Source organism: Leuciscus leuciscus (assembly GCF_965113295.1).
Source record: "Leuciscus leuciscus genome assembly, chromosome: 7".
In the NCBI taxonomy this organism is placed as follows: Eukaryota; Metazoa; Chordata; class Actinopteri; order Cypriniformes; family Leuciscidae; genus Leuciscus; species Leuciscus leuciscus.
This window is the reverse complement of record NC_138731.1, coordinates 44,487,075-44,548,022: the sequence shown is the minus strand read 5'-3', so window position 1 is coordinate 44,548,022 and position 60,948 is coordinate 44,487,075. Positions and strand designations below refer to the sequence as shown.

Below are 60,948 nucleotides of genomic sequence, written 5' to 3'. Positions count from 1 at the left end.
GGTGCCGGTTCTGCTCCTGACACCGCAGGGCTTCAGTATGAGTTCGGGTCACTGCGCTCCGGTGCCGGTTCTGCTCCTGACACCGCAGGGCTTCAGTATGAGTTCGGGTCACTGCGCTCCGGTGCCGGTTCTGCTCCTGACACCGCAGGGCTTCAGCTGGTATGAGCTCGGGTCACTGCGCTCCGGTGCCGGTTCTGCTCCTGACACCGCAGGGCTTCAGTATGAGTTCGGGTCACTGCGCTCCGGTGCCGGTTCTGCTCCTGACACCGCAGGGCTTCAGCTGGTATGAGCTCGGGTCACTGCACTCCGGTGCCGGTTCTGCTCCTGACACCGCAGGGCTTCAGCTGGTATGAGCTCGGGTCACTGCGCTCCGGTGCCGGTTCTGCTCCTGACACCGCAGGGCTTCAGCTGGTATGAGCTCGGGTCACTGCGCTCCGGTGCCGGTTCTGCTCCTGACACCGCAGGGCTTCAGCTGGTATGAGCTCGGGTCACTGCGCTCCAGTGCCGGTTCTGCTCCTGACACCGCAGGGCTTCAGCTGGTATGAGCTCGGGTCACTGCACTCCGGTGCCGGTTCTGCTCCTGACACCGCAGGGCTTCAGCTGGTATGAGCTCGGGTCACTGCGCTCCGGTGCTGGTTCTGCTCCTGACACCGCAGGGCTTCAGTATGAGTTCGGGTCACTGCGCTCCGGTGCCGGTTCTGCTCCTGACACCGCAGGGCTTCAGCTGGTATGAGCTCGGGTCACTGCACTCCGGTGCCGGTTCTGCTCCTGACACCGCAGGGCTTCAGCTGGTATGAGCTCGGGTCACTGCGCTCCGGTGCCGGTTCTGCTCCTGACACCGCAGGGCTTCAGTATGAGTTCGGGTCACTGCGCTCCGGTGCCGGTTCTGCTCCTGACACCGCAGGGCTTCAGCTGGTATGAGCTCGGGTCACTGCGCTCCGGTGCCGGTTCTGCTCCTGACACCGCAGGGCTTCAGTATGAGTTCGGGTCACTGCGCTCCGGTGCCGGTTCTGCTCCTGACACCGCAGGGCTTCAGCTGGTATGAGCTCGGGTCACTGCACTCCGGTGCCGGTTCTGCTCCTGACACCGCAGGGCTTCAGCTGGTATGAGCTCGGGTCACTGCGCTCCGGTGCCGGTTCTGCTCCTGACACCGCAGGGCTTCAGCTGGTATGAGCTCGGGTCACTGCGCTCCGGTGCCGGTTCTGATTCTGACACCGCAGGGCTTCAGCTGGTATGAGCTCGGGTCACTGCGCTCCGGTGCCGGTTCTGCTCCTGACACCACAGGGTTCAGCTGGTATGAGCTCGGGTCACTGCGCTTCAGGTGCTGGTAGAATTTCACAGCTCTTTTTTGGATACTGATCAATAAGGGGTATTGTCCTAATTCAGCTCTGCACGAGTTGTTTGGTGTCGCTCTGTTTACTTTTAGGATGCTTTTACAAATTTGGATATGCAGAGTTTCGATTTCCTCTTTTTCCCATTTTGAGAAATCTTGTGTTTTAAGAGGTCCCCATATCTCACTGCCATACAGAGCAATTGGTTCAATTATTGCTTTTAGGATTTTTAGCCAGGTTTGAATTGGAATTTCATGTCGAATAGTATTTTCAATCATGTAGAAGACTCTCATTGCTTTTGCTTTCAGTTCATTCACAGCCAGATTAAAGTTCCCTGTTGAACTCAGTTTTAGTCCCAGATATGTGTATTCGTGGGTGTGTTGGAGGACTTGGTTTCCTGCTCTGAAGACGTATTTATTTTCCCTACACCTGGATCTATTACGAACAGTAATAGATCCAGGGACTACATCATTAAAAATCATTATTTTTGTTTTAGTGAAGTTAATTTTGAGAGCCCACGTTTGACTGAATGTTTCTACGACGTCGAGGAGCTGTTGTAGTCCCTCTTTTGTTTTTGACAGAATGACTAAATCATCTGCAAAGAGGAGACATCTAATCTCTGAGTCCGTCAGGGTTGGGCCGGGGGCAGTGGAATTATTTAAGGCTTTGGCTAATTCGTTTATATAGATGTTAATTAGAGTGGGGCTCAATGGGCAACCTTGTCTGACTCCTTGATGTTGGGAGAAAAATTCTGTTCGTTTATTTCCTATTTTTACAGCACATGTATTGTTTTTGTACATGGTGCTTATCAGATCAAATGTTTTCCCTCCAATCCCATTTTCCAGTAGTTTTAGTAAGAGTCCTTCGTGCCAGATCGAATCAGAAGCCTTCTCAAAATCAATAAAACAAGCGAAGACTTTGGATTTATTCTGGTATACATGTTTATCGATGATCGTGTGGAGGGTGGAGATGTGGTCAGATGTTCTGTGTTTGGGCAGAAATCCAACTTGACTTTTGTCAAGAATTTTGTGGGTTTTGAGAAAGTTCTGCAGTCTTATATTAATAATCGAAAAGAATATTTTCCCCAGGTTGCTATTGACACATATGCCTCTGTAATTGTTTGTCTCATATTTGTCTCCTTGTTTAAAGATTGGTGTAATCAGGCCTTGGTTCCAGGTGTCGGGGAAATATCCTACACTCAAAACTATGTTGAATAATTAGATTATTGCGGTCTCTCTCTCTCTCTCTCTCTCTCTCTCTCTCTCTCTCTCAGGTAACATCTTTCATATATGCTGGGTACAATTAATGGTATAAGTTCCCATCTCATACATCTACTTTGTAACTATTTTAAGTGTAACCATAACCATATTTTGTCATTAAACCTTTTCAATTACAAATAATGTGCTAACTAGTTTTGATTTGGTATTGCCTTTGAAGTGCAACATATTGCAGTACAATATCATCACTCTCTATAGCAGCGCTCTCCCACATATTAAACTATTGTAACTGCACTTATTTCCGTCGTTGGTATATGTAGCAGTGGGTGGAATAGAAGAGGAATGTACAGTTTTCTACCATCTTGCTGACAACGTTTCTTTAGTCATTCAGCAGTCTTGCAGCCTGAACCCCTGCAGGAAATCCACCCTAACAGGAAGTTGAGATGCACTCGAACTCAAAGTGACAAAGTTCAGAGCATGAAATAATGAGCTTATAAAGTGCAAGATGGTCACATGAATTAACACTTAAGGATGTGGTTATTTTAGATGTTGGTGGAGTTTCACTTTATTTTACAGAGCAGCTTCACATCAGATCATCTGTCATTTTATTCCTGAAGCAGTTTTGAAGAGTTTGTCTTTTCATATTTGTGGACTGAAAGCACTGAAGATGATTCAGGCGGGATTTGCAGATTCCATTACCCTCGCATTGCTTGCTAAGGACGGGGCCTACGCCAAAGACTTTATAAAATTATGCTTGCTGAGCTATTAATAAATTTACACTTGTTATATCATTTTATCTCCCGAGTCTTTCTGGTAGAACTAATACTGAAGCTCTTTTACTGACTAAACACTTAAAACACTCAAATAAGACACCGATCTCACTTTACTACTGCTGTTCATCTGTCATTTGGATTTGCTTGCCTTTTTCAATAAAGTTTTTGATTGATTTTTTTTATTTATTTTTTATTAGTAAATCAAAAGGGGCTTTTTAAATTAATTTATACGTATCAATTTAAGGGCTTTCTGGTTTTTAACAAGTTTTAAAGATTTGGACAAGAGTTTAACCTCATTCATCCACTGGATAAAGTTGGGTTTAGATTTAAACCATCTGCACTTATGAATGAAAAACTTTAAGACATAACAAGAAATTCAAAACAAACTCAAACTCTTTGTTTTCCAGAAAAATACCAAACCTAATTACATTTCTGCTCTAAATTTTCAATATTTGCTTTACAATTTTTTCACAAGTTCACCTCCTTAGCTTTAGGAGGGATAGGAAAAGACTCATGGAAAATAATATTTTTTTCCTGATTGCACGTATTCCCGTCTAATAGTGTTTGTGTAATAAGCCTGTAAAATAACATTTCTAATGACTCTATTTGTACATTTTAAATCACAAAAATCTCAACCTTCTAAGGAGAGCTGCCTCAGTTCTGGGGAGACTTTGAGTACAAAATGTCTTCTTTAACCATTAATCTTACAGGAACTGGAATGGCTCTGATTATTATATTGTAAATATTAATAGTACACTGCAGTTCTTACAAAAAGCAAATTGCCACTCCTCCAGAACGGCTAGAACCATAACTGAAAAACATCTCATCACCCCATTGATTAGTCCAGAAAGAGGAATCCAAGTCTGAAGAAAGAGTCTCTTGTAGAAACACACAATGAGCTTTCTGCCCTTTACAAAATAAAAAACTGCTTTCCTTTTAACAATGTCCTTTAAGCCCCTAACATTCAGAGAACCAAAACTATTTTGTCCTTAATCATTAATGCTAAAACAGAAAAAAGACAGAAAAATAGACCTAGTAGTAAATAAAAACACAAACCGAACCATCACTTGTAAACTCAGTCTCTAATAACAGAGACATGTAAGCAATAGACAGACAGGAAAGCAAATATAACATAGTTATATTGTACTTTGTTTGTACTAACGCTTTTTATTAAGTCTGGTGACCAAGTCTGTGGCAGTAAAATGAAATACAGTTCGTGTTGCACAAAAATATTTAGCCATTACCCGCAAATACTGTGGGTTTGTTCATTTGTATAAGTTACATTTACGATTGATTTTAAAGTATTATTACTGATATATAAATCACTCAATGGCCTAGGACCTTAATACACTGAATATAAACCCAACAGATCACTCAGATCATTAGGATCACATCAGCTAGAAATACCAAGGGTTCACTCTAAGCATAGTGAGTCTGCTTTTAGCTACTATGCTGGAACCAGCTTCCAGAAGAGATCAGATGTGCTCCTACAGTCGCCACATTCAGATCCAGACTCAAAACACATGTTTAGCTGTGCATTTACTGAATGAGCACTGTGCCACTGTACGTCCCACCGATTACACTAGATTTTATTTTGCATCCTCCTTTTGATTCTAAATTGAACTCAAACTTCTGATCGACTCCATTCTTAGAGCTTCCGAACAAATCTTTGGGGTTTGGACTGATGGGTTAGTGAACCCGAGGTTACCCCGTGAGTCCTAGAGCTCCTCCTGTACGATTTTAGGGGAAAATCGGAGACGTCCAATAGATTTCTTAGGCGCGCCGAAAGAACACCACACACACACACACACACACACACACACACACACACACACACACACACACACACACAGTGTAATCACCATGCAAATCTCAGAGTTGTGAAAAATATCATACACCGGTGTTTTGCCAGATGAGAAGTTTATCTATGCATCATCTTTTTACTTTAATTCATTTTATAACTGTATCATATATCTCTTTTAATTCCTTTTATAACTGTTAATAACTGTTCATTTTCCTTGCTTTTATCTTGTGATTATTTTAATTCCTTTCTGTGTAAAGCACTTTTAAGGTTGAGCCACTGTAGTCACTTGGACTATTTTAACGATGTCTTTACTAACTTTCTGGGATGGCAGATTTCGATTACAGATGAAGGAGTGAGACAGCTCTCAGATTTAATCAAAAATATCTTAATTTGTGTCTGAAGATGAACGAAAGATGATGAACGAAAGATGATGAACGAAAGATGATGAACGAAAGATGATGAACGAAAGTCTTACGGGGTTGGAACAACATGAAGGAGAGTCATTACTGACAGAATTTTCATTTTTGGGTGAACTAACCCTTTAATATGGACGCTTCACCCCAGCATTTGCGTGTGCCCATTGTGGTGTTGTCTTCACATGTAGAATGACATTCGCCTCACAGAACTGTTGTGGAAGTGAGCAGACATGAACTGATCTGATGGTGAGGCTGAAAACGTCCTCCAAGCTGTCAGGGACTTCATCAGCTGTAGTGGATTTGAGTATCACATGCAAGGACTAATGTGGCGTTGGAACAAAGTAAGCATGTAGAGCGTGACAGCAGTGTCGTAATCCGTGGCTTTTGAATATTAAACATATGAAGATATCAGAGAACACTTTTATACACACAGTTATAGCAGGCGATCTGTTCCTGCTCCATAAAGCCATTAGAGAAACTCTCAAATCAGTCTGAGAGGAGAAACTATTGAGACATTTGGTAAGAAATTAACAACAAACGTCCTGAAGACAGTTAGAGGAGAGACGGTCATGACAAGATCAAACTGTTGCTTTACGACACTTTTAACACATCAGTTCATTTCTGTGGAAAATGATGTCGTTGATCTAGAGGAAGTTGAGGCGTACTGGAGAAAATGACCAACTTCAGAGTTAGAAATAATGAGCTAAATAAAGTACTAGATGCACTGAAAAAAAAAATTCTGCCTAAAATGAAGTACAATCAACTTATGGTAATTCAACTTAAATTACATTAAACTGACTTAAAAATTAGTTGAAAATTGCTTAACTTATTTTGATGACCAGACCTTATTTGGCAATGTAAGTTGTCAACTTATTGATCATAGCCTATTTTTTACAGTGTGGTCACATGCATCATCACTTAAAGGTTATTTTAGATACAGGAGGAGTTTCACTTCATTTTACTACAGAATAGTGTAACGAGGCGTCACTCGAATTGGAATCCATCAGCAAGCTTTTAGTAAAATCGTGGTCAAACAGGCAATGGTCAGATTCCAGCAAACACAGCAACGTAGGACAGACACAGTCGTGGTCGAAAAGCAGGCAGGAGATCAGGGCAGGCGGAGAACAATCACAGATGAGTAACAAAGCAGATAGTCCAAAAGGCAGGCGGCAGAGAATCATAAACAGGGAACAGACTGGGTCACAACAGGAAGGCAACACAGAAATAAACCCTCAGAACCATAGTAATACAAGACTTCACAAGGAAGAGTGGTGGAGAGACAGTTTATATAGGTCCAAGAATGAGCTACAGCTGAGCAGTAATCAGTGCCAGGTACGGGGCTGATGGGAAATGTAGTGTGTGAGTGAAAAGTCAATATTCGGGTGAGGGAGCCCTCTGATGGTCAAAGGAGGGAATCGCAGAGTTCATCTCTGTGACAAGCAGCTTCACATCAGATCATCTGTTATTTTATTACTGAAGCAGTTTTGAAGAGTTTGTCTTTTCATATTTGTGGACTGAAAGCGCTGAAGATGTTTCACAATGTTTTCTTCTGTCTGTGTTTGAATAGTGGCTGAATATATTAATCATATTTTCATATCAGAGAACTCTTCGATCTCCATAAAGCCATGAGAGAAACTCTGAAAACAGTCCGAGAGGAGAAACAATCGAGACATTTGGTAAGAATCGAACAAGAAACGATGTTCTGAAGACAGTTAGAGGAGAGACGGTCATGACAAGATCAAACTGTTGCTTTAAGACACTTTTAACATGTTCATTTTTGTGGAAAATGATGTCATTGATCTAGAGGAAGTTGAGGCGCACTGGAGCTCAAAGTGACCAAGTTTAGAGCGTGAAATAATGAGCTAATAAAGAGGTAGATGGTCACATGCATCAACACTTATAGATGTGCAGTTATTTTAGATGTTGGTGGAGTTTCACTTCATTTCACTACAGAGCAGCTTCACATCAGATCATCTGTCATTTTATTCCTGAACCAGTTTTGAAGAGTTTGTCTTTTCATATTTGTGGACTGAAAGCGCTGAAGATGTTTCGCACTGTTTTCTTCTGTTTGTGTTTCTGGCGTCTGGATGGTGAGTTTTAAATCTGTTTTTATGGCTTCAGTTCTTTCTCTTCTGGTACCATGTAATAAATGACTGGTTAAATTAGTCAGAGAGGATTAACATTACAATCCACTACAGACACAGAGAAGAACCACAGCGGGTGCATACAGGTATATCCATATATAATATATATTTTTTAAAACTTACAGTCGGTAGAGTTGAAGGCTCAGCATTTCATTGAATCGAACTTCTGCAGTTCTTTCCACTCATTTGTGTATTTCTTTCTCAAAAGCAAGTTTTATCAAGTGGTATTAACAGCGTATTCGCGATCAACAAGCTCCGTACCTGTCAGGTCCAACAATGGTTTTAGTTTGGTTTTGTCCAGAAAACACTCATCAGGGTCCAGGGCTGCGAGTGTCAGGATGTATACACGGATACCAAGAAGGATTCAGTATAACATTTATTGAAGCTCTCGTTGGACAGCAGATAAATGTAGATGCATAAACAGGTAACGTTACTGTGAGAATAACATAAATGATCGTCTTTTCTCTTGCAGATAGTGGCAGGCTTGAGTATGACACGAAACACAATCCGAGGAACACACCGAGGAGAACGCGGGATCTCAAGACGAGGAGGCAGGTAAGTATCACAGTGGAAACAGACTGGAACTGTTCAAGAACATAAGTCTGGAATGCACAGAGAGCAGGTTAGTGGGTCTATCCTAGTTCAAGGTTCGACAGGGACTGGATGTGAGGTGTGTTCCTTTGTAGTGTTCAGTGATTGCTGGGATTGATGACAGGTGCAGGTGATTAGTATTCGGGTGAGTGTGATCTTTGTGTTGTGGATGTGAATGAGCCTGATTGATTCCTGACATTACCCCCCTCTCCAGGGTCCGCGCCAGCGGACCGAGGACCCCGACGTCGTGGTGGTCTGCCTCGAGGTCGTGGAGCTGGTCGATGTGGATGCTGTTGGTGGAATTCAATGAGAAGAGCCGGGTCTAGGATATCATCTCGAGGAACCCAAGATCTTTCTTCTGGCCCATAACCTTCCCAATCGACAAGGTATTCTAAACGACCACCCCGACGTCGGGAGTCCAGGATTTCATGGACGGAGTAGATGGGATCTTCTTCGATGGTAGGTATGGGAGGTGTGTAGTCAGGATCAGGCTCTGTGGAGGGAGGAAGAACAGAAGGATAATGAGGTTTCAGGAGTGACACATGGAACACTGGGTGAATCTTGAATTGAGGAGGGAGGTGGAGCCTGTATGTGACTGGATTGACTTGATGGAGAATTTTGAAGGGTCCTATATATCGTGGACTTAATTTACGGCAGGGCTGGCGTAAACGGATGTCTCGTGTTGAGAGCCAGACAAGTTGACCAGGTTCAAACGTGGGCGTGTCATTTCGTCGTGCATCCGCAAATCTTTTGTGTCTGCGTATGGCCTGCTGGAGATGATGGTGGGCATCATTCCACACTCTTTCACTTTCTCGAAACCAGTAATTAACAGAAGGGACCTCGGAAGGCTCACCGGACCACGGAAACAGTGGTGGCTGGAAACCAAGGAAGCATTGGAAGGGAGTTAATCCTGTGGTGGTCTGATGCAAGGAGTTTTGGGCATATTCTGCCCAGGCGAGGAATTGATGCCATGTGTCTTGACGATTTTGACAGAACGTGCGGAGGAAACGATTTATCTCTTGAACCTTTCTTTCAGTCTGTCCATTGGCCTGAGGATGGTACCCCGATGTCAAGCTTATCGTTACCCCGAGAAGAGAAAAGAAAGCTTTCCATACCCGTGAGATAAATTGGGGTCCTCGGTCCGACACAATGTCCTCAGGAATGCCAAAGTGACGAAAAACCTGGTTGAAGAGGCTCTCGGCTGTCTCAAGAGCTGTAGGAAGACCCGGTAAGGGGATCAGTTTACAGGCTTTGGAGAATCTGTCGACTATAATAAGAATGCAGGTGTTGCCTCCTGATGGTGGTAAGTCAGTAATAAAATCGATGCCAAGATGTGACCATGGCCGTTGGGGAATGGGTAGGGGTAATAGTTTTCCTGAAGGTAAGTGACGGGGAGTCTTCGATACAGCGCAAACTTGACATCCCTGGACGAAACGCTGTACCTCCTCTCTCATGCCCGGCCACCAATATCGTTGTTGTAGAAGGGTGTAAGTTTGTGTTGCTCCGGGATGACCTGTACCAATTGACGAATGAGCAGATTCGATGAGAGGTAGGCGATATTCGTTTGGAACGTACGTGAGAGTGTCAGGGCATTCCGGTGGTATAGGTTCTTGTCTCGTAGCTTCTTGGATCTGATCATCAATGTCCCATATAATAGGGTTAACAAAAACTGTAGCAGGCAGGACTGGTTCAGGTTCGTCAACGGTGTCTGGAAAGGCATGGAGTCTGGACAAGGCATCTGCACGAATGTTCTTGGTTCCTGGCCGATAGGAAATGTGGAAATGGAACCGAGTGAAGAATAAGGCCCAACGGGCTTGACGTGGATTTAGTCTTTTGGCTTCTTTGAGATATTGTAGATTCTTATGATCAGTAAGTACCATGAATGGATGTTGTGCCCCTTCGAGCCAATGTCTCCACTCCTCCAAAGCCAGCTTAATGGCGAGGAGTTCCCGATTACCCACATCATAGTTCTGTTCAGCAGGTGACAACTTCTTTGAAAAGAAGGCACAGGGAAGAGGTTTATGGACATTCTCCTGGTGCTGAGATAGTATGGCACCTACTCCAGTCGTGGAGGCATCGACTTCAACAATAAAGGTGAGATCTGGGTTAGGGTGACGTAGAAGAGGAGCGGTGATGAATTTGTTCTTCAAAGTTTGGAAGGCGTGCTCTGCTTCAGGATTCCAGGTCAAGGACTTCGGTTTCCCTTTCAGAAGAGAAGTAAGTGAAGAAGTTATGGTACTGTAGTTGTTAATAAATCTGCGATAGAAATTTGCGAAGCCAAGGAATCGTTGGAGTTCTTTTACTGTTTGTGGAGTGGGCCATGAAGTGACTGCGGCAACCTTTCCATCGTCCATCTGTACACCTTGCTTCCTCACGATATACCCGAGGAAGGTAACTGATTCTTGATGAAAATTGCACTTCTCTGCTTTCAGGAAGAGAGAGTAATCTCGTAATCGTTGGAGAACTCTGGAGACATGTCGTCGATGCGCAGATTCGTCTTTGGAGAATATTAGAATGTCATCTATATACACAATCACAAATTTGTTGAGGAAATCACGGAGTACCTCGTTCATGAAATCTTGAAACACAGAAGGGGCGTTGACCAGTCCATAAGGCATAACGAGGTACTCATAGTGACCTGAGGGGGTAATGAATGCCGTTTTCCACTCATCCCCCTCTCGTATCCGAATGAGATTATACGCACTCCTGAGGTCTAGTTTGGTGAAGATACTAGCACCTCGTAGTTGTTCGAGTGATGTGGGTACGAGAGGAAGTGGGCACCGAAACTTGGTGGTGATCTTGTTAAGAGCTCGGTAATCGATGCAAGGTCTTAGACCCCCGTCTTTCTTTGCCACGAAGAAGAAACTAGATGCTGCTGGAGAAGTTGATGGACGTATGTACCCCTGATTTAAGGCTTCTTGTATATATTCTTCCATGGCTCGTTGTTCTGGAATGGAGAGTGAATAGATGTGACCGCGGGGCACCGATTTTCCAGGTTCCAAGTCAATTGCGCAATCCCAAGGTCTGTGTGGAGGAAGATGAGAGGCTTTCTCAGGATTAAACACGTCTGCAAAGGAAACATAACAGGGGGGAATTTCTGTGGACTGTTTTTCTCGAGGGCTCTCGATAGATGTCACTGCAATGGAGATGGTCTTTGGCGAAGGAGGGATAGGTCTTGGAAGTTTTGGGAAGCAAGTAGAGAAACAGGTAGAACCCCAGCGCAGAATATCTCCGTTATTCCATGAAACCTCAGGATTATGCTGGATGAGCCAGGGTCTGCCAAGAATGATCGCAGAAGTGGAATTTTCTAACACCAAAGGAGTGAATGATTCTTCGTGTAAACATCCTACTCTTAACGTGATTGGTTTGATTCTGTGTTTCACATACCCAGGATTCAAAACTTTTCCAGTCACTGTTTTGGCTGTGAACGGGGTTGGGGAGAGAGTCTTCGGGAGTTGAAGTTTCCGGCAGAGGTCGCCCGAAATGAAATTGCCCGCTGATCCTGAGTCGATGAGGGCTGTAACGGAAATGATAACATCAGCAGTAATCAATGATACCGTGGTGGATAGTGGAGCAACACTGAGGGGACTGATTGCCATCGAACTCACCAAGAGACGAGGTGGACGAACAGGACAGACACCGATGTAATGGGTGTTGTCTCCACAATACAGACAGAGATTATTGGTCATGCGTCTGGTTCTTTCTGATGGAGAGAGACGGGTATGGTCAATTTGCATAGGCTCACCCACAGGCTCAAATCCACGGGGATCTGGGTTCTCAGTAGGTCTGGATGAGAAAGCATATGATGATTGGTGATGATCAGCAGAGTAATTTTGAACTCGACGGGAGACTCGGATAGATTGTTGAATAAACTTTTCAAGGCCCATGACGTCATCATAAATTGCGAGTTGTAATCTGAGGGCTGGGTTCAAACCTTGACGGTAAGCAGTGATGAGTGCTCTCTCGTTCCACCCACTCGCAGCGGCAAGAGTTCTAAACTTCAACGCATATTCTGTAATAGACATTCGGCCTTGTTGGAGGTGATATAACTGTTCACAAATTGATGAATCACCTATTGGACACCCAAAAACTTCTTTGAAGTGTGCTATGAAATTCTGAAGAGAATCGGTAACCGGTCCTGGCTGATTCCACATGGTTTCTGCCCATTGAAGCGCTCGGCCAGATAGAAGTGAAATGATGAAGGAGATCTTTGAACGTTCAGTAGGGAAATGGTAAGGTTGTACCTCTAGAGCAAGTGAGCATTGAAGAAGAAATCCATTGCAATCTTCTTCCCGACCAGAGAAGGGCGCTGGTCTCACCATCGGACTGGAAATGCACAGCGGAGAAGAAGCGGCAGATGCGGAAGTGGGGATCGCGGCCGCTCCGCGCTCGGCAGACTCGAGTGGAGGAATTTCAGCTGGATTGATCCCTGGATCGGGCTGTACTGAATCCATAGCGGTTGTGGTCGAACCTTCTGTCAGGATGTATACACGGATACCAAGAAGGATTCAGTATAACATTTATTGAAGCTCTCGTTGGACAGCAGATAAATGTAGATGCATAAACAGGTAACGTTACTGTGAGAATAACATAAATGATCGTCTTTTCTCTTGCAGATAGTGGCAGGCTTGAGTATGACACGAAACACAATCCGAGGAACACACCGAGGAGAACGCGGGATCTCAAGACGAGGAGGCAGGTAAGTATCACAGTGGAAACAGACTGGAACTGTTCAAGAACATAAGTCTGGAATGCACAGAGAGCAGGTTAGTGGGTCTATCCTAGTTCAAGGTTCGACAGGGACTGGATGTGAGGTGTGTTCCTTTGTAGTGTTCAGTGATTGCTGGGATTGATGACAGGTGCAGGTGATTAGTATTCGGGTGAGTGTGATCTTTGTGTTGTGGATGTGAATGAGCCTGATTGATTCCTGACAGCGAGAGCTTGCATGAGTTTATTGTTAGTCTCCAAACCGTTCAACCATTTCTCCACTCACAGCATCAACTGTGCTGAAATAAAGATGAGGAAGTCTCGTCACTGTATTCGTGTTGTGTTCATAATACTACAAGTTCTCACTCGTTGTGCGTTGTCTTTTGTTCGGTTTGATTTCAGTTCGGACCAGATCACAGATAATTCTCCAAAGCTCACTGAACTCTTCCTCTGATCGATTTTTTTTAATGCAATCATCTGCGTAATTTAAATTACAAACTTAATGGCTGCTGGTAAATCAGTGTTTTCTGCTTGAAGAATTTTGTTTGCTGGGTCAAGAAGTTTCAGTATCTTATGTACCATAACAGCAATGAAGCTGAAGTTAGGTTCTGTCACTGATCGCACCGGTCCTGTAGCCTCAACTCGAATGCCTATGGGACAGATCATTAATTCATTACTTCATTACTTATGCCCACCAACAGCAAACACATTTCTTCCAGATATTTAATAACACAAAGTGTGTCTAGATGGCCACTGATCCAAGAGATGTTTTAGGTTCTTGACCTTGTAATGAAATACTATCTGACTGTTAAAGTTTGTAATGTTTGCCCTCATACTGCTCATGTCACATGTGTGTGACCGGCTGCTATCCATAAATGGATTTATGCTAATAAAAGAGTTTCTGGTCCAACAGAATACCGAGTGATGTCTGTGTGTTCTTCCTCCGTATAGTTTACTAAAATAACCAGTTATAATTCATGAAAATGGTTGCATCAAGGCAAGGCAAGGCAAGGCAAGGCAAGTTTATTTATATAGCACATTTCATACACAATGGCAATTCAAAGTGCTTTACATAGAAGAAATTAAAATAATGAAAAGAAATAAGAATAATTAAAACAGTTTAGAAAAATAAAATAAAATACAGTACTTTTAAAAAATAAAAAAGAATATTTATTATAGATCTTTCTTTCAAAGGATTCCCTTAAGACTTAAATCTTTCAACCTTCTTTTAACCTTCAATCTTCTTACGACTTCCATCTATCAACTTTCCTTTAACTTTCTTTTCTCCCTCATTTACTCACACGTTCTTTTCACTTTCTTTAGCACTTTAGCACTGCGTTCACATTCTTTCTCAGACGAAAACTTTAATATCGTCATTTAAATACTGTTCTACTTTCAAACCCACATTAATCACTTTCACATTTTCACCTTCTGAGTGGGCATTTACAGTTTCGGGCTAAATGCCCTGCTGACATAGGAGAAATTAAAATAATTAAAAGAAATAGGAATAATTAAAACAGTTTAGAAAAATAGAGTAAAATACAGTACAGTACAAACAGTCGGACGAACAGCGGCACAGTGCTCATTCAGTAAATGCACAGCTAAACAGAAGTGTTTTGAGTCTGGATTTGAATGTGACCACTGTAGGAGCACATCTGATCTCTTCTGGAAGCTGGTTCCAGCTGCGGCTGGCATAATAGCTAAAAGCAGACTCACCATGTTTAGAATGAACCCTTGGTATTTCTAGCTGATATGATCCTAATGATCTGAGTGATCTGTTGGGTTTATATTCAGTGAGCATATCTGCAATGTATTGAGGTCCTAGGCCATTGAATGATTTATATACCAGTAATAATACTTTAAAATCAATCCTAAATCTAACTGGGAGCCAGTGTAAAGACCTGAGGACTGGTGTGATATGTTCATATTTTCTGGTTCTGCTCAGAATCCTAGCGGCAGCGTTCTGTATGAGCTGCAACTGTCTTATGGTCTTTTTGGGAAGGCCAGTGAGGAGTCCATTACAATAATCCACCCTGCTGGTGATGAAAGCATGCACAAGTTTCTCTAAGTCTTGTCTGGAAACAAAGCATCTAATTCTTGCAATATTTTTCAGATGATAGTATGCTGATTTAGTTATTGCTTTGACATGACTACTGAAACTAAGGTCTGACTCTAGTGTCACACCAAGATTCCTGACTTGATGTTTAGTTGTTTGACCCCTAGAGTGAAGGTATGCGTTCACTTTGAGAACTTCATCTTTGTTTCCAAACGCAATAACTTCAGTTTTGTCTTTGTTTAATTGAAGAAAGTTTTGACACATCCAACTGTTGACTTCGTCAATGCATCGGCACAGGGAGTCAATGGGGCTGTAATCGTTAGGCGATAGGGCTAAGTACAGCTGTGTATCGTCTGCATAGCTGTGGTAAGCAATTTGGTTATTTCTCATTATTTGGCTCATTGGGAGCATATACAGGTTGAACAGGAGTGGCGCAAGAATTGAGCCTTGAGGGACTCCGCATGTCATGGATGTCCACTCAGACTTATGGTCTCCTATACTCACATAATAACCTCTCCCATCTAAGTATGACCTGAACCATTTTAGGACTATCCCAGAAAGCCCCACCCAGTTTTCCAGCCTGTCAAGAAGTATGTTATGATCGACAGTGTCAAATGCAGCACTGAGGTCGAGTAGTACCAGCACTGATAATTTGCCTGAATCAGTATTTAAGCGAATATCGTTTATTATCTTTATGAGCGCTGTCTCTGTGCTGTGATGCGGTCGGAAACCAGATTGAAAATTGTCAAAGTATCCATTCGAGCTTAAGAATTTGTTCAGCTGATTGAAGACAACTTTTTCAATGATCTTGCCTATGAAAGGAAGATTTGAGATCGGTCTATAGTTGCTTAATATGGTCTTATCCAGATTGCTCTTTTTCAGGAGGGGCTTGACAACTGCAGTTTTCAGGGAGTTTGGAAAACTCCCAGAGAGAAGTGAGGCATTTACCACTTCTAGAAGATCTGCTTCTAAACTGTTTAGCACAATTTTGAAGAAAGATGTGGGAAGTGTGTCAAGAGCGCATGTTGATGTTTTAAGGTGTTGTACGGTTTCTTCCAAAATTTTGCCATCAATTTCTTTGAAGTCAGACATAGTAACTACTTTCTCAGGTGGTCTGATCTGTCTGACCTCAGTGCAACTCAAGGATGTGCTGATCACCTTTCTGATATTATTGATTTTCTCAGAGAAGAAAGAAGCAAACTCACTGCACTTGTTGTCTGAGAGCATTTCACTGGGAATCTGGCTTGGGGGGTTTGTCAGTCTCTCTACAGTAGCAAAAAGAGTGCGTGTGTTGTTTAAATTGCTGTTTATAATATTTGAGAAGAAAGTCTGTCTAGCTTTGCCTAGTTCCATATTGAAAGCATGCAGGCTGTCTTTGTAGATGTTATAATGGACTACAAGTTTTGTCTTCCGCCACATGCGCTCTGCTTTTCTGCATTGTCTTTTCATATGTTGCACTGCTGTTGAGTTTCTCCAAGGTGCTTTTTGTCTGCCACTCTTCTTCCTGACTTTAACAGGAGCAATATCATCAATTATATTTTTAACTTTTGAGTTAAAAGAATCAAGGAGAAAATCAACAGAGTCAGCAGATATGCTTGGTGTTAAGGATATAGCCTTCATAAATAGTACACTAGTGTTCTCATTTAAGCATCTCTTCTTGACAGACACAGATCTAGCTTCAGTGGCAGGAGAGATCAATATATCAAAGAAAATACAGAAATGATCAGACAGTGCTACATCCTTAATAACAATCGATGAAATGTTTAGACCCTTACTGATAAGTAAATCTAGAGTGTGTCCATGATTGTGCGTGGGTCCATGTACATGCTGAGTCAGATCAAAAGTTTTTAAAACATAATCAACACTGATGACCTTGTAAAGTTGATCACAAACAAAATTGAAAAAGAATTTCACTCTCAGTCAATAATGCATGAACAACCACTATGTAACGATGCGGGTGAAACATAGGAGGAAGCAGAATCCACGTGCAGCAGTAGTCTTTTATTGAATAAAATCAACTTGACAAATTCAGACTCAGACTAGGGAACAGGACTCGGGAACAGAACAAAGAACAACCAAAATACAACATCAAGAACTCAAAGACTGAAACTAACAAACAAACTAAAGATAACAAGGGGGCGTGGCTAATTAGAAACACCTGGGAAGACTAAAACAAGAAAAACTACAAAGGACTACAAAACATGAAACAGGACAGGAAATGACAAGTCTACACAAGACAAGGGGAACACAAGACAGGAATTATGAGAGAGCCCCCCACTTATAGCGGATTCCAGATGCTCATCAGGAAACAACAGTCCAGGGAGGATGGTGGAGCGGAGGCGGTCTTGGGGGGGCCAGAGAGGAGCCAACAGTTCAGGGGGCCAGGGAGGCGTGGCCTCTGAAGCCTTAATCAAGTACCTACTGCCCCTCCCCAAAATTGTCTTGAGACAAGCATCTGGCGTGGCGGCGCCCGTCTTTGGACGAGACTCGAGAACGGCGGCAGCCATCTCGGGACGAGACTCGGGAGCGGCGGTGGCCATCTCGGGACGAGACTCGGGAGCGGCGGCCCTCTCATCTGAAGACACAGGCGTAGAGGTGGCCATCTTGGCTGGAGATGAACTCAAGCATGACAGCCAACTTGGGCGAGAGCTGCCCACACACACAAAATCGCTGTGGTGACTATCATGAGTGCTGTATCCTCCGGAACTGTCTCAGGTGCAGCGGCTAACCTGGCGTGAACAGTCTCAGGCTCGGCAGGACTGACGTGAAGAAACTCAGGCTTGGCAGGACTGACGAGAAGAAGCTCAGGCTCGGCAAGACTGACGTGAAGAAGCTCAGGCTCGGCAGGACTGACGAGAAGAAGCTCAGGCTCGGCAGGACTGACGAGAAGAAGCTCAGGCTCGGCAGGACTGACGAGAAGAAGCTCAGGCTCGGCAGGACTGACGTGAAGAAGCTCAGGCTCGGCAGGACTGACGAGAAGAAGCTCAGGCTCGGCAGGACTGACGTGAAGAAGCTCAGGCTCGGCAGGACTGACGTGAAGAAGCTCAGGCTCGGCAGGACTGACGAGAAGAAGCTCAGGCTCGGCAGGACTGACGTGAAGAAGCTCAGGCTCAGCAGGACTGACGAGAAGAAGCTCAGGCTCAGCAGGACTGACGAGAAGAAGCAAAGGCTCGGCAGGACTGACGTGAAGAAGCTCAGGCTCAGCAGGACTGACGAGAAGAAGCTCAGGCTCGGCAGGACTGACGTGAAGAAGCTCAGGCTGAGGGGATACTGTGATCTTGTGGGACTCCTCATCTGCAAAGCCCACAGTATGACGAGCTGCTCAACGAAAGGGCAAAGTCTATATATATTTCACCAGTGTGTGTGAGTGTAGTGAGGGGTATTGCCAGGCATAAAATAGTAAAGCGGCTTATTAAGTCAGGACTCGGGAACAGGACATACAACATCAAGAACTCACCAAGACTGAAACTAGACACAGGGCTTAAATACACAGGAAAACAAGCTAAATAAGATAACAAGGGGGTGTGGCTAATTAGAAACACCTGGGAAGACTAAAACTACAAAGGACTACAAAACATGGCACAGGACAGGAAATGACAAGTCCACACAAGACAAGGGGAACACAAGGCAGGAATTATGACACACTAGATTATGATTAAATCAGTGCATCATACAAACGACTGATTTAACCCCCCATCTACAATATGAATGTTCATTCAGAGCAGTCAATGAATTGCACACTACAAGTTCTCCAGCGCTGTTTGGCCGCTGCTAATAAATTTGTCCCAAGCGCTCCAAAACCGGCAACCAGTATAATGACATAATGAGTCAATGAATAATCCATGGAAAGGTTGTATATAATCCACAGGTTTAAACAGTTCCAGGCAAGGAAAATCCAAACAAAATAATAATTAAATGGCATTTCCCACACGCATTTAAATGTTTAAAAGTATTTCAGTGAAGCTTCAAACCAACATCAAGTGATTTTAAAGCTTTTATCTGTGAAAAACTCTGTTCTTCAGGTGTGTTTGGTGATGAAGATGAATTGAAGTATATGATGGAGGGAGAATCATTCACTCTAAACTCACATCTTACTGAAATAAAGGATGATGATGTGATTCAGTGGAAGTATGAATACACTTTAATAGCTGAAATCAATAAACGGGCCGACAGAATCACTGTATATGATGAAGTTCTTGATGGGAGATTCAGAGACAGACTGAAGCTGAACATACGATCTGCATCTCTGACCATCATAAACATCACTGAAGAGACTGGAGATTATTCTCTACAGATCAACGGTGTGAGAAAGAGAAAGATCAATATTGGTTTCATTGGTGAGGTTAAACACATTTGTTTCACCTTTATTTAATGACAACATTTAAATTAATTCATACACCATTTTGTTTCTTTTTGTTGTTTTATGATATTGTTTATTTCAAACTGACATTTTAAACTATTTAGTAAAACATTATTAAGTGATTTCACAGTATTAATCTGACAAACCCTGTTTGTGTGTGTTCTGTGTGTGTTTTTGGTTTTACAGCAGGGACATCAGTGTTAGTGAAGGAGGGAGAATCATTCACTCTAAACTCTGATCTCACTGAAATAAAGGATGATGATGTGATTCAGTGGATGTTTGAAAACATTTTAATAGCTGAAATCAATAAACGGGCCGACAGAATCGCTGTATATGATGATGTTCTTGATGGGAGATTCAGAGACAGACTGAAGCTGAACAATCAAACTGGATCTCTGACCATCACAAACATCACAACTGAACATGCTGGAGTTTATAGACGACTCCTGCAGGGTTGGATCAGTGATGTCTTTCTCGCTGTCTTTGGTAGGTTAAATATTTGTTTTACCATTTTATATTTCAATCAAACGAAACAATATTAATCCTAACACGATTTTGCTTCATTTAATGTTTTAAGTTTTATGTTATTGTTCATTTGACATATCAATATCAATACCAATATCTCAGATACAAACTCTGTTTCTGTTTGTTGATACAGTTGAAATATCAGTGAAGGAGGGAGAATCACTCACTGTAAACTCTGATCTCACTGAAATAAAGGATTATTATTGGATTCGGTGGATGTTTGGAGATGAAAACATTTTAATAGCTGAAATTAATGTAACGGCCGACAGAATCACTTTATATGATGATTATCTTGGGAGATTCAGAGACAGACTGAAGCTGGACGATCAAACTGGATCTCTGACCATCACAAACATCACAACTGAACATGCTGGAGTTTATCAACTACAGACCAAAAATATGAAAGGGTTTGAGCTTTCAGAAGGTTTCTCATTAAAAGCTTTCAGAGTTTCTGTCTCTGGTGAGTAGAGATCATTTCTCATGTCCTTCAAATGTTCTTGTTTTTAACCAATTATTTACATATTTATTAATTGTTGAATCATTTTATAGTTTGAGATAATAGATCATATACACACTGACAAAAGATTTTTGATTTGATCTAATTTATCTTTTTCTCTCATGTTTTCCAGCTCGTCTGCCTGTTCCTGTCATCAGCAGAGACTGTTCTTCATCTTCATCTTCATCATCATCATGTTCATTGGTGTGTTCAGCTGTGAATGTGGGTCATGTGACTCTCTCCTGGTACAAAGGAAACAGTTTATTGTCCAGCATCAGTGAGTCTGATCTCAGCATGAGTCTCTCTCTCCCTCTGGAAGTGGAATATCAGGATAAAAACTCCTACATCTGTGTGCTGAACAATCCCATCAGCAACCAGACTCAACATCTCAACATCACTCAACTCTGTCACACATGTTCAGGTACGGCTGATATTAGTTGATGTCAGCGCTGATATTAGCGTTTATGAACTGATCTGATCTCAGTTTGATGCTTTTATTCCTCAGACTCTGTCCACTGTTGTGGTCCTACTGAAGCTGTGATCCGATTGGTCCTCTCTGCTCTGGTGGGCGTGGCTACTGTCATTCTTCTGGTTTATGACATCAGATCCAGAAGAGCTGAACGAGATCAAGCACATATTCACACATCGGAAACCTAATGGTGTCATTTCTCACAAACTGATTTTTTATATATAGCTTGTGAGATTTACTTATTTGTGGCATCAAAAGCAGAACGCTGAACTTTAAAGGCTCTTCAAGTGTGTTTTTTGTTCTTCTAATGTTTTTGTCATAATAAATACAGATGATTGTTTAGCTTGCGCTCTCTCTCTTTCAGCAATATATTTTTAAAAATCCAATTCAAAAGGCTTTACATTTCAATGTATAAACTTTACACCGTAAACCAGAATAAGCTGGCAAAACTTAAATCAGTTGCCTCACTTTTTAAGTTAAGAAATTTAAAGTTTAAGTAAACAGAACAGTCAGATTTCACATTGCAAGATGGCTATGGATGAACACCAGTTGTTTGAAACGGCTTTGGCCGCTACAATGAACGAGTTAGACCTGGCTTTTTCTCTAAAACAGGAACAGAAGACGACGCTTGAATCCTTCCTTTGCAAGAAGGGCGTTTTTGCTGTTTTGCCGACCGGATACGGTAAGAGTGTAATCTACCAGTTAGCGCCGCTGGTAGCTAAGCGTATGGGGCTTGTTGTGATTGGTCGTAGTGTTAGCCAATTGCGTGCAGTGAGATTTTCAAATGCGTGCTTGGTGCCGCCCCTCGAGCTGGCCGATTTTCATTAGTCGACGCCTGACCATTAATCTTTCAGATTTAGCTCTGGATTTACAGGCTACAGCAGGACAGCAAATGCGAGTGAATATTCAGTCATGTTTGCAGGACTGTGATATGAAGAGTGTGCAAAGTAACAGAGTTTTAGCAACTGTGTGAAAGTGAACAGCACATAACAGGCACAATACTGGTATAAACATGAATATATTGGTACAATATGCGTCACATGACTAAACTTACATCATCGTTTTTAAAAACCTCCAGTTTCACAGTCGACATTACAACGCGGAAACGCTGTTTTCAAATTTATCCACTTTGGAGAGCGTTTTCAAAAAGCTTCGTTTTTATTAATAAAAACGGCGTCTCAGTGTGACAGAAGACCAACACGGAGAGAAAAAGATGCATATTAGTGTGGACAAGGCCTGAGAAAGAGGAATTAAAAACCAACCGGACAGTTCTTCTTTAAAAGAAACCTAGAAAACTAACTTTTATGAAAACAACCATCTTCATAAATTTGAATGAGAAGAACACTTGACAATACTTATTACCTCTAAACATAATTTACTCACACATCATTCATAAACTCCTGAAGACTGTGTCCTCAGGGCCAATCACCATGAACACAGACGGGTTTCTGAAACACAACATCAAAAAGTATCTGGATATTGGCACTGGAATCCTGATTTATTTGGAGGTCCGGACGGCGTCGCAGATCTTGTGTGGATCTGGATGCGTTAGTGTTGACTACATATAGTAGGTTTTACATATTGTCTGTTTGCAGCCTTTATCTGATCCTTCACTGGGAACCGAAAGTAACTCACTCCCGCCAAATGTTTCCTCTTTGAATTCTTTCACCGGGAACAATCAGGGGGCCAATCCATCCCCTGAAAACCGTACCACCCCCGGGAGCCGCCATTGGCTAACAAGCCATCACCTGCTGTTAGCATCCCATTGACTCCCATTCATTTTGGCGTCACTTTGACAGCGAATAACTTTACATCTGAGGCGTTTAAAGACTCCATTTGTCCATTATTTATTTCTAAAGAAACACGAAAATGTATAAAAGGCTCCATTACCTTGTATCTTACGTTATGGCCCCGTAGAAGCAGTTTTTGTAAAAATAGGCTAACGATTGTGTCATAACCACGCGACTCTCTGGAAATTAGCGTATAGACAGGAGGAGAAGCTCGCTGTCAATCGGGGGGACGTGGAGGCATAAAGTATGATAAAGTCAAGGGAGAGTCAAAGTTTCTCCTGCTCCTAGCTCATGGACAGCTCCTACTCACACTCTCCGTCTCTGCAAGTTTCGGAAAGGAATGATTCAGATTTCTCTCGGCACAGCTACTAGAAGACAGACGGGTTGCTCACGTCACATCTACGTCGTCAAGCTCAGTTTGAGTCTGCGCAGTACGCTCAGCCATCAGGAAGAGAGTGCTTCTAATTGACTTCACTTTTCTCCGTTGAATCCAATGGGGTCGCTGTGTCCAGTTTATATACTGTCTATGGGAACAATACTAGTCGACACCATTATGACTAAAAGTTTTCTAAGAAGTATTTCCTACTAAAGCAAGGCAGTATTTGACTGTTAAAGTCCCACTGAAGTGCCTTGAAACACACAGCGTTATTCAGTGTGTTGGCATATGAAGAAGCTCCTCCCCCTTTTAAAAATAGCAATAGTGTTTAGTTTATATCACAGCTTCAGTTTATAACCAGACTTCATTGGCCCCGATGGAAAACATACTTACACTGTCTGTATCATTCCCTATCCTCTATATACTGCACTATGTGCCTTCAGCATGTAGAAAATTGTAGTATGAACAATAGTGTGAACAAGTGACTGATTTCAGCTGCAGCTTCAGTGTCTATTTAGTGTAGGGGGTGGAGCTTCATATTTTAGAGAGCATTTGATTGGACAGGAAACCTGATGAGAAGCTGAAATGCAGAATGATGTCATCAAAATCATTGATCCATATTGGTGAAGTGAGAGACTAAGTTTTGAACACTTATATCTTCTAAATGTTACTTTTGCCATTGTTTTGGAGCACACTATAGCTTATAGATAACAGTAAGGCTAACATATTCATACTAAAAGCCAAAAAAACTCGATTTTGATTTCATGGGGACTTTAAGCATATCCATAGCAGACTGATGGGAGTGGCCTTGGACGGCAAGCCCAGTGCATTATGGGTGTTGAAGTTATAATACCTATTTGACAAAAGACAACAGCCTTGTTTTCTCTGTTTTCTCTAGTAAGGTAGCAGCGATTTCAGAAAAGTTTTCACATTTCTACTGCATAAGCAGCCAAGTTTTATTGAAAGCCAGTTTTGCATGCGGTGATGTTTAGTTTAACAATGTAAAATGAATCAAGATACTTGCTATAATCCAAAGCACTGCTTTATTGAGACCTGCCGGGAAGGTAACTTGAGTTAAAACGAGTGACAAACATGTCCTTCAGTGGCGCTTCTGCCATAAAACAGTCTTCGGGACGACTTTACATGTGCGTTTTCAGCCTAAATCAAGTACTGTGCTTGTGCCGAGGAAAACACAAATGGATTCCCCATTAAAAAAAACGCTATAAATCCAACTTCTACATAAGATTGAGAGTCCTATACAAAACTGCATTGAGATGCTTGAAATGAACAGATAATAAACACTTTCAAAAAAGTTAAATTCAAGTCATAAACCAAGGATTGTAGTCTATGGAGTTTAATAACGCTGAACCAAACACTCCAAGAGAAAATCTGTGGCACAGACTACAACAATCAAAGCTTCAGTCTTCGTAAGGCAAACTTAAAAAAGAAAACGTGATACTAATGGGAAAAATACAGTCAGATAAGTTCAAGACACCTGTCATGATACTGTAGCGTTTAATTCAAGCAGTGAATCTTACAAACCGGTCAAGAACACGTCCAGGTCATCATTCACCTCCAAATCAGGAGAGAGAGAGAAAGAAGAAATTCATTTTCTGTTTAAAGAAAATGAGGCCTTTAATAAGAGACCATATTTAGGGATTGTTTTGCATGGTGACATTATTTTTGAAATAAAAATGTATATAAAGTAATAATGTATTAGTTATAATATTATTGGTCCAAAAACGTATTTTCTTTACGAAAAATATAACTTGCTGTGAAATCTTTTTTTTTTTTTAAACAAATCTGAATGATCCTAAAACAGGCTTCATGATTTTTATGAGAAAAAAAAACAAACTAAAACAGGCCTAATTTTTATTATGGAAAATACAATTTGCTATAAAAAAATAAAAAAATCTTAATTATCCTAAAACAGGCTTCATATTTGTTATGAAAAATGATTTGTTGAGAAAATTAAAAATAAAATCTAACTGATCCTAAAAAGCAGGCCTCATTTTACTTTATGCAAAAGACAATTTCTTATTTTCCCTTCTCTTTGTGTGTTGAATAATGTCCAGGACGTGTTTCACCTCACACAGCAGGTTTATCTCCTCTCAGTATCGTCTGGATCGGTGATGCGAGTGTCGACGGCGTCCTCGACTGGACGAGCGACTCCTGCTGCTGCTGCGACTCTTGCTGCTGCTCGGCCCGTGACTGTCCTTCCTCGCCCGGTGGCGCCGGTGTCTCGTGGTTCGGCTCTTCCGCCCGTTGCGACTGTGACTCCGTTTCCCGGGACTGTGACTCCGCCTCCCGTGACTCTGACTCCGCCTCCCGCGGCTCTGACTCCGCGTCCCGTTGCTATGACTCCGCCTCCCACGACTCTGACTCCGCTTCCCGCTGCTGTGACTCCGCCTCCCGCGACTCTGACTCCGCCTCCCGTGACGTCGCGTGTGATTCCTCCGCTCACGTCTCTCTCCGTCTCCTCGCTCCTCCACGCTCTCCGGTTTCTTTGGTTTGCTGTCCTGGTTGTCCGGCTTGATGTCGTCGCCGTTCACCTGCGCGTGGCAGATCTGCAGGTCCAGGTCGATGACGGGAGCGTTCTCGATCTCGTTCTCGTCGGCGTTGGTGCTCTTCTTCAGCAGGTTTCCCAGCAGCCGGTCCCGCAGCTCACGCTCTTTCCTCTGGAGCTCGAGCGCTCGCTTCTTCTCGGCCTCGACGCGCCTCAGCTCCTCCTCCTGCTGTCGTCTGCTCTCCTCCAGCTGATGGAGACGCTCCTGCTCCACCTTCTGCTGCTCCAGCTGCTGCTGCTTCAGGCTCTGAGAACACACACACACACACACTTCAATCAAACCGGTTTTATGAAATACGCTTGATTATGTTCCAAATTCCGGTTTTTCCTTTATAATTTTTATTTAATTTAATTTTAGTAATCATAAAAGAACGTCTATTTAATTAAAATCATGAAACTTATACAATTTAACAGCATGCTATTACAAGTTTAAGAAATATAACATTTTGAGGGCCCTATGAAACTTATTTTTGTCCAAATTCCATTTAAGTTTTTTGTTTTTTTTTCTGGAATATTTTCCTCAAAAACCTTAATTTCTTTTCGACTGAAGAAAGAAAGATATGGACATCTTGGATGACATGGGGAGAGTAAATTATCAGGACATTTTTATTTTGAAAGTGAACTAATCCTTTAATATTTATCCATTTCTGGTCATAATTTGGAGACAATAAGCATAAGAACCGCTGTGTCGCTGTTTATATTTATCACGCAGTAAAAATGCCCCAAAACCAGTCGTCTGTGGATGAGAGTCTGAAACGAGCACTGGTGGGACATTGTCCTGCTTCACTTCACAGACGCAGTGAAAGGAGAATTATAGAATGATGGGACACTCATTTATTCATCAGGAATAACAGCTCGTTCAGCGCATCATACGTCATTACGCTACTTCTACGTCATTGCACATGCGCAGTGCTTTCAGTTTCGGTTTTCAATCCGATCAAGTGTTTACATGTTCTCTTATTAGATAAGGAATAAACCACCGCTCTCAATCGGATCGAAATTTCATTGGGATCGAGCTCAATCGGATCGATTAAGGTGTTTACATGAAGGCTTTTCAGTCCGATTGAGCCGTCAATCCCATTACTAACGGATTATTTGGTTGCATGTAAACGTAGCCAATGAAAGCCATGAATGGGGAGTTGCCCGAGGTCATGTGACGCACCTTTGCTCGGCTCAGTAACTCAGCGATGAGCCGGATGGACTCCAGGTTCCTCTGAGCCAGCAAGAGTTTCCTCTCCTCCATCACGATCTTCTGGTGGAGCTTCTTCTGTTCTTCTTCCTGCTGCTTCTTCATCTTCTTCTGGTTCTTCTTCTCCTCTTTCTCCTTGATCTTCTGCTCTCGTTTACGCAGTTTCTCCTCCCTCTTTCTCTCCTTCTCCTGCTCCTCCTGCTCACGCTGTTTCCTGAAACACCATCCACAGTTACAGATTACTGGAGATTCTTGAAACATAATAGAGTTAGGTGATGAAGTAAAATAGAGTTAGGGGATAAAGTAAAATAGAGTTAGGTGATGAAGTAAAATAGGTGGATAAAGTAAAATAGAGTTAGGTGATGAAGTAAAATAGAGTTAGGTGATGAAGTATAATAGAGTTAGGTGATAGAGTAAACAAAGCTAGGTGATAAAGTAAAATAGAGTTAGGTGATGAAGTAAAATAGAGTTAGGTGATAAAGTATAATAAAGCTAGGTGATAAAGTAAAATAGAGTTAGGTGATGAAGTAAAATAGAGTTAGGTGATAAAGTGAAATAGAGTTAGGTGATAAAGTATAATAAAGCTAGGTGATAAAGTAAAATAGAGTTAGGTGATGAAGTAAAATAGGGGGATAAAGTAAAATAGAGTTAGGTGATGAAGTAAAATAGGGGGATAAAGTAAAATAGAGTTAGGTGATGAAGTAAAATAGAGTTAGGTGATGAAGTAAAATAGAGTTAGGTGATAGAGTAAACAAAGCTAGGTGATAAAGTAAAATAGAGTTAGGTGATAAAGTGAAATAGAGTTAGGTGATAAAGTAAAATAGAGTTAGGTGATGAAGTAAAATAGAGTTAGGTCATGAAGTGAAAGAGTTAGGTGATGAAGTAAAATAGAGTTAGATGATGGAGTGAAATAGAGTTAGGTGATGAAGTGAAAGAGTTAGGTGATGAAGTAAAAAAAATAGAGTTAGGTGATGAAGTAAAATAGAGTTAGGTGATGAAGTAAAATAGAGTTAGGTGATGAAGAAAAATAGAGTTAGGTGATGAAGTAAAATAGAGTTAGGTCATGAAGTGAAAGAGTTAGGTGATGAAGTAAAATAGAGTTAGATGATGGAGTGAAATAGAGTTAGGTGATGAAGTAAAATAGAGTTAGGTGATGAAATAAAATAGAGTTAGGTGATGAAGAAAAATAGAGTTAGGTGATGAAGTAAAATAGAGTTAGGTGATAAAGTAAAATAAAGCTAGGTGATAAAGTATAAGAGCTAGGTGATAAAATAAAAGAGTTAGGTGAAGTAAAATAGAGTTAGGTGATAAAGTAAAATAGAGTTAGGGGATAAAGTAAGATAGAGTTAGGTGATGAAGTAAAATAGAGTTAGGTGATAAAGTAAAATAGAGTTTGGTGATAAAGTAAAATAGAGTTAGGTACTCGTGGTGGTTGCTAGGGTGTTGCTATGCAGTTTTGAGGGTATTCTGGGTGGTTGCTAGAGTGTTGCAGTGCAGTTGCTAGTACATATATTACCGTATTGCTAGCATGTTTCAGACAGATACCATGCTAGTTGACAGATGATGGATGGATGGATGGATGGATGGATGGATGTGGATATAGAGACAGATAGATAGATAGATAGATAGATAGATAGATAGATAGATAGATAGATAGATAGATAGATGAATATAAGATAAAGGTCATACCTCTCTTCCTCCTTCCGCCGCTCCTCTTCCTCCTTCTCTCTGCGTTTCAGCTCCTCTCGCTGTTTCTCGAGCTCCTGGAGCTTCAGTCGCTCTTGCTGTCGTTTCCTCAGTGAGGAATCACTCAGGTGTTTCGTCGTGTCAAAGGTCACCTGAGAGGATGAATGTTCAGGTTATGCTTATAATAAACATTTTAAGCTTCATATTTACTGCTGTATGAACAAATGGTTCCATCAGTCTAAAAACCTTTTCAAGCCTATATGGCCTATATATAATTTTTTTATTTTTTATAAGCATGTTCAACAAACACTACTATAACATACAAACACTTTTTTTTACAATAGCATTTACTTTTTTTAACAGCATTTAAATTAGAAATATCGGCAACAACACTTTACAATAAGGTTCATTAGTTAACATTAGTTAATATATTAACTGACATGAACTAACCATGAGTAATCCATTCGTAACTGTATTTGTTAATCTTTGTTAACGTTAGTTAATAAAAATAAAGCTGTTCATCGTTAGTTCATGTTAGTTCACAGTGCATTAACTAATGTTGACAAGATTTTAATAAAGTATTAATAAATGTTGAAATTAACATTAACAAAGAATAATAAATGCTGCATAAGTGCAGTTCATTATTAGTTCATGTTAACTAATGAACCTTATTGTAAAGTATTACTGAAATATCATTATATATGCATATTTTGCTTACAAATAAAATGTTTAATTGCCTGAAATAAAAAGGTAATGGTCCTGAAAATAGACTTAATTTTCATTATGCAAAATATATTTCATGTTTTATTGTTTAATGTTAAATGGTTTAAGGATTAACTGAGTTCTTGACAAGTTTTGTGACACTTACACACTTTAACTTCAGAGTTTCACCAAACGAACATGCTTTAATGAACAGCGCTCAGATAATTCAACTTTCCGCCGGCTCGGGTGTCTTTGCTCTGCTGAATAATCCTTGAAATCATAATACAGTCCAGCCGTGGCTTTCATTTAATTAAAGGCCCTCACAGTGCCGGTGTTATTCTGCTGAACACACTCCATCTCATCAACACAAGCCTCTTGTATTAGCGCTTCACATTATACGCCTGAAGAGCCGCACGACTCATTAAAAACCATAATCTGCTCCAGTGTTCGAGTCGAGCTGATAAACCAAACATTTCTATGAGCTTTTCTTCTTTGCGTTCACAGACCAGCGTTATTATCGTTAACTAAAACTAAAAAACATTTTCATTAAAATAAATGATGACTGAAATTAAAATAAAATATTAAAAAACAGCTAGTTTCTTTCTCATTTTCGTTTAGTTTAAAGGGACGGTTCGGAGTAAAATCCACCTAGGGTCCTTTGCACCATGACCTCGAGCCAAACACCCCCCAGAAGCCTTTATTCCCTTGGTTGAACATTATTAAAGTTAGAGCTTATTTATTAATGAAATAAAACATGATTCAATATAAAATAGATGATTATCAGCAGATCGAGACTGTTCATCATCATCATCATCATCATCATGTTCATTGGTGTGTTCAGCTGTGAATGTGGGTCATGTGACTCTCTCCTGGTACAAAGTGTGGAATAACAAATTTTAAGAATCTATTTCAGATATGCTTCCTTAAATAAACATCACGGTGAAGAATACTGATTTTAGCATGTGAGACATAGATGATGACATTTCAAAGAAGGTTAAGTCAAGCAACCCAGGTGTTGGACATTAACCTTTGTATCCGGAATGAAGGTATGGGTGATGCTGTCAGGCTGATTGGATCATTTGAATGATAGTGTTATGCTGACTCTTGATTGAATCAACTCATCCCTATGTCTTGGTTTGAGTTTGTCTCCACCTCTATGTAATCCCTCCCCCTTGGAATGTATATAACTACAATACATACTGTATTAGAGTTAGTCTTTTGAAGAACTGCAGCCACGTCAACGCGAAGTCCTCAATAAAGAATAACTTCTTCAACGTGATCCCAAAAGTCTCCTGGTCTTCGATTCTGAGTTTACAACAATTTGCTGCCGTGACCCGGATGGAGAAACTGAAACTCAACAAAGAACTTCAAGCTCAAAGATCTCAACAAAGCTGACTGAGTTCCAGACGAATGTTTTCTGTACAACCAACGATTCGGTGAGTTTCACTCTATACAAAGAACCGCTACAGACCAGTATTTGTGGTTTTCCTCTGTGCCGTCAGAGAAGAGTTAAACAGACAGCTGCAGTGTTTTTTTTAACTAAGTTTATCCTCTAAAAAAAAGTTTTCTTTTAGAGATGAAATTTATCCTCTGTTTTTCAGGCAGGGAAGATTAGCGTAAATTGCTAGTAAGTTGTTTATCCTCTGCTTGAAAGGGAAGATTAGCATTAGTGCTAATATTTTTGGTTTATCCTCTGTTTCAGGCAGGGAAGTTTAGCGTAAATTGCTTATGTTTTGGTTTATCCTCTGTTCTTGTAGGCAGGGAGGTTAAGTGTGAAGTGTTGGTCATTTGGAAAGTTAACAATAGCTGATGTGTTAACAAGTGTACCCTCTGTTGTAGACAGTAGAGAGAAGTTTTAGTGTTTGTTTGTGTGGTAACATAGAAATTCACAAAATGTTTAGGAAAAATGCTAGACTGATCCCCACAAATGAAAAATTTGGACTTGCAACTCCTTTGTGGCAAGAGAGTGAATTCAAAACACTGTTAGGAGAACAAATGGACCTAATAGTCACTGAAAAAGTTAGACAGGAACTAATTCAGAAATATGAAATTCACCCAGACAAAACTTGGTCAGTAGATGAGTGTAAAAAGGTGCTTGGAGCAAGCATCCGCAAAAACAATGTGAAGGGCATTATCTGCTGCCACAGAGAGTTTCTTTTAGCAAAAACTACAGAACAGGCTCAGCATAACTCAGAACTAGAGAAAGAAAACAAAGAGCTCCGTGCTAGAGTTTCCTCTTTGACCAAGAAATTGAACCGCAACAAAGCTATAGAAAAAACTGATGTAGAAGAAGTTAGTCTGACAGATAACATTTACCCTGATTTACAAGCTTTCTTTGAAACAGATGTAGCCATCCAATCAGTAACTGATGAGCCTGTAGACTCAGTAAAGGTATGTGGCGCTAGGAGAAGATCTCAGGGAATTGAAGGAACTGAAAGTGTTCCTCCCAACTCTTCTGTTGTCCAAATACAAACTGTTGCCAAAGCGCTAGGGCCAAAAGATGTAGAGAGACTAACCCAGAGCTTACCCTCAGCACGCACCAATTTTTCTGAATTCAGAAGAGCATTGATCAGTAAAATGCGTCTTTACGACATGACGTTGCCAGAAGTCACACAGCTGATGTCACAAATTCTAACTGAATCTGAATTCAACCATTTTGAGGCTGCTGTTACTTCCAAACTGCAACATGCCAGTAAAGGCGATTTGAGAGAAGGTGTTTTGAAAATCCTAAAGAATCTCTTAGGACCCAAAATAGATTGGTCGAAAATTACCAGTTGTGCACAAAAAAAAGAAGAAACTGTTAGTGAATATACTGAGAGGTTCTGTCAGGTAGCTGTAACTTATAGTGGAATTGTTGATGACCCTGAAAGCGTGCGAGATGATAATGGACCCCTAGTCCGCATCTGGGCAGATGGCCTTGTAGCCGAATACCGAAGAGCTTTGCCATTCTTAGATCTAACTTGGTGTACCAGAACTCTCGGAAGTAACTTAGACCGTTTGGCTACATGGGAAAGAGATGCTGATGTTAAAGCCAAAGTGAGAGTAGCAGCAGCAGCTACATTTAGCACAGCAAAACAAGAAAACAGGTGGTCTAAAAAAGAAGGCAAATGCCACTACTGTGGAAATTTAGGACATTGGGAGAGGGAATGTAGGAAGAAGTTGCAAGATACAAAAAGAAATGCTATGCATAATTCTGCTCCTTCTCAGCCTGCTTACAACCCTGATGTAGTTTCGCAAGTGTCCACTGAAAAATTAGGACAGCTCGTTCAGGCTCTTCTAAGAGCACAACAAGACCAGGAAAAAAACTAATTGTTGGGGCTGTGAGTAGCTACCTTTCCCCTGTAACACATCACAATGACAAAAGAATTTTTGTGAAAGGTAGCATAAAAGAAAAAGAAATTGATTTTTTGCTTGATACAGGTGCCGAGATTACAATAATTCCTACAAAATTGGCTAAAGGTTTAAACATCCCGTACAAGAAAACCAAACTTTCTTTAACTGGTGTAATAGGTGAAGATTCTGTTTTGTATGAAACCCCGCCCATAGAGGTACAATTTGGCCCGAAAACTCTGACTACAAAATTGCTATGTGCTCCATTGAATACAGGTGCAATTTTAGGCATGGATCTCCTGAGACAAATACATCTAACTTTAGACATGTCTTCAGAATCTGCTAGCATTAAAATTTCCTCAGTACACATTTCTACCAATAATGCAATCCCTCCAGAGTATGCTTTCTTACTGAATCATCCAATTTGGGCTAATGACAAGGATGATTGTGGTTTATTGACTGGTGTGGAACCAGTCAAATTGACAGGAACTCCACCCCCGGTTACCAAACAGTATCCGATCAGTAAGGAAGCCATACAGGGAATCAAAGCTATTGTAGAAAAGTTGCTGACGCAAGGAGTGCTAGTTAAAACCAACAGTCCATGTAATTCACCCATATGGCCCATAAAGAAGTCCAATGCAACATGGAGACTTACAATAGACTACAGAGTAGCCAATAAACATATTGATAAAATCACCCCGCTAGTGGCAGATCCATCTACAATTTGTAATGGCTTACCATTAGATTGTAAGATTTTTTCAGTAATTGATATGTCTAATGGATTCTTTTCTGTACCGTTGCACTCTGACAGCCAGCCATGGTTAGCTTTCACAGTTGACCATGAACAATATCAGTGGACCCGATTGCCTCAGGGATTTCAAAACTCCCCGACCATATACCATCAGGCTGTCAGACGTGATTTATGTGACCCAGAATGTCCAGTAAAACAGTCCACTATGATCCAATATGTCGATGATATTTTGATTGCCTCAACAGATCACGAGGTACATCAAACTGAATTGGCAGCATTGTTGGACTATTTGCATAAAAAAGGACACAAATGCAGCTTTCACAAAGCTCAAATTGCTAAAAAGCAAGTCACATTTCTGGGTCAAACAATTGGTGCAGGAAATAGATCCATTACACAGGATCGAGCGGCTTCAGTCAAAGCCATACCTCCGCCTACTACCATTAAAACACTACGCTCATTTTTAGGAACAGCAGGTTACTGTAGACCGTGGATTGAAGAATATGCCTCGATTGCTCAGCCTCTCTATGACTTGTTGAAAGGCCATGGTAAAGATTCAGATATTGTTTGTATGGAAGAACTTCACCTCAAAGCATTCAATGATTTGAAGAGAGCACTATGTCAAGCACCAGCATTAGGAATTGCCCAATCTGATAGACCCTTTGTGCTTTATGTCCATGAACACATAGGTTTCATGACTGCATGTCTAATGCAAGATCATGGGGGCAGTTTACGCCCAATTCATTACTATTCTGGTAAACTTGACATAGTCGCTCAAGGTATGGGCCCATGCCTCAGAACAGTACAGGCAGTTCATCTAGCTCTTCAGGCTTCATCAGTAATGGTGTTAGGTCAAACTGTAAACGTAAAATGTCCTCATGCAGTATCCGCACTAATGAATCAAGCAAAAGTCACTTCTGTCACTTCCTCTCATTGGGGAAATTGGTTAGCAACTCTCACAGCCCCGAACATTGTTTTACAGCGTGCACCAGTCACGAACCCCTCCTCATGTATGATGTCTGCAATGACTGAAGTTGTGTTAGAGGATGAAGGCGAAATGACTCATGATTGTGTTACGCTTACATACACAGCGACAAGTGAAATAGCAGAAACTCCCATAGAAAACGCAGAATTGGAGTTGTTTGTTGATGGTTCAGCTCAAGTTATTGACGGTAACAGATGAGCAGGATATGCAGTAACTTCCACCACTGAAGTGGTTGCTTCAGGTCGTCTTTCAGATCATTTTTCAGCTCAAGCTGCAGAACTAGTAGCCTTAACAAGAGCATGCACGCTAGCTTCAGGATCAGTTGCAAATGTCTACACAGATTCCAGGTATGCTTTTGGGGTAGTTCATGATTTTGGTGTCATTTGGCAAACCAGACAGTTTCTAACTTCTGCTGGATCCCCCATTAAGCATGCTGGATTAGTGAAAGATCTAATGTTTGCCATGAAACTTCCAAAGAAATTAGCGGTGATCAAAGTGAAAGCACATCTCACAACTAATACTGTGGAAGCTAAAGGTAATGCTCTTGCTGATGTAGCGGCTAAACAGGCTTGTTCCTATGCGACTGTACAAGTGTGTTCAGGTAGTACAACACAGAAGACAATTCTGCCTCCTGAATCCATCATAGATCTGTACAAAGACATTCCTCTATATGAAGCATGGACATGGTTAGACAAAGGAGCCGCTGTGGATTCATCCGGCTGCTGGACCAAAGGGGGAAAGTATGTTGCTCCCGAATCACTGCTGCCATATTTGGCTCAACAAATACACAATTTGGGTCATAGTGGTCCAGCAACGATGAATCACAGGTTCTCAAATCAATGGTGGAATCCAAAATTCAGAAATGTAGCCACAGAAACAGCCAAGAGGTGTGTTACATGTCAGAAAAATAATGATGTACCAGCAGCCATTACACCAGCAGCACATACCCCAGCTCCACCAGGACCATTTCGTCACTTGCAAGTTGATTACATCTCGTTGCCCCCTTGTAAGGGAAAAACTGACGTTTTGGTAATAATTGACAAATTCTCAAGATGGGTAGAAGCTTATCCAACAGGGCGTGCTACCGCTGCACATACTGCTAAATGTCTTGTCACTGATTTCATTCCCAGATGGGGATTACCAGATTGCATTGACTCAGATCAAGGTACACACTTCACAGGACAGGTAGTTAAGGAAGTGTCTAAAATGTTGAAGATTAAGTGGAATCTTCACTGCCCCTACAGGCCACAAGCATCAGGACAGGTTGAACGGGCGAACAGAACGATCAAAACCAGGCTAAGCAAAATGCATCAGGAAGGAGTGTCATGGGTTGAAGCGCTGCCAGCTGTACTGTGTAGTATGAGAGCGTCACCTAACAGATCAGTAGGACTGAGCCCTCATGAGATTATTACAGGACGCCCAATGCAGATGCCAGGTGTGATTGATCTTAGAAATGCTGATGTTCACATTGCCTCAGATGCCCTGATCTCTTACTGTGAACACCTTACAAATGCAGTACAGAGTGCTAGAGAGAGAGTTGAGTCATGTTGGCAGACTCCACCAGAGGGTGGACACACAATCGTCCCAGGTCAATGGGTCATGATAAAATCATTCAGACACAAGCCGTTAGAGCCTAAGTGGCACGGACCACATCAAGTGATGTTGATTACAGCAGCGGCAGTATTGTGTCAGGGAAAGAAAACATGGACTCATGTTTCACAATGCAAGGTTGTTCCTCCCCCTGCAGGGATAGGATAGGATGGACACATGGACCAGTGAGGAGCCCCAGGGAAGAACCGAAAGCAATATGCTTCGGGGGCCCACCCTGCGGTGAAGACTCCCTCATAGGCCTTCCCAACCACTAGTCCATCCTCACCTCACTGTTCCTTTTAGGTGTCTCATGAATTAAGAAATAGGGAAAGATGGAACAACAATAGCAGACTCAGATTGAACAGAGGATACAACCCTAATGTTTGCAGTCTTTACAACAAATACTGCTCTGTTGCCGTTGTTCTCTTTTGTTTTCTTTCTTAACTCTGTGCAGATACCACTTGACGGTTATCCCGAGAATCATATACACTGACCTACACACCTGCATATGAAGACCCAACCTCCAGGAAACAACTAGACCAACTGCAGAGACTACAACCAACACAGAAGAAAAAAAAAAAATACACAACGCAGAGACTCACCTACGGGAACTTCAGTCATCCATCAGAGAACTTGAACAAAATACAACAAGACATTCTTGATCTTTCAACAAAATTACACCAGATGATTGAAGATAACTTTTCATGGTTCGGAAACCTGTTAGTATCAAGTGTGTCAACCAACAAATGACTCACGTCCAGCACAAGGAAATAACAGTTCCAACCAGAAAAGACTATTACCCGTAAGGACTTCACGGACCCTAATTGCATGTTTGTTTCTGTGTCAGCATGCAAATACAGAAAATCAACACAGAACATGTGCTATGTGCCTGTAACGACCACAAGTTACAAGAATGAACTTTTAAGTGTTTAAATTTGTATTTTGTGAGAGTTTTTTTAGAACTCTCAAACGGGGGACTGTGGAATAACAAATTTTAAGAATCTATTTCAGATATGCTTCCTTAAATAAACATCACGGTGAAGAATACTGATTTTAGCATGTGAGACATAGATGATGACATTTCAAAGAAGGTTAAGTCAAGCAACCCAGGTGTTGGACATTAACCTTTGTATCCGGAATGAAGGTATGGGTGATGCTGTCAGGCTGATTGGATCATTTGAATGATAGTGTTATGCTGACTCTTGATTGAATCAACTCATCCCTATGTCTTGGTTTGAGTTTGTCTCCACCTCTATGTAATCCCTCCCCCTTGGAATGTATATAACTACAATACATACTGTATTAGAGTTAGTCTTTTGAAGAACTGCAGCCACGTCAACGCGAAGTCCTCAATAAAGAATAACTTCTTCAACGTGATCCCAAAAGTCTCCTGGTCTTCGATTCTGAGTTTACAACAAAAGGAAACAGTTTATTGTCCAGCATCAGTGAGTCTAATCTCAGCATGAGTCTCTCTCTCCCTCTGGAAGTGGAATATCAGGATAAAAACTCCTACATCTGTGTGCTGAACAATCCCATCAGCAACCAGACTCAACATCTCAACATCACTCAACTCTGTCACACATGTCCAGGTACGGCTGATATTAGTTGATGTCAGCGCTGATATTAGCGTTTATGAACTGATCTGATCTCAGTTTGATGCTTTTATTCCTCAGACTCTGTCCACTGTTGTGGTCCTACTGAAGCTGTGATCCGATTGGTCCTCTCTGCTCTGGTGGGCGTGGCTACTGTCATTCTTCTGGTTTATGACATCAGATCCAGAAGAGCTGAACGAGATCAAGCACATATTCACACATCAGAAACCTAATGGTGTCATTTCTCATATTACTATTTTTTGCCATTTATTGATCTTCATTTATTTGTAATGGCTTTATATGCTGGCATTTACTGTATGTTTATTTCCAGGAGGCTTATTTCCACCCTAGAACATAATTTGAGAACAAACAGCAATATTTTCTCATTAACTCATTTGTGCTCAAAGTGTTTGTCATTGTAAATACTGATTTTTTTTTACTGATTTAGTAATTCATATTTGATTGGGGAATTTAAAAATGACTTCCAATCACACTTAAAGTCTCACATGTCTTGTATTGTTATTATTGTTCAGATCAGACGTCTCTAATACTGAAGCTCTTTTACTGACTAAACACGACATATTTCTCTCAAAGACACAGATTGTTACGGAAGGTAATGAATCATGCTATCGGCTGTCGATTGCTTTTGGCTGGCTGTTCTCTGGCTATTCTGTTGTGAATACAGTTGTTGAGCTACACTCGCTTGTCAAGTCAAGTCAAGTTTATTTGTATAGCGCTTTTCACAATACAGATTGTATCAAAGCAGCTTCACAGTATTAAATAAAAATAATACAACAAAGTTTGTTTCAAGAGGAATTTATTGATTGATCAAATTAAATTAAATATCCCCAAAATATCCCCAACTGAGCAAGCCAAAGGCAACAGTGGCAAGGAACCGAAAAACTCCATCAAGTGACCTAATGGTGTCCTAAAACTCCATCAGGTGACCTAATGGTGTCCTAAAACTCCATCAGGTGACCTAATGGAGAAAAAAAAAACCTTGGGAGAACCCAGGCTCAGTCGGGGGCCAGTTCTCCTCTGGCATTTATGAGCTAGAGGCCGGATTGTAGTTTGAACTGTAGGATTATATGAATGCCTGGCTGAAGAGATGCGACTTTAATCTAGTTTTAAACTGGGAGAGCGAGTCTGAGCAACGAACAGTATCAGGAAGACTATTCCAGAGTTTTGGAGCCAAATGTGAAAATGCTCTCCCTCCTTTGGTGGTACTGGATATCCTAGGTATGACCAAAAGCCTTGAATTTAGTGATCTTAAAGAGCGCGATGGATTATAGGGGGATAGAAGATCCGTTAAATAGACTGGAGCTAAGCCGTTTAGGGCTTTATAAGTCAGTAGCAATACCTTGTAATTAATACGGAACTTTATAGGTAACCAATGCAGTGATGATAAAATCGGTGTTATATGATCATATTTTCTTGATCTAGTAAGAACTCTAGCGGCGGCATTTTGGACTAACTGTAGCTTGTTTATTGAGGATGCAGGACAACCAGCTAATAAAGCATTACAGTAATCCAGTCTCGAGGTCATGAATGCATGAACTAACTTTTCTGCATCAGAAACTGATAGCATATTACGTAGCTTAGCAATGTTTCTAAGGTGGAAAAAGGCTGTTTTTGTAACATATGAAATATGATTTTCAAAAGACAGGTTGCAATCGAGTATAACACCCAGGTCTTTTACTGTAGAGGATAAAGTAACAGGACATCCTACGATGTTAAAGTCGCATCTCTTCAGCCAGGCATTCATATAATATTTTTTAATCTTACAGTTCAAACTACAATCCGGCCTCTAGCTCATAAATGCCAGAGGAGAACTGGCCCCCGACTGAGCCTGGGTTCTCCCAAGGTTTTTTTTTTCTCCATTAGGTCACTTGATGGAGTTTTAGGACACCATTAGGTCACTTGATGGAGTTTTTCAGTTCCTTGCCACTGTTGCCTTTGGCTTGCTCAGTTGGGGATATTTTGGGGATATTTAATTTAATTTTATCAATCAATAAATTCCACTTGAAACAAACCTTGTTGTATTATTTTAATTTAATACTGTGAAGCTGCTTTGATACAATCTGTATTGTGAAAAGCGCTATACAAATAAACTTGACTTGACTTGACTTGACTTGACTTGACTTGACTTGACTTGACTATTTAACATTTTGGAGATGTTATCCGACAGAAGATCTGCTCCGAATCTGCTTGGGTGTTGTAACGATCACCAGCTGGAGTGCCCTTGAGAGCCACCAGAGGGCACTCCACATAAGACTATTATCACTCACAAACTACATTTCCCATAACTCACTGCCCGGACTCATCATCACTTATCACTGATCACATTCACCTGTACCTCATTCACTGATTGCATTCACCTGTGTCTCATCATCCTGTTAGTCTCAGTCTATTTATACCATGTTCATTCATTCACTCACCGTGAAGTCTTGTTTAAGTGTTACACTGCATTTCTGAGCATTCTCCTGGTTTTCTTGTCTCTTGGTTTTGGATATCTTGCCCTGTTCCCTGGATTACTCTCTTGCCTCTGGTCCCTGCCTGTTTTGTTTGTTTGTTTGTTTGTTTGTTTTTTTGTTTTGACTGCCTGTCTGTGTATGACCTTTGCCTGTATATTGGATTACGCCTCTGGATTGCCCCATACAATAAAGCTGCGTTTGGATCTAAACCTTTGTGTCTCGGAGCAGATCGTAACAGGTGTAAGCCGTCAGCACGGAAAAGCCTAGGACGCTCCCAAAACAGATTCCAATTATTTACAAAGAGCAGTTTCTGCTCATTGCACCATGACATTAACCATTCATTTAGCGCAAATAATCTGCTGAACTTTTCATGCCCTAGTCGGTACGTGGGAAGCGGTCCTGACACAATGATCGTTGTTTCAGGCGATGTGCTGCGTACCATATCGATCAGATTCCTGAAGTCTTTCTTCAGAACCTCCGTCTGCCGCAGCCTGATGTCGTTCACTCCCGCGTGCAGGACCACAGTTCCGACGCGCTCGTCACCGTTCAGAATCTCGGGACAAAAATGCTTGTCCAGACAAAAATGTGTCAAATGGTACAGAAGATGAAAGTGGGTCTCAAAGTCATAATGAAAGTCAGAGGGTGGAAGAAGAAAGTGAAGTTGGTGAGGTTTCGGATTTGAGTGTGGACAATGAAGAACCAGGAAGTAGTAGAGTGAAGAGTAGTGAGAAACGAATTCAAAATGATGATGAGATCATGGATATTGAGCTTGATGAGATCGTGGGTGAATTACTCAAAGAGGACGAAGCAGTATTTAAAGTGCCATCAGTGAAAAGGAAGTCTAATCGTGGGGAGATTGTAACTTCATTAAAGAAAAAGCACAAGATGAGACCATTTCTAAAAGTTCTGGGTGGTGTTGAATGCAAGTGATTTGTCTGGTTCAGAAAGTGAGCAAGAATTTTCTGAAGTTCAGGTTGAGGAAGAGGTGAGACAAGATTATAGTGGTTACAGTTTGGAAAGAATGAAAAATTTTCTCCAGCGCACAAAGGGAATGAGGAATGTTGAGGTTATAGACTATTTTCCTGATCTTTCCTTATTTGTTGACTCAGTAAAAAGTTTAATGCAACAAAAAGGTGAAGGATGTCGGTCAAATCCTAAATAATGGTGTGATATGGGCCTGGCTTTTTGTGCTTTTTTCATCCCTCATAATGAGCAATTTTAAAATATCTTCCCTGAATGTAAATGGGGCGAGGGATGCAAACAAAAGAGTGCAGATTTATGAGTTAATAAAATAAAAAAATATAGATGTCATGTTTTTGCAAGAAACTCACAGTACAAAGGAAAATGAAGTTGATTGGATGAAAGAGTGGGAAGGAAACATTGTTCTGAGTCATAAGACTGCTCTTAGTGCTGGGGTGGCTGTTTCGTTTTCAAAGACTTGTCTACCAATATCGTACGATGTTACAGAAGTAATACAAGGTAGATTAATTAAGATAATAGCAAAGTTTGAAAATGTTAATGTGGAATTCATAAATGTCTATGCGCCTGTAAAATCTATTGTAAGAATGCTGTTTCTTGAAACTTTATGTGATAGTCTAAAACAATGTAATACAGAAAGTTTTTTAGTACTGGGTGGAGATTTTAATTGCACAAGTAATGATTTAGACAAATCACATTGAGCCTCAAATGGCTTCAAGAAGTAAATTAATAAATGTGATTAAAACTTGTCAACTTTGTGATGTGTGGAGAATTTTTCATTCTGTTGAAAGACAGTATACATGGGCTCATGTGAAAGAAAATGGCATTTCTTTAGCAAGATTGGATCTTTTTTATTGTTTTAAACATCAGAAACAATGTTTTAAATATTGTGATATTTGTCCTGTTGGTTTCTCTGACCACTCAATGGTAGTAGCATGTGTTTTTATTAAATCTGTTAAACATAAGAGTGCCTACTGGCATTTTAATAGTGCTTTACTTGAAGATGCTCACTTTTGTAAATGTATTCCCTCCTTTTGGTTGGGGTGGAAATCTAAAAAGTCTTCTTTTACATCAGTACAACAGTGGTGGGAGATTGGGAAGGTGCAAATACAAAAACTTTGTAATCAGTACACTTTTAATGTTACTAGAGACATTGTTCAATCCATGAGAAGTTTAGAGATGGATATTGTTGAACTCCAGGCTCTAAATGGAGCCTCTGCAAATCAAAACCAATTGCAGGCCTTAAAGACTTAGCCTTAGCAGATTTATAGGTACAAGGTCTCAGGGCGTTGGTTAGATCCAGATTTCAGAGTCTTTCTGAAATGGATGCCCCGTCCAAGTTCTTCTTCAGTTTAGAAAGGAAAAATGGCCAAAGAAAAACGATTCAGTGTTGTAACAATAACGACTCGGGGTAAATGTGAATTAGCTCAAGAATATAGGGAATTTTGGAAATATTAATAATTATGACTCATGGTCATAATTCATAAGTCGCATGTACATTTATTTTATCAATGATCGAGATTGCCTTGTTCTGTAACTGTCTTGACCAACATTTAACTCGTCCAGCGAATAAATGTAAGATCATTACAGTTAAGAAGGGGGTATCCCTTTACAAACTCCGAGAAAGTTTTATCTTCTGGCCACGAATATCAAACTTACTGAGTTTCTGAATTAAGAACTACTAAATGTAGTTTATATCGAGCTTGTAGCTTAGATCTTGAAGTTTCATTGACTTTATAAGGCGGGTCTTCAAACACAGAGACAATTAAAAGTATAAATGGGTTTATTAATAAAATGGCACACCCTAGAGATTATATAAACTACAAATATAAACGTACGTAAAAATGCAAACAAACAAATAAACATTTAACCGAAACAAACATAAAACATAGCGTGATCACAATTTCCAAGATGGCCGCCACCAGTTGAGTTCTTTTGTTTGTGTGCATGCTCTGAGTTACTCTTTATGTGTTTTATGTTCCTGGCTTTTGTAATATCTAACAAAGGAAAGTAAATTTCTTCCGGGAAACTCATGTTTATTGAGTGTCTTCGTATGGTATCGCATGGTGCCTTGTTGAACTTGGATCTGTCCTAGAAGGAGAGGGATTACTGCTGCCGGCCTGCTGAAAGATCCAGGGGAATTTGAAATCTACTCTGTCTTCTGGATGGTCTGGGCTCGGTTTGTCCCCCACGCCTGGATGGTAGTGATGTAAAAATAACAATAACTTGGTTTTAGCGTGCCCATGCTCTTCCTGCAAGGATCACGGATGCTGTATGCTGGTTAACACATTGCATCTGTGAAGCGTCTCAGGATGGATTAAATCATAACAAGTTTCACAGATCACCGAAAAGCTTGCGTGTTGGTCAATATTTGGACAAGCGAAAGCGTCTCAGGATTGTTCTACAAGACTCACAAAACTCTGCAGTGAGCCCTTGGAACCTTTTGTCTGTTTCAGCCTATGTTTTATGAAAGCAAAATGGATCTTTTACTATTTTTACTACTTACAGTATTTAACGATGGACTTAAGTCACAGCCAACCCCATTTATAGACGAGCAAAATCGGGTGAGTACATTCCAAATATCTCACTCCTCAACTAAGGAGGCATGCAGCTATCACCAGTTTATCCATCCTGCACAGCAACAAATACTCTATAATCATCTACTACAAATGAATTCCTCGTTACACCTGCTAATAATGAACTTTTTAAATAACTACTCTACTGCGCAACATGGATTTTCATCACACTTGTCAGCCAGTGATTGTGATGAAAAACATACAGTGAAATCTATTGTCTTACTACTTTTGCTGTTATCTGGGAATGTACAGCCAAATCCTGGGCCTGACTCACCACAAATTATATATTCCCCATGCGACTTCAAAAACAGATCCGGTCTTGGAATTATGCATTTTAATGTTAGAAGTCTTCTTCCAAAAATGGACATATTAAGACTGTGGGTTGATGCAACGGATATGGACATCATGGTCTTATCAGAAACCTGGTTAAAATCTACAATAACAGATAACATGATTGCTATTGATGGCTATAATATTTTCAGAGCAGATCGTTCAGGTAAGGGGGGTGGAGTTGCTATATATGTTAAATCAAAATTCTTAAGCTCAGTGACATTGTCAGTAAGTAGAGTCAAACAATTTGATTTACTGGCATTGAAAGAAAATTTATACAAGGATACATACCTCACTGTTGTTGGCTGCTACAGGCCACCCTCCGCCACAAAAGAAACTATTTTCTCTCTTCATGATGTATTACTCAACCTTAATGACTCTGAAGTAATTCTAATGGGTGACCTAAATTGGGATTGGCTTTCCCCTGCCTCTGAGAATATTAAAGACCTATTTGTCTCTTTGAATCTCACACAACTTATTGACACCCCAACTCGTATCAACCCGAGAGATCATAGCAAATCAACGCTGTTGGATGTCATTTTTACAAACATGCCACATAAATACACATCGACTGCTGTTTTTTGCAATGATGTCAGTGATCACTGTGCGATTGCTTGTATAAGAGACACAAAATTACCTAAACATAAATCTCGTTATGTTTTTAAAAGGTGTTTTAAACGTTTTAATGAACAGGCTTTTATTCAAGATCTGTACAACTGTAATTTGGAGACTGTCTGCCTGATACCTGATGTGGAACATGCTTGGGAATATTTTCACAATGCCTTTTCAGCTATTTGTAATAAGCATGCTCCTGTAAAGAAATTTAGGATTAGCGGGAGGAATAACCCATGGTTTACTGAAGAGTTACGCTTTATGATTAGAGAAAGAAATGTTGCATGGGGCAAAGCTCAAGCCACAAATTCTACTGCTGACTGGATTGCTTTCAGAACTTTAAGAAATAAATGCACAAGCATGACCAGAAAAGCAAAATCAAATTACTATCTAAAAAATGTGTCTGAAAATCTTAATAACCCCTCTAAATTCTGGAAACAAATTAAGTCTCTGTCTGGTTCCAGTTCTTTTTCAGGTCTTCCACAACATATTTTTGTAAATTCAGTTGAAATTAAAAACAAAATTGACATAATTGGACATTTTAATAATCACTTTGTATCAGCTGGCTGTATTTTCAATGAGTCCAAACCAAGTTATCATTGCTCTGACTCCAGCAGTGAAGCACTACCGGAAAGTTTTGCTTTTAGACCCATTTTAAAAGAGGATGTCTGTATTGCTCTTAAAGCTATTGACCCCAAAAAATCAATAGGACCAGACAACCTAGAACCTTTCTTATTGAAGGTTGCAGCTGAAATTATAGCTAAGCCTATAGCATATATTTTTAATTGTAGTCTGCAGACAAATTTAATTCCCAAATTATGGAAAGCAGCCTATGTGCTTCCTTTGCTAAAGGGGGGCGACCCTTCAGATCTTCATAATTATAGGCCAATTTCCAAACTTTCTATTCTTGCAAAAATTTTGGAAGCTCAAGTAAACTGTCAATTAAAAGAATATTTGGCAGAGCACAACATTTTAACTAATGTACAGTCAGGGTTTAGAGCTGGACACAGCACTGTTACAGCAACTTTGTTGCTATTAAATGACATTATAAATGCCTTGGACAAAAAGCAACATTGCGCTGCCTTATTTGTGGATCTGTCCAAAGCATTTGACTCCGTTGACCATGAGCTATTGCTAAATAGATTAAGTAACATTGGAATAGGAAACACAGCTATCAATTGGTTCAAAAACTACCTTACAGAACGAACGCAATGTGTTTCTATAGATGGTCTTAAATCAGATTTTTTAGAGATTTCCAAGGGTGTTCCTCAAGGTTCGATTTTAGCCCCTATTTTATTTTCTATATTCATAAATAATATTGGAAAGGATGTGCAAACTGCTAAACTGCACCTTTATGCAGATGATACTGTGATATATTCAGCTGCCCCTTCCTTAGGCCAAGCCATAAATTACCTTCAATTAGCCTTTCAACAGATTCAAGTCTCACTACATGGCCTTAAGTTAGTGCTAAATACTAAGAAAACCAAATTAATGACGTTTTCAAGGGCTCGTTCCCAATCCCCAGACAATATAATTATTAACACACTAAATGGGGATCAAATTGAAAATGTTTCATCGTACAAGTATTTAGGTTTTTGGCTGGACAATAAACTTTCTTTCAAAGTTCATGTTGAAAAGCTTGTAAAAAAACTGAAACTAAGACTGGGGTTCTTTTTTAGGAATAAGGCTTGTTTTAACTTGATAGATAGAAAAAAACTTGTGCAGGCTACTTTTTTAAGTGTTTTGGACTATGGTGATGTTGTCTACATGCATGCTGCCTCTAGTACTCTCCACTTTTTAGATTCTGTGTATCATAGTGCTCTGCGCTTTATAACGAACTCTGGTTCCCGTACTCATCATTGTACGTTGTATGAACTGATTGGTTGGCCGTCACTAAGTCTACGTAGACAACTTCATTTGCATATTTTCCTATACAAGGCCATGTTAGGTAAACTGCCGGCATATTTATGTAATCTTCTTAAGAAGAATTCCAGCAGCTTTCATCTCCGTTCCACCAGGTGGCTCTCTTTCCAGGTTCCAAGGGTTTTTACTGAGCTGGGAAAAAAAGCTTTCTCTTACTTTGCGCCATGGTCTTGGAATAATTTGCAAAACTTGCTGCATCTAAATGAGTTAGTCCCATTAAATGATTTTAAGACCATGTTAAAATGCCGTATAACTCAAAAATGTAACTGCCATATGTGACCTGTTCCTTTTTATGTGATGCTTGTTTGGTTGTTTTTACTGTGTTGTATTTGTATTTAAATTGTAACTGGTGTGCCGTCTTGGCCAGGTCTCCCTCGGAAAAGAGATTCTGTCTCAAGGGACTTCCTGGTTAAATAAAGGTAAAAAAAAAAATAAAAAAAAAATAAATGAAATGAGAGAAAGAAAGATATAGAGAGAAGGGAAAAGCTAGTAATTATTACATACAGAAACCTAAGTCCACGAGACACCTGGAACAGCTTTTATAGGAATCAATATACTTGCGAGTGCTCTTTCTGGTCAGGCTGAAGCTGATGCAGGAAGCGAGGATGGTGTCCTGTTTCTGCTGCGTCTTCCGGTGTCGCGGGAAGCTTGAAAGGCTCACTGAATGTAATGTTACCGGAAAATAAGGTTCATCTCCCGGGATGGGAGAGGTTTAAGGTCTTTGTTGCAAGGGACGCAGCTACGACTCGAACATGTGTTCGTCGATAGAGAAGGCCAGGGCCTCCTCCAGATGTTCCTTTGGAGAAGCGCTGCGCCGAGGAGAAGAGGAGGAAGGGTTGAGTTGGAAGAGAGAGAGAGGAAACTGAAGGTTTGGACTTTTATCAGTGTCCCATGTGCCGTCGCCTCCTTCGTGTAGGACGAATCAGCTGTCGAGATTTTTCGAGCGGGAAGATTCCTTTGTCCGGTTAGACACGCCCACTCGAATGAGTCATGATTGACTTTAACTTGAGAGGATTTTCTCCAGACATATGAACTTATAAAACAATGCGCATCACTGAATTCTGCTATCGGAATTCAACTCCGTTAGCTGGAGAGGATTACAGAGATATCAAAAATAGAATATAGGCATTGTAGCGAGGCAAAGATACATTATTATGCATTTGTATAGGCATTTGCAGTTCTATTAATGTTACAAATAGGACATGTATGCTTTCCTATGGTTTACACACACCTCTTAACACACAAATATATATATTTATTACATTTAAGAGTGACTTTATGGGTAAAAGTCCTTTTCTGTAGCGACCCTGTTATCTCATGCATAGGGCTGGCTGAGCTTGGTGGTCAAATTTTATGACCTGCCAATGAGCTCGGGTTACGGGATGCGATTCTACTGGGAGAACATTCTTCAAAAATACATTTCAGATCCAAACACTCGAAGATCATAACTATATGATCAAAACAACATTAATCACACATACATACAGGAAGTTCAGATACAAGTCTGAGTTACACACATTTAAAAGAATGTTAAGTTAAACACAACGGATGTTTGTGTGTGTGTGTGTGTGTGTGTGTGTATGTGTGTATGTGTGTGTGTGTCATGAGGCTGTAAAAGTCACAAGGAGTCTACGCTGAACTGGGGGGCAACAGACACCCGGGTGCTGGTAAATTGCCCCGTGGGGAATTATTAACCAGTGCTGTTTGGACAAAGACGATGTGTTCGACATCACATGATTCACTTAATGTGAAAAGCAGATGTCATTGTTGCTACAGTGTTTACGGGCAGAAGATGGAAAAGTTCTGATTGAGGATTCTGATATTCGAAAAATGGCTGTCGGTTTTTATAAGGAGCTGTATTCCAACAGTGTTGTGGATGTGGAAAAAATGTGGCCTAATTTCCCTAGATCAAGAGAAGGCGTTTGATCGGGTGGATCATCAGTTTTTATGGTATACGTTAGAAACCTTTGGTTTTCCACCTGCTTTCACTGCCTTGATTAAAGTGCTTCATGAAAATATTGAAAGTGTACTGAAAATCAATGGTGGTTTGAGTTGCCTTTTTAAAATACAAAGGGGGATTAGACAAGGTTGCGCCTTGTCAGGTATGCTTTACTCAATAGCAATAGAACCCATGTTGAATAAAATTAGGTCTCATTTAGATGGTTTTACATATGAGAGTACCTTTCCACCTATAAAGCTATCAGCATATGCAGATGATGTTTTAGTTTTAACCAGTGGACAGGATGATATTGACAAGCTTGTTGATATTGTTCACATGTATGCAAAAATCTCATCTGCAAAAGTATATTGGGCCAAAAGTTCAGCATATAGAGTTGGAAAATGGAATGAGGGAGAACTGGTATTACCAGGTGAAATGGTTTGGTCACAAAGAGGTCTGAAATATCTTGGAATATTTTTAGGTGATGAAATAATAACGCAAAGAAACTGGGAAAATATTCTTGAAAATGTAGAAGGAAGATTTGAAAGGTGGAAATGGCTTTTACCTAAAATGTCTTTTAAGGGGAGAGCATTGATTATTAATAATTTAGTAGCTTCCTCATTATGGCACAGATTAACAGTTTTAGAGCCTCCTGAAGGGGTTCTTGGAAAAATACAGGTCAAGATGATCAATTTCTTTTGGGATAGGTTACATTGGTTACCAAGAAATGTTCTATACCTTCCAAAGGAAGAAGGTGGTCAAGGGGTTGTTGACCTTGTAAGCAGGAAAGTAGCTTTTAGGCTACAGTTTGTTCAAAAGTTTTTATACAGTCCTAGTGTCTCATGGTTTGGACCAGCCTGTTGCCTTTTGAGTAAGGTTGGAGGGTGGGGTTTTAGACTAAATATATTTTGGACAGATTGTAGGTGTTTTAATCTGAAGTCTATTTCTTCCTTTTATGAAAGCTTAAGAAAAGCATGGTGTATGGTACAGGTCAAAAGATCATTGTCATATCAGTCTCTGTATTGGTTTTTGGAAGAGCCATTGATTAATGGTGCTCGGCTCGATTTAAGTGGAGATACAACTTTGTGGTTTTATCTAGTTTTACAATGCTGATGCACTCGCACAGAGACTTGAAATAAAATCAACAAGGACAGTCTATTTTTTATTAAAGAAGTGCAGAGAAAATTTGAGTGAAGACGACTGGAACTTTTTGTCAAGTCAAGCTCTTCCTGATAAAACGGATCATTTCCCTTGTATGGTGATATCTAAAAGTGTAATAGAAAATGAAAATGTTTTAATGACCCCAGAGAATTTGAGAGACATAATGTTTGATACAATGGGGGGGAAAGAGTTTGTATAAAGTTTGTGTGAAGGTGATAAATAAAGAGAAATTAAAACGTATGGATACACCATGGAGAGATCATTTAAATGTTGATTTTGATGTCAAACCCTGTTGGGGCTCTTGTTACAAACCACCATTGACTAAAAATGTGGGTGATCTTCAATGGAGAATTTTACATGGAATTGTTGCTATAAATTCTTTTATCTCATTGTTGAATTCGAATGTGCAAGATAGTTGTCCTTTTTGTGGTGAAAGAGAAACCATATTTCATTGTTTTATGCATTGTGAGAGACTTAGACCTTTATTTGGTTTATTGGAGATTTTATTTACTAATGTTAATGAAATGTTTACAATGATTGTGTTTATTTTTGGTTTTAAATATTGTAAAGGAAAAATGAAGAAAGGACGGTTGTTAAATTTTATCTTGGGTCAAGCCAAAATGGCAGTATACAGTATATTAGTAGGAAATATGAAATTGCTGGCAGTAGTAAAAATGTTGAATTGTTGTTTAAGGGGCTCATAAAAGCAAGAATAAAACATGATTTTATTTTTTATTCTCATATGAGAAAATTGGAAAACTTTGAAGAGGTTTAGAGTGTGCAAAGAATGTTGTGCTGGATTGAAAATGACACATTGCACTTTGTTGAAGAATTTGAGTAGGCCTAATTCAATGTGATTTCTTGTAAATGCAGTGTTTTTTGGATTTGTTTGTTTGAGGTGTTGTAGTTAATAAATGTGTGTTAAAAAATCTCTCTCTCTCTCTCTCTCTCTCTCTCACACACACACACACTCTCTCTCTCTCTTTCTCTCTGTCTCTCTCTCTCTGTCTCTCTGTCTCTCTCTCTCTCTCTCTCTCTCTCTCTCTCTATCAGGTAACATCTTTCATATATGCTGGGTACAATTAATGGTATAAGTTATCTCATACATCTATTTTGTAACTATTTTAAGTGTAACCATAACCATATTTTGTCATTAGACCTTTTCAATTACAAATAATGTGCTAACTAGTTTTGATTTGGTATTGACTTTGAAGTGCAACATATTGCAGTACAATATCATCACTCTCTATAGCAGCGCTCTCCCACATATTAAGCTATTGTAACTGCGCTTATTTCCGTCATTGGTATAAGTGGCAGTGGGTGGAATAGACAAGAAATGTACAGTTTTCTACCATCTTGCTAATAACGTTTCTTTAGTCATTCGGCAGTCTTGCATCCTGAACCCCTGCAGGAAATCCACACTAACAGGAAGTTGAGATGCAATCGAACTCAAAGTGACAAAGTTTAGAGCATGAAATGATGAGCTAATAAAGTGCTAGATTCTCACATGCATTAACTTAACCCTAAAACTGGCAATGTGATCTGGGTGTAACATAGTTTTTGTCGTCTTTTTTGGGGCGTAAGAATGATTTTTTCATCAAAACCTTTTATCATTTATCACAGCCTGGTCTGTCTTGAGTATGCTGGCCACATGATTTGTTTAAAAAAAATTGTGATTAATTAGTCAGCCTGACCTATATCCAACATGGCTGCCAGTGGTGCAGGACATTCAGATTTTGAGATAAGTAAATATATATTAAACTTAATTTTTTTTTTGAAAAAATAATACTAACACTGCTAACATTAATTATGAACATTGTCTTAAGGTGCTGAAATTTTTTTTATAAAAATGTTGTTCATGTTGTTATTTAGCACGTTTTGAAATATATGTTACACCTGAGTCACATTGCCACTTTTGGGTATAAAAAAGGGATTAACGCTACTTTTGACTATCTTTGTATTCTGGGGTTGTTTTATTTTTTATTTTTTATTTTTATTTTTACAAATGATAAAATTTACAGGTTAAACTGATACAGCCTGTCTGTCTTGAGTATGCTGGTCACATGATTTGAAAAACAACAACAATATTACAAACCTGTCATCCCCCTTTTTGAGAATATATGTAATATTGCACTATCCAAATTTAAATGGTTGTAATTCAAGAATGCTTTAGGAGCTGTACCAAAAATAGCCACTGGATGTTTTTTGTAACAAATTAATTAATTTTTTGTCTCAATACAGTCTCAGACCTTTCCGACGATATGTGTTTTGTCAAGATTAGAAAAGTTTTTTTATTATAAAGTAGTTAAAATAAGTTTTGTAATAAGAAACCTGACACCACCCACTAGGTAAGGAACTCGCTAAAATAGTTTAAAGTATCCGATTTCAAAATGGTTTTCACAGGCTGAATCTTGAGTTCCCTTTCGTTGTCACTCCGAGTTACGTCGGATGACGACGAATGGTGTTTCGCTTAGAAAGCCTGTCATCTTCGAGTATATAAAACGAGCCAATGGCAATGAAATGCCATGGGTCTGCGGAATTTGCATAGCGTAAGTCCGCCCCACCCTGGGGGTATATAAGGAAGTACGCTGGCAACATGCAGATATGTTTTCGCTTCGGAGCCAAGAGTTTTCTTCACTCCTACAAGCTATTCTGTATCATCTTCACTCTACGAGACGAGCGGCTCTTCAGTGTGTTGGTGTGACGGCGTGTTCCAGCGAGATCGCATTGCCTGCTGCTGATCTGTGCAGTGATCTGCCGACAGTGTGTGTGTTTCTCCCTGGGCGCTTCAGCACTCTGCTGAGCTTTTCCTCTCTCTAAAAGAGCTGCACGCGGCACGTCTTTTTCAAGACGGCTCGCCCGTGTATTTACTGGATGTGGGCGCGTGATTCATCTGCCTAACGGTCACGAGCGCTGTTTCGCGTGTTGGGCTGATTCACGCTCGGCAGCGCTCGTGGGTGAGTCACGTTTTCTCTGCGGGAACGTGACCATCGCGATGTTTATAGATCGAGACTCAATGATCCCCGTGTGGGTAGAGTCCCCTCTGCCACACCCCAATCTATCTCTTCCTCGAGAGGGGATACTTTGGCTGGTGGCCAGGGTGATCTGAGGGTTACAGTGTGGCATAATACCGACGAGCATTCCTCGGGCCACGCCCCCCTCCACATCGCAAACCGTGGGGCTTCCGTGTGTACCTGGTTCTTCTTAGGGACCCAGTGTTTTCATTCGGGGCTCCAGCAGGTGGTGTCATGTCACTCACAGCATCACAAGGCGGGCTTGATTCCTCTGGAAATGAGGATTCGACTGCGTTGCCTCCCTCTGGAGTGTCAGCGTTAGTCGAGTCAGATCCAGAGCTGATGGCCATGCTTTCCCGGGCAGCTGAAAGCATCGGCTGGAGTGGCGCCGCCCTCCCCCCGAGCGCTGTAGGCTTCCCGGATGTGCATCAGGACGCTTCCGGCTCGCGGGAGTCCACGTGACTTTTCGCGGCCCGCGGGCGTCCTCCGCCTTCGCTGCACTCGATCGCGTGGCGATCATGGGCTGTATGTTCTCTGTCACTATCGTGGCACAGGCATGCAGTGCTGTGTGTCGCCTTCGCCTTCGAGGCAGTGCTGACTCGGCAGTTCTGTCAGAACCGGCCGCAGTGGAACGCTAGTCCTTCCCTGGCCAACACTGACAGAACGCGGAAACTCGACCACGCCCCCTTGCTGGGACGCTATGCCTCCCATGCCCGGCTTGGTCGTTCCGCCGCGCACACTACTGACCTCGCTCTCGGGCGACATCGGTACCTGCGTGATCCTGGGTCAGGTGGTGTCCACTAGAGTGGTCCAGACATGGGCTCAGCCAGGTTGATGTGAGGGGGTCTGAGAATTCATTTTCTCAGCTCCCTCATGTCCCAGGCTGGGCTCCTCGGCGGTGTGGTTGAGGACTGTACCCTACAGTTTTTGACCCCCCCCAGAAGCAGACTGAGGCCTTCTGCACCGACGGTCATCCGTCCGTGCGGTCTCCTTAGTCTGCTTCCCGCCGAGGCCACCTCCATGCGGCTCCTCCCCTCGGGCCTTCACTGGCCCTGAGCAGGAGGAGGTCGCAGGAGGGCGGCGCTGCCCGTCTCCGCCCCTTAGACTGCCACGCCAGCCTAAGCAGCACTCTTGAGATGGGCAGCTTGGTCGGCGGTGTGGTTGAGGACTGCGCCCAACAGTCTTCGATCACTCCAGAAGCGGACTCAGGCTTCTGCACTGACGGTCATCCGTCCGTGTGGTCTCCTTATGTTGCGTTCACACCGGACGCGAATAGCGCGTCAAATTCGCGCCTGCCGCGTCTAGTTTGACGCTTGACCACTTTGTGTTAATTCGCGTGTCAAGAGCGAAATTGACGCGCGTAAAAACAAAAGTTTGAAGCAAAATTTACGCGCGTCAGAGGCGAAAGTTTCGAAACCCGTTGGCGGCCATCTTTTTTAGATGTTTATCGAGCATTAGCATTAGCATTAATCGAGAGAGTCACCGCTCGTATATGCTCTGGAGAGCAGAAACAGCTGCGTAGGGGACATCGTCGCTGTACTCGGGTCCACCAGACCCTCCAGAGGGTTTCAGGAGTTTCACAATTTGCTCCAGGAGCTAGGTTTGGCGGTGAGGACGCTGACGAGGACAGCGTAGGCCGTAAGGCCTCGGCCTCGAGTGGTCGCTGCCTGACGAGCCCGCGCTCTACAGCCCGGCGCGAGGTTCACCCTCGCCCGCACCCACCTAATCTGTCATTTATTTTTGTTTTGATAATAAATGGAGCCAGCCTCCAAAAGTGAAACCTGTCCTGTGATTTTTGTTTTTATACACTAAATTGTGTTTGTTGTCTTTACATTAGAATAATAATGTTTCATATAATCTAGAATAGATATGGAATAAATAGCATTCAATACAAAATGAGTATCTCTCATATATTGAAATCGAGTTTTTATGTGAAAGATTTGCTTTGTTGTGCATTTTAGTCATATTACAAAATAAGTTATTGAGGCCAAACTAATAAAATAAAATAACATTATAAACTGTCACTTCACCACGTGACAGCAGCAAGCAGGCTCCTGATTGGTTAACGCGGCGCGAATTGACGCAGAAGTTCAGATTTTTCAACTCGGGCGGCAGACGCGAATTCGCGTCAAACGCGTGAATGCACAAATAGCACTAATAAAATCATTCGCGCGTAACGCGCTTAACGCGTCAGACGCTCAATTCGCGCTATTCGCGCGAACTTGACGCGCGAATGAGGCGTATTCGCGTCTACCGCGCCGCGCTCTACGCCTCATTCGCGCCGCAGGAATTTTTTACGCGCGTAACGCGTCTTTGCATTGACTTAACATTGAAATCACTCGCGCCTGACGCGCTATTCACGTCCGGTGTGAACGCACCATTAGTCTGCTTCCCGCCGACGCCGCTTCCATGCGGCTCCTCCCCTCGACCCTTCCCGGCCCGAGCATGAGGAGGTCGCTGGAGGCTGGCACCGCCTGTCCTTGCCCTTAGCCGGCTAACACCTGGCTAAGCAGCACTCCTGAGACAGGTAGCCTGGAGTTAGGGCTCAGTTCTTTCAGGAGCTGGTAGCAGGACCACTCCTTCCCCCGGTGGAGGGCTGGGTGAGAATCTCATTCAAAAGAACTGATGCTCTTTCTCTGAGCCCCAAGAGGCTATGGATGACAGCACGCGCCGCCCACGGGCCACACTCCTCTCATCCCCCTCTGTCGCCAGACCCCTGCCAGAGCACGCCCCCGTGGGGCGCTGGTCCTCCCCTGGCCTCCTCTGGCAGGACGCGGCTAATGACCGTGCCCCCGCACAGGGCCGCTATGCCACCCTTGCCTGGGCCGGTCATTCCGCCTCGCTGCACCTCCGACGGTACGTCTGTGGTTCGCTGGCGCAGTTTCTGGAGGCCTGGCTAGAGCCTCCTAGACTGTCCCGCCGGGTCGCGAGAACCATCAGGCTCGGCTACGCGATTCAGATCGCGCGGTCTCCTCCCTGCTTCAGGGGAGTCCGCTTCACTATGGTCGGTGGCAATGCCCCTGTCATGAGAGCGGAGGTCGCCACCCTACTGGCGAAGGGTGCGATCGAGATTGTCCCTCCAGCCGAAATGAGGTCCGGCTTCTACAGCCCTTACTTCATTGTACCGAAGAAAACCGGTGGGTTACGACCAATCCTGGACCTGCGCGTCTTGAACCGCTCCCTTAAGAAGGATGCCGTTCAAGATGCTCACGGCCAAACGCATTTTCGAATGCGTGCGGCCGCAGGATTGGTTTGCAGCGATCGACCTGAAGGACGCCTACTTCCATGTCTCCATTCTTCCTCGACACAGACCGTTCTTACGGTTTGTTTTCGAGGGGCAGGCATACCAGTACGCGGTTCTCCCTTTCGGGCTAGCCCTGTCTCCTCGCGTCTTTACGAAGGTCGTCGAGGCAGCCCTTGTTCCCCTTCGGGAACACGGGGTTCGCATCCTGAATTATCTCGACGACTGGCTGATCCTAGCTCACTCTCGAGACCAGGTTTGCGAACACAGGGACCTAGTGCTCCGGCACCTAGCTCGTCTGGGCCTTCGGGTCAACTGGGAGAAGAGCAAACTCTGCCCCGTGCAGAGGATCTCTTTTCTCGGTATGGATATCGACTCGGTCGCCATGTGCGCGCAGCTTACGAGCGAGCGCGCGCAGTCACTGCTGACTTGCCTTCGTCAGTTCGAGGGCAAGAGTGCGGTCCCACTGAAACAGTTTCAGAGGCTCCTGGGGCATATGGCATCCGCAGCCGCAGTAACGCTGCTCGGATTGCTTCATATGAGACCGCTTCAGCTTTGGCTTCGCGATCGAGTCCCGAGGTGGGCATGGCAACACGGCACGCTCCGAGTCCCAGTGACTCCGGCCTGCCGTCAGACCTTCACCCCGTGGTCGAACCTCAGTTTTCTACGGGCCGGAGTGCCCTTAGAACGAGCTTCCAGGCATGTTGTTGTATCAACGGATGCCTCCACCACGGGCTGGGGCGCCATGTGCAATGGACATGCTGCCGCGGGCTCCTGGACAGGTCCCCAACGCCTTTGGCATGTCAATTGCCTCGAGTTGCTGGCTGTACGCCTTGCCCTGCACCGCTTCCGGGCGTTGCTCAGGGGTCAACACGTACTAGTCCGTTCAGACAATACCGCCACAGTAGCGTACATCAACCGTCAAGGGGGTCTACGCTCCCGCCGTATGTCGCAACTCGCCCGCCACCTCCTCATATGGAGTCAGAAGCATCTGAGGTCGCTTCGAGCCATTTATATCCCGGGAGAGCTGAACCGTGCGGCCGACGAGCTGTCTCGGCTTTGGCCTCTCGCTGGAGAATGGAGACTCCATCCCCAGTCGGTCCAGCTGATTTGGGATCAGTTCAGGGACGCTCAGATAGATCTGTTTGCCTCCCACGACTCGTCCCATTGCAACCTGTTTTATTCCCTGACCGAGGGCACGCTCGGCACAGATGCACTGGCGCACAGCTGGCCGCGGGGCCTACGCAAGTATGCGTTTCCCCCAGTGAGCCTTCTTGCGCAGACTTTGCGCAAGATCAGGGAGGACGAGGAGCAGGTGATATTGGTTGCCCCGTATTGGCCCAACCGCACCTGGTTCCCAGAACTAGTACTCCTCGCGACAGCACCTCCCTGGCCTATTCCTCTGAGGAAGGACCTGCTTTCTCAGGGACGGGGCACCCTATGGCACCCTCATCCCGATCTTTGGAACCTCCACGTGAGGCTCCTGGACGGGACGAGGTAGGTTTGAGTACCCTACCACCAGCGGTGGTGGCTACCATCACTTCCGCTAGAGCATTGTCCACGAGACATGTCTATGCGTTGAAGTGGAACCTCTTCGTCAACTGGTGTTCTTCTAAACATCAAGAACCCACGAAATGCCCGATCAGTGTCGTGCTTTCCTTCCTGCAAGAAGGGTTGGAGCGAAGGCTGTCTCCCTCCACCCTGAAAGTGTATGTTGCCGCCATTGCCGCACATCACGACGCAGTCGAAGGTAAGTCCGTTGGAAAGCACGACCTGATCATCAGGTTCCTGAGAGGAGCGAGGAGACTGAATCCTCCCCGCCCTCCTCTCGTTCCCTCTTGGGACCTCTCAGTGGTTTTAACTGCCCTGCAGAGTGCTCCCTTTGAGCCTCTGCAATCAGTGGAGCTTAAGTTCCTGTCTATGAAGACAGCGCTCCTGGTTGCATTGGCCTCCATCAAGAGGGTAGGGGACCTGCAGGCATTTTCGGTTGACGAAGCGTGCCTGGAGTTCGGGCCGGCTAACTCTCACGTGATCCTGAGACCCCGGCCTGGATATGTGCCCAAGGTTCCCACCAGGTGGTGAACCTACAAGCGCTGCCTTTGGAGGAGGCAGACCCAGCCTTGGCACTGCTCTGTCCAGTACGCGCCCTCCGTGCTTACGTAGACAGAACGCAGTGTTTCAGGACCTCTGACCAGCTCTTTGTCTGTCATGGTGGGAAGCTGAAGGGAAAGGCTCTCTCCAAGCAAAGGTTGTCTCACTGGATAGTGGACGCCATTGCTTTGGCTTACCAGCAGCAAGGTCGACCATGCCCCCTTGGTGTGACGGCCCACTCCACCCGGAGTGTGGCATCCTCTTGGGCTCTAGCGCATGGCGCCTCGCTAACAGTCATTTGCAGAGCTGCAAGCTGGGCGACACCTAACACATTCGCGAGATTCTACAATCTCCGGGTGGAGCCAGTTTCTTCTCATGTACTCGCATCAACTAGCCGGTATTAGATTCTGCTCAGGTGTCTTCGCTTGCTCGCCATTCCTCTCCACGGACGGGATACGTGCGATATTCCTCAGGTGAGCCTCATAAGCCCTGAGTCTCCTCCAGCACTGACGACGTCAACGCCAGAGTTGCCACCGGCAGCTTTCGCGCTTGGCTAGGTGCCTCCATGTGCATGGTTCCCCCTCTGGGCGACCCCCACATGTGTATTTCCACTGTAAGCCTCTCTGAGCATGTGTCTTTCCCTTGGCAAGCCACCTTGCCACCCCTGGGGTTGAAATATTCCACCTGCGGCTGGATACCCCAGTGTTTCTCCATATGCAGCCCTCCTGGGTCATATGTGTATTCCAAGTCTCCCCCTTCGGGTTGGGCATGATTGCATATCCACTGAGATATGCTTCCCAGTGTACCTTGGTTTAATCCTGTGTTAAGTAGGAGTCCTTCGTCCGTGCCAGTCTCACGACAGGGAGCTCACACTTACGCAGGGCACTGGAAGACAGTCGGGAGGTGGCGTGATTACACTGGGAACCCCATTCGTCGTCATCCGACGTAACTCGGAGTGACAACGAAAGGGAACGTCTCGGTTACGTATGTAACCCTCGTTCCCTGAGTAGGGAACGGAGACGTTACGTCTCCCTGCCACTTCCGCTGTACCGCTGGGAAACGCCTGAGTTCAGTCTCGGCTCCTCAGCGAAGACATATCTGCATGTTGCCAGCGTACTTCTGTAACGGAGAGCAGATCACCAGTTTGCATGGTGATTAAATTAGATTAATTAATGCAGTCTAAATCTACAAAAACCCCTGTCTCGCTCTGACTCAAGCTATTCTCACATTCCAAAGCACTCTCATTTACGACACCTCTGTTGTTTTGAGATTGCTCTGCGCAAGACGTGCAGCCCAAACGGCGCCGAAAAACGGTGTAAATCACTGATTAGCTCTCTCTCTACATGATCTCTGACGTCTAAACCAACAGAGACCGTCTGTTTATGGCCGGGAGAGCCTAACGCTGACCAATGAGAGCGATCCCGAAAGCACTCCCCCCTAGGGAGTCCCTCGGACACTGATTTACACATAGACACTAATTAACTCTTCACAACAATAAAACAGTGTTGTAGAGACCAGATGCCGAAACATGTGGTCTCTGCCGAGTACATCAATCCAAGGAGCCAAAACGCACGCACACACATAACCCTCACCCGCAGCGCCGGGGACGAGAGTTCAGCGGGCGGGTATGAACTTTCAAGACGCACTCACACACACACACACAGAAACACACTCAGGCCCCACCACGTGTGAACCAAAATCCTTGTATGAAATATTTTAAATGTATTTTCTTGATGTGTGTCTGATCCCCTGTCCCAAATATTATGCCTATGTAGTTTGTTGGCCTGTAATCACTCTGTGGTGCCCACAATTACAAGAAATGATGTACCTCCTTGATTTTAGATATTAGAACTGTCATTCGCGGTATTGCCGTGTTCCACGAACCCCAACGATGCTGAATCTTTAACACAAAATATCAGAGAATGCATTGTTTTATTAAATACCAGTGTTATTAAGTTATGGACGAATTCATCGTTTCAAAACCCCGCGGAAAGGAGGCGTATAGACCTCAAAACGTCAGGAGGTGGGCCCATACGTTGTTAAAGACGATTGGCCCACGTACGTGAGGGAGGCGTGAGTTTAGCCCTTTAAAATTGCGCGCCCCTCTCCTCTCATTGCAGTCCGCCAGAGAGAGAAAGACGACACGCCTCCTTCCCTCAAGGAAGCTCCGCTCGCTTTTATTTTCCTTTTATTTCCAAGTCTTTTCTTAGAACTACTATTACTTCAGTATAGTCTTCTGAAACCAACCCACGAAACTTAAGGCTAAAGATAATCTTTGCTGAGTCTTCGCTCGCTTCAAGTCGCCATAGCAACCAGAACGCTGTGACCACGTGATCCAGGTGCCTTTATCCAACACAGACGAACGCACACACAGAAGGCCGATCTCCCAAACAGAGTAACGTAGATCTTTTAAATTTGCAATCTGAAGGAAATGCTGTTTAAAGTTGTCTAAATATTACTGAGAAACGTTGGGGTTTTGTGGTGAATGACTAAAACTGTTTCTATCTCTCTCTCTAACCTCTCTTTCACACACACAAACATACACATACACACACACACACACACATACTCTCACCCACGTGTGCCGAGACAAACACACCACCACGTGCTCACGGAGCCGCTGACACACCCACCTTACAAACGCTACCATCTCCACATCACACACACACACCTAAAATCATTCGTATCTCAACTATCAGTTTCCTCTCGCTGATTTTCTCTCTCTCTCTCTCCCTTCCTCTCTCTCAAACCTTTTTATTTTTGTTGTATTTCTGTATTACGATCGTTATATTGCTTGTTTTGTTTATGCATTTTTACTCCTGCGTGATTTAAAATAATTGTGTAATCGCTAGCTTGTTAAATAAACTTTGTTAAATCATTTGAATTAAGTTTGCCTGTTTTGTTTCAAATTCTGAGTCCCTGATGAGTGCAGATTTTACCTTATAAGCTCTACGATTGGTTTTATTCTTAAAAGAAACCTAAAATTGTCTAAAACACGGAGATAATTATCTTCTTTGTGGCCACAAGAAAGTGTTATCTATCAGTGTTAAAGACGCCCGATTTCTGTTCATAAATTATACATTCTGTCCACTGGTCGGCCAGTCTGCATGGTAAATGAACATTCTTCAACTTCTACCTCAAATTCCCCCAAATTGAGTAAATGCTA

The 60,948-nt window shown here is 42.3% G+C and overlaps 3 protein-coding genes and 1 long non-coding RNA gene across 4 annotated transcripts in view; 3 read left to right on the top strand and 1 right to left on the bottom strand.

Moving 5' to 3' along the window:
• Positions 1-1,041: 1,041 nt before the first annotated feature.
• On the top strand, positions 1,042-21,231 carry LOC309502586 (uncharacterized protein; the record flags this gene model as incomplete). Its single annotated transcript, XM_082174988.1, has 8 exons — positions 1,042-1,167; positions 1,221-1,321; positions 7,495-7,631; positions 19,062-19,376; positions 19,586-19,885; positions 20,058-20,384; positions 20,554-20,841; positions 20,926-21,231. The coding sequence occupies 8 exons, from the start codon at positions 1,042-1,044 to the stop codon at positions 21,075-21,077; spliced, it is 1,746 nt and encodes a 581-aa protein (XP_082031114.1). The 3' UTR covers positions 21,078-21,231.
• A 2,848-nt stretch (positions 21,232-24,079) lies between these two features.
• Positions 24,080-28,682, bottom strand: LOC309502399 (uncharacterized protein). The gene is made up of 3 exons (XM_082174812.1): positions 28,500-28,682; positions 26,784-27,024; positions 24,080-25,868 (listed from the first exon to the last, which is right to left on the bottom strand). Exons 2-3 carry the CDS (start codon positions 26,913-26,915, stop codon positions 25,167-25,169), a joined length of 834 nt encoding a protein of 277 aa, XP_082030938.1. The 5' UTR covers positions 26,916-27,024; positions 28,500-28,682; the 3' UTR covers positions 24,080-25,166.
• Positions 28,683-45,453: 16,771 nt separating this feature from the next.
• LOC309502440 overlaps positions 45,454-60,948 on the top strand; it is a 113,571-nt gene continuing 98,076 nt past the window's right edge. Inside the window, exon 1 of the long non-coding RNA XR_014207282.1 lies at positions 45,454-46,755. This is a non-coding gene — a long non-coding RNA (uncharacterized lncRNA). The remainder of the gene's footprint in view (positions 46,756-60,948) is intronic.
• On the top strand, positions 51,908-58,501 carry LOC309502308 (uncharacterized protein). The gene is made up of 2 exons (XM_082174653.1): positions 51,908-53,700; positions 54,835-58,501. Exon 2 carries the CDS (start codon positions 55,104-55,106, stop codon positions 57,771-57,773), a length of 2,670 nt encoding a protein of 889 aa, XP_082030779.1. The 5' UTR covers positions 51,908-53,700; positions 54,835-55,103; the 3' UTR covers positions 57,774-58,501.

Excerpts from the sequence above, each read along its gene's own strand:
- LOC309502399 (XM_082174812.1), bottom strand. The coding sequence starts at position 26,915 with ATGAAGAAGCAGCAGGAAGAAGAACAGAAGAAGCTCCACCAGAAGATC. Across the intron at positions 25,869-26,783 it reads AGTTACTGAGCCGAGCAAAG|AGCCTGAAGCAGCAGCAGCT; the intron begins GTGCGTCACATG and ends GTGTGTTCTCAG.
- LOC309502308 (XM_082174653.1), top strand. The coding sequence starts at position 55,104 with ATGGATGACAGCACGCGCCGCCCACGGGCCACACTCCTCTCATCCCCC.